Source organism: Stegostoma tigrinum, chromosome 34, assembly GCF_030684315.1.
Source record: "Stegostoma tigrinum isolate sSteTig4 chromosome 34, sSteTig4.hap1, whole genome shotgun sequence".
In the NCBI taxonomy this organism is placed as follows: Eukaryota; Metazoa; Chordata; class Chondrichthyes; order Orectolobiformes; family Stegostomatidae; genus Stegostoma; species Stegostoma tigrinum.
In genome coordinates, this window is record NC_081387.1 from 1,058,313 (window position 1) to 1,130,401 (window position 72,089).

At 52.2% G+C, this 72,089-nt stretch overlaps 1 protein-coding gene across 1 annotated transcript; it reads right to left on the bottom strand.

The window, feature by feature from the left end:
• Window positions 1-22,127: 22,127 nt before the first annotated feature.
• LOC125446629 (class I histocompatibility antigen, F10 alpha chain-like) lies at window positions 22,128-51,002 on the bottom strand. Its single transcript, XM_059639445.1, is given in 9 exon segments — window positions 22,128-22,814; window positions 24,014-24,062; window positions 24,327-24,359; window positions 25,158-25,259; window positions 30,435-30,698; window positions 40,040-40,312; window positions 40,514-40,561; window positions 40,564-40,773; window positions 50,780-51,002. Coding segments are annotated over 8 exon segments (1,026 nt in total). The 5' UTR covers window positions 50,829-51,002; the 3' UTR covers window positions 22,128-22,814; window positions 24,014-24,015.
• Between the last annotated feature and the right edge of the window lie 21,087 nt (window positions 51,003-72,089).

A 72,089-nucleotide genomic window follows, 5' to 3' on the forward strand; every position in this document is an offset into this window, starting at 1 on the left:
CTCTTCATCAGAAAAGGGGGATGGGGAGAGGGTTCTGAAATAAATAGGGAGAGAGGGGGAGGCAGACCAAAGATGGATAGAGGAGAAGATAGGTGGAGAGGAGAGTATAGGTGGGGAGGTGGGGAAACGATTGGTCTTTCCGGGGAGGACGGACAGGTCAAGGATGGGGTTAGTAGGTAGGAAATGGAGGTGCGGCTTGAGGTTGGAGGAGGGGATAGGTGAGAGGAAGAACAGGTTAGGGAGGCGGGGACGAGCTGGGCTGGTTTTGGGATGCAGTGGGGGGATGGGACGAGCTGGGCTGGTTTTGGGATGATGTGGGGCAAGGGGAGATTTTGAAGCAGCAATGTGTATCCTCCCTGAGGTGTGTTCTGTAAAGCTGTGTTCCTCATTTACACAAACAGGTGGATTGTTTAGATAGTCGCATGATCACAATCAGACAGAAACAATGTGGTTTATTTCAAGGGGAAATCATGTTTGGTTAATTTGTTATGGGATTTTTTGAGGAAATAACAACCAAGATGGACAAAGGGGAACATGTGGATGTGGTACTCTCGGATTTGCAAAAGGCATTGATAAAGGTGCCATGTCTAAGTATACAGCACACGAGATACCATGGGGATATGGCAGTTAAAATATCAGCAAGCAGAGCTGATTAGCTGGTAAACAGAAAACAAAAAGACTGGAGATTAATGTGTCTGATTGAGGATAACCACATGTAACTAATGCAGTGAGACAGGATCAGTGCTGAGTCTCGGTGATTTATAATGTTACTAATGCAGTGAGGTCGGGATCAGTGCTGGGTCTCAGTGATTTATAATGTTACTAATGCAGTGAGACAGGGATCAGTGCTGGGTCTCGGTGATTTATAACGTTACTAATGCAGTGAGACAGGGATAAATGCTGGATCTCGGTGATTTATAATGTTACTAATGCAGTGAGACAGGGATCATTGCTGGGTCTCAGTGATTTATAATGTTACTAATGCAGTGAGACAGGGATCAGTGCTGGGTCTCGGTGATTTATAACGTTACTAATGCAGTGAGACAGGGATAAATGCTGGATCTCGGTGATTTATAATGTTACTAATGCAGTGACACAGGGATCATTGCTGGGTCTCAGTGATTTATAATGTTACTAATGCAGTGAGACAGGGATCAGTGCTGGGTCTCGGTGATTTATAACGTTACTAATGCAGTGAGACAGGGATAAATGCTGGATCTCGGTGATTTATAATGTTACTAATGCAGTGACACAGGGATCATTGCTGGGTCTCAGTGATTTATAATGTTACTAATGCAGTGACACAGGGATCATTGCTGGGTCTCAGTGATTTATAATGTTACTAATGCAGTGAGACAGGGATCAGTGCTGGGTCTCGGTGATTTATAATGTAACTAATGCAGTGAGACAGGGATAAATGCTGGATCTCGGTGATTTATAATGTTACTAATGCAGTGAGACAGGGATCAGTGCTGGGTCTCGGTGATTTATAATGTAACTAAAGCAGTGAGACAGGGATAAATGCTGGGTCTCAGTGATTTATAATGTAACTAATGCAGTGAGACAGGGATCAGTGCTGGGTCTCGGTGATTTATAATGTAACTAAAGCAGTGAGACAGGGACAAATGCTGGGTCTCAGTGATTTATAATGTAACTAAAGCAGTGAGACAGGGACAAATGCTGGGTCTCTGTGATTTATAATGTAACTAATGCAGTGAGACAGGGATCAGTGCTGGGTCTCTGATTTATAATGTTACTAATGCAGTGAGACAGGGATCAGTGCTGGGTCTCGGTGATTTATAATGTAACTAATGCAGTGAGATCGGGATCAGTGCTGGCTCTCGGTGATTTATAATGTTACTAATACAGTGAGACAGGGATCAGTGCTGGGTCTCGGTGATTTATAATGTAACTAATGTAGTGAGACAGGGATCAGAGCTGGCTCTCGGTGATTTATAATGTGACTAATGCAATGAGACAGGGTAACCCTGAACCGCCAACTTTCCTGTTCCTCTGATGCTGTTCCTCCAGCTCCACACTGTATCATTTTAACATCTCATTCTAGATTGCCCCATGTGAGGAAACATTCTCTCCAGCCCTACTTTGTACATCTGCCTTAGCATATAATTTGATTTTCCCTCATCCTTCTAAATTTTATCGAGTAGAGGCCTGTTTTGCTCAATCTCTCCTTATAAGAAAAGACTATCATCTCTGGAATTAATCGAGTGAACCTCATCTGACTTGGCTCCAATAAAATTTATATCTGAGAGCTTTTTTTTTCCCAATGGAGGAGGCACTGTAATGCAGTGCTAAAGGTATCTAAATATCCTCACTGGCTGTGCTGTCATTTTGTTTGACTGTGATTTAAATGTGACTTGCTGACTTTTGTTTTAAAAATGTATTTGGCTGCTGAAAACTTTAAATCAACTACTTCCCTCCCTCCCACAGAACAGTGTGTTGTTTAGACTGCTGTAACCATCATCATGCTTAACAGATTTCAGAAGCAAATAGGTTTCAACAGAGCTCATCTAAAAATGAGAGAGTTTCAAAATGTTATCATATTGCCCCTGATGTGGTTTCCTGTGTTTTCTTGTTGGTACAAGACACGTTGTGTCAACATCAGGGAACTCCCTGCATAACAGCATCGTGTTTTTACCCACATTCCAGGCACCATGATTTGAGAAGGCAGCTCACCACCACCTTCTCAAGGGCAGTGAGGAATGCGCAGTAAATGCTGGTTCAGCCAGCAACGCCTACATTCTAGAAATGAATAACAAACTTGTTAATTGCATTATAAATCACACAGGGCTTTTTTACACATGGCAGAATTTTACCCTCCTCAAAAATGAGAGGGAGGTTTTTTTGTGAGTTTTTTTTCAAGTGAAAGGCAAAACATTTTCTCCTGATATTGTATGTAATCTGAGTATGTAACTTTGTAATGTATTCCTGTAATTGTACAGAGAGCATCCCAAATGAGTGGCCTTGCAGACCACGTCAGGGGCTTAGAGATGGCAGTGGGATATCAGGGTTGGGAAGGCTACATAAGAGAATTTGTTTGTGTTTTTTTGTTTCATTATTCATTAACAGTATGAGGGTATCTCTGGCTCGGCCAGCATTTATTGCCCACCCCTGACTGTCCAGAGGGCAATTAAGAGTGAACCACATCACTATGGGTCTGGAGTCACATGTGGTCAGACTAGGTAAGGATGGCAGTTTCCTTCCCCAAAGGACATTAGTGAATGAAATGGGTTTTTCCAACAATTGACAATGGATTCATGGTCACCAGTAGCTTCTTCATTCCAGATATTTATTGAATTCAAATTCCACCATCTACTATGGTAGGATTCAAACTCAGGTTCCCCGAATGTTACCTGGGTCTCTGGATTAACAGTCCAGTGATAATACCACGAGGTCATCACCTCCCCATTGGAGGTGAGGGGCGAGGTTTACAGGAAATGATGGAGCATTATGTTGGAGAATAGAAGCTGACTTTCTAACTGACCTGACTCAGATCTTCATGAGCACAGTTCACAAAACTGCGCTGTGAGCCTGACCGCAGGTAAGGGCGGCACAGTGGCTCAGTGATTAGCATAGCTGCCTCACAGCCCCAGAGGCCCGAGTTTCAATCCACCCTTGGGTGACTTTGCACATTCTCCCCGTGTCTGCGTGGGTTTCCTCCGAGTGCTCCGGTTTCCTCCCACAGTCCAAAGATGTGCAGGCTAGGTGGATTGGCCATGCTAAATTGCCCGTAGCGTTCAGGGGTGTGTGGTATCGAGGGATGGCTTCTGGGTGGGATGCTCTGAGGGTTGGCGTGGACTTGTTGGGCTGAAGGGCCTGTTTCCATACTGTAGGGATTCTATGACAGTTTCAAAAGACAGGAATGACATGTAGTTACACAGAGTTAGTGTGTGCGAGCTGTGAATGTTTGCAGCTTGGGCTTTCTGAATCCCAGAGGAAGGCTGGAGCTGGAGATTTCAAAAACCAGCAATCCTGCTGAAAACTTATAAAATACTGTTTTGTCCCTGGATGGAGGATTGTGTTCTATGCTGGACCCCCAACGTCAGGAGATTGTGAAAGCCTCACCGAGGGTGTGAGCAATCATTAGGATGGTACACTGAGTGACGAATATACTTCTCATCATTACACTGAAGGGGGCACAGGAAGATTTATAGAGGATAGTGTCAGCACAGGAGAATGTTAACAATTAGGGAAGATTTACATTAGAACAGAGGAGACTAATGGGAGATTTATTGAGGCTTATAAAGTCAAGACGGGTCTGAGCTGAGTGGATTAGAAGGACCTATTTCCCTGAGCTCAATAACCAGGGAAGCAGAGACTTAAAGTCATCAATGCCTGGATTAGAGGGGAGTTGAAGTGTAGCATTTACAGCTCACCCTTAGTAAGGGACTGGAACTCACTGTTTGAAAAGGTGATCACAAAGATGCACACAATACTCTAGCTGTGGCCTAATCAAAGTCCCGTACCGTTCCAACATAACTTCCCCACTCCTATAATCTATGCCTCAACTGATAAAGGTAAATGTTCCAAATGCCTTCTTCACTACCCTATTAACCTGACCTCCCTCCTTCAGGGATCTATGGACAAGTACCCAAGATCCCTCAGCCCAGGATCCCACTGTCCCTCTGAGCTTCCTGGTAGTGCACCATTCATTGAGGACTCCCTTGTCTTGTTCTCTTTTCCAAAGTGCATCAGTTCACATTTATCAGGGTTAAACTCCATCTGCTACTGGTCTGCCCATCTGAAATTAAAGCAAAGTCCTCACTGACGGCATGCAAATAATCTCTTTCTTAACTTTGTAATGTATTCCTGGCAACAAAACAACAATGAATCACTGCTCATAAGCACAAGTTACTGACAGTTTTTATTAGTTCATTGGCTGTGGCCATTGCTGGGTGTGTTGGTATTATTACACATCCTAGATGTTCCAGAGGAAGTGGTGATGAGTTGTCATGTTGAACTGCTGTCGTCCTTGGGGACTATGTACAGACACTATACATATATACTCCACAGGCCCAAATATAAAATAGGAGCATAAAATATATTTTCACCTCTGCAGATCTCCATCAGAGTTGTCATTTATGTGATCTTTGTAATTTTGCTTTTGCAAAGTTGAGAAGCCAGAATAAGCAGGCTGGCTGGGTAGTGGTTCATTCAAGGGATCTCCTATCAGCAGGCAAGGTGAAAGCTGGAGGTGACAGAGGGAGGAGAAAGAGAATGAGGCTGGAATGGGGTAGAGAGATAGAGAGAGAGAAAGCTGAAGCTGGGAGACAAAAGAAGGGAGAAAGAGTGAATAAAGTGTGGAGCTGGATGAACACAGCAGGCCCAGCAACATCTCAGGAGCTCAAAAGCTGACGTTTCGGCCCTAGACCCTTCATCAGAGAGGGGGATGGGGAGAGGGAACTGGAATAAATAGGGAGAGAGGGGGAGGCGGACCGAAGATGGAGAGAAAACAAGATAGGTAGAGAAGAGAGTATAGGTGGGGAGGTAGGGAGGGGATAGGTCAGTCCAGGGAAGATGGACAGGTCAAGGAGGTGGGATGAAGTTAGTAGGTAGGAGATGGAGGTGCAGCTTGAGGTGGGAGGAAGGGATAGGTGAGAGGAAGAATAGGTTAGGGAGGCAGGGACGAGCTGGGCTGGTTTTGGGATGCAGTGGGGGGAGGGAGGATTTTGAAGCTGGTGAAATCCACATTGATACCATTGGGCTGCAGGGTTCCCAAGCGGAATATGAGTTGCTGTTCCTGCAACCTACGGGTGGCATCATTGTGGCACTGCAGGAGGCCCAGGATGGACATGTCGTCTGAGGAATGGGAGGGGGAGTTGAAATGGCTCACGACTGGGAGGTGCAGTTGTTTATTGCGAACCGAGCATAGGTGTCCCGCAAAGCGGTCCCCAAGCCTCTGCTTGGTATCCTTATTTCTTGTAGTTGGGGGATATGAGGGGGCTGTGAGGTTGGGAAGTGAAAATTGCCGTGCCCAGTGTACGAGGCCAGCCATACACCTGAGAGATTCTGCCAAGTGTGAACCCAAACCTGATGGTGAAGGGAAATTAAATTACAAGGATAACAAGACCAGAGATTGACATTTCAATTCATCTGAACCTGGTCGCATTTTGAGAACTGTGTCAGTGCCAGTACTTTTAACTGGATTGTGGGGGGAGGAGGGGGGGAATGTTTCTCGCTGTGAGGGTGAGTGAGGTTTCTCACACTATTGACCCAAACACTCCTCATTAACTCCCTATCCCAACCATCTGATGTTAACCTGATTCTCACACACACCTAGTCAGAACTCACCACTACTGGGACATCCCAGAACAGACCAACCTCCCTGTCACCTGTATCATCTTTAAAAGTGTAGCCAGGTACGCAGTGCCAGTCTGGAGCTGGCCTGCACAGTTCCTGATGTTTGCCTCCATTGATGCAGACCAGGGGAAGTTGGGGCCCCATACTGCAGAACGAGACCTGGGGGTCCTGGAGGATGGATGGTGCAGGCCAGTGAGGTCCTTTTCCCCCAGGACCAGCAGGGAAGGCCACAACTTCAGACCACAACCAGCACAGTGCGGGGGTAGAACATCAAACACTACAGCGCAGCACAGGCCCTTCGACCCTCGATGTTGCACTGACCTGTGAAACCAATCTGAAGCCCATCTAACCTACACTATTCCATTACCATCCATATGTTTATCCAATGACCATTGAAATGCCCTTAAACTTGACGAGTCTACTACTGTTGCAGGCAGGGCATTCCACACCCTTACTGCTCTCTGAGTAAAGAACCTACCTCTGACATCTGTCCTATATCTATCACCCCTCAATTTAAAGCTATACCTCCTCGTGATAGCCAATGCCATCCAAGGAAAAAGCCTCTCACTGTACCCCCATCTAATCCTCTGATCATCTTGTATGTCTCTATTAAGTCACCTCTTAACCACCTTCTCTTTAACAAAAACAGCCTCAAGTCCCTCAGCCTTTCCTCATAAGACCTTCCCTCCATACCAGGCAACATCCTGGTAAATCTCCTCTACACCCTTTCCAATGCTTCCACATCCTTCCTATAATGCGGTGACCAGAACTGTACGCAATATTCCAAGTGCGGCCGCACTAGAGTTTTGTACAGCTTCAACATGACCTAATGGCTCCAAAACTCAATCTCTCTACCAATAAAACCTAACACACTGTATGCCTTCTTAATAACCCTAGCAACCTGGGAGGCAACTTTCAGGGATCTATGTACATGGACACTGAGATCCCTCTGCTTATCTACACTACCAAGAATCTTACCATTAGCCCAGAGCACTGTATTCCAATTACTGCTTCCAAAGTGAATCACCTCACACTTTTCCACATTAAACTCCATTTGCCACCTCTCAGCCCATCTCTGCAACTTATCTACGTCCCTCTGTAACCTGTAAACCTCCTTCCGCACTATCCACAACTCCTCCGACTTCAGTGTCATCTGCAAATTTACTAACACATCCTTCTACGCCCTCATCCAGGTCATTTATAAAAGTACTGAACGGCATTGGCCCCAAAACAGATCCTTGCAGGACACCACTAGTCACTACAGTCTCAGTTGGGAATGGCCAGTACCCTCCCCGCGGAGACCAGTGTTCAACGTCACTGGCTTCTCTCTGCAAGCTCACACTCACTGTCTCTGAAACAGCACCCACCTCCCACGAAGGCTCACTCCCTTTCACAATCACTATTGCCTGCAAATAAATACCTTCTCTCACTCACCCTCACCAACCCCAACGCCCCCGGGTGTGAGTGAGGGGCGGTGTGAGCGAGAGAAGGTGTCAGCGAGTAAGGGAGGAAGGATGTTGTGAGGGACGTAGGAGAGCATGAGGCAGCAAGGAGGGAGGGAGGATGAGAGTGAATGGCGGAAGTAGGGTGTGAGGTAGTTGGGAAGGAGTGAGAGAGAAGGGAGGGTGTGAGGGGTGGTATGAGGGTGTCTGGAGGGTGTGAGGGAGGAGGGACTGTGTGAGGGATGGTGTGAGGGTGTATGGAGGGTGAGAGGTAGTTGGAACGAAGGACGGAGCATGTTGGGAAGGCTGTGAGTGGGTGGAGAAGAAGGGTGTGAGTTGGGTGGGAGTGAGGGTGGACAAAGGGTGTGGAGGAGGGTGTAAGGTCGGATGGAGGGTGTGAGGGAGGATGGATGGAGTGAGGGAGGATGGATGGAGTGAGGGAGGATGGATGGAGTGAGGGAGGATGGATGGAGTGAGGGAGGATGGATGGAGTGAGGGAGGATGGATGGAGTGAGGGAGGATGGATGGAGTGAGGGAGGATGGATGGAGTGAGGGAGGATGGATGGAGTGAGGGAGGATGGATGGAGTGAGGGAGGATGGATGGAGTGAGGGAGGATGGAGGGTTTGTGGGAAGATGGAGGGTTTGTGGGAAGATGGAGGGAGTGAGGGAGGATGGAGGCAGTGAGGGAGGATGGAGGCAGTGAGGGAGGGAGGATGGGGATGGGGATTGAGGTACACTAGATGAGGGGGGTATTGGGGGGGAAGGAGGTGCACCAGGACAGAGGGCAGTGGTGGGGGAATGAGGTGCAGGTCAGGGGGCAGTGGTGAGGGAATGAGGTGCACCAGGACAGCGGGCAGTGGGGGGAATGAGGTGCAGCAGGACAGCGGGCAGTGGGGGGGAATGAGGTGCAGCAGGACAGCGGGCAGTGGGGCGGAATGAGGTGCAGCAGGACAGGGGGCAGTGGGAGGGAATGAGGTGCAGCAGGACAGTGGGGGGAATGAGGTGCAGCAGGTCGGGGGCAGTAGTGGGGGAATGAGGTGCACCAGGACAGGAGGCAGTGGGCGGGGAATGAGGTGAAGCAGGACAGGGGGCAGTGGGGGGGAATGAGGTGCAGCAGGACAGGGGGCAGTGGGGGGGAATGAGGTGCAGCAGGACAGGGGGCAGTGGGAGGGAATGAGGTGCACCAGGACAGGGGGCAGTGGGAGGGGGGAATGAGGTGCAGGTCAGGGGGCAGTGGGAGGGGGGAATGAGGTGCAGCAAGACAGGAGGCAGTTGGGGGGGAATGAGGTGCAGCAGGTCGGGGGCAGTGGGGGGGGGGAATGAGGTGCAGCAAGACAGGGGGCAGTGGGGGGGGGGGATGAGGTGCAGCAAGACAGGGGGCAGTGGGGGGGGGAATGAGGTGCAGCAAGACAGGGGGCAGTGGGGGGGGGGGATGAGGTGCAGCAAGACAGGGGGCAGTGGGGGGGGGAATGAGGTGCAGCAGGTCGGGGGCAGTGGGGGGGGGGGATGAGGTGCAGCAAGACAGGGGGCAGTGGGGGGGGGAATGAGGTGCAGCAAGACAGGGGGCAGTGGGGGGGGGAATGAGGTGCAGCAGGACAGGGGGCAGTGGGGGGGGGGAATGAGGTGCAGCAAGACAGGGGGCAGTGGGGGGGGGGGGGGGATGAGGTGCAGCAAGACAGGGGGCAGTGGGGGGGGGGGGGATGAGGTGCAGCAAGACAGCGGTCTATGGGGCCCTGGACTCACTGTCTCTGTACAATTTCCCCTGCACCACCACCCTCCAGCCCAGTTGTTGTTGTAAAGCGGCCCCCGCCATGTGAGGACCCTCCCTGAGGGGACAGTGACGCCAGCCCTGAGCCCCTTCCCCACTCACCCCACCTCCCGACACCCTCATTCTCCAGCGCAGACCCTCCTGCAGATCCTCTACGTCCACAGGGCGGCAGCAGAGACCTTCCCTCTGCTCCCAGACTGGAACCAAAACCTGAATTCGCAGACTCCACCCGGCAACAAGTGACGTCAGGCGACAGGTCTTTATTGTGATTGGTGGGGAGGTAAGCGGTGAGACTGGCACAGAGAGCCTGCAGGATGTGATTGAAATGGCAGGGATGCAGAGAAGGGTCACCAGGAGGTTGTGTGGGATAGAGAGACACTGACTCAGCCTGGGTTGTGTTTTTTTAGAGGTGTATCAGATTATGAGGGGGAGAATGGAAAGCAGCAGTACCCCTTGGTTGAAGGGAGGGACGTTTTTAAAGGGAGTGGCTGAGGTTTAGAGAGGATTGACTGAAGAAAATTATTTTGGACATTGTGTGTCAGGATGGATATTGGCTGCTCACATTGTGTGTGTGAAAGAGCTACAGGGGAAGTGCTGAATGTGCCTCGAAATATATCTCTCCTGCTTTAAAAAAGAGGGAGAGTGAGTGTGGATTGAGGCTGGGGGTGGAGGTGGTGAGGTGTGGTGGGTGGGGTGCAGTGGGTGGGGGTGGGGAGGGGGTTGTGATGTGGGTTTGATGCAGCCGGTAGGGGTGGTGCAGTGGGTGGGGGTGGTGTGGGGAGGGGGTTGTAGTGTGGCGGGTGGGGTGTGGTGGGTGGGGGTGGTGTGGAGTTGTGGGGTAGTGGGGTGTGGAGTGGAGGGTGGGGGTGCAGCGGGTGGGGGTGGTGTGGGTGGGGGTGATGCGGGGTAGTGGGGTGCAGTGGGTCGGGGTGATGCGGGGTAGTGGGGGTGGTGTGGTGGGTGTCAGGGGGAGGGGCAGAAATAAACAGAGGCCGAGGAGAGAGAAAAACATTTACTGAGGCCACATCTGGAGGTCGCTGTGCAGTTCCAGAATCTGGAATGTGAGAAGGAAAAAGCAAGCAAGGAAAAAGGAAAGAAAATTCTAAAGCGTAGAAGTAAGGATAGAGACTGTGGTTATGGCACAGGGGAGAATGTTTAAGAGAAGAGCGGGAGAAAAAGTTACCACAACTTACATTTATATAGCACCTTTCGCACAGACAAACCTCCAAATACATGGGAGAGTTATCAAACAAAGTTCGACATTGAGCTGACAGAGCAATCCCTCAAACACCTAACTCAGAGGTGAGGGTGGAATTTGAATTCTAATTTTTAAAATGTCTCAGTTTAAGACTGTAAGGATGATCATGAAACCACTGCTACTCGTTGGAAAACCCATTTGGTTCATTAATGTCCTTTAGGGAATGAAACTGCCATCCTTACCCGGTCTGGGTTACACGTGACTCCAGACCCACAGCAATGTGATTGACTCTGAGCTGCCCTCTGAGACAATAAATACTGGCCCAGCCAGCAACACCCACATTCTGAGAATGTACTTTTTTGCTAACAGGCACAAAAGTAAAATGTCAGGTGGAGAATGATTTCCTTTTTGAATGGAGAGAAAGTTGGAGTCCAGAGAGATTTGAAGACAAGGCACAGACAGTAAATTGTCACTTAGTGTTCTGCAGAACGGGGGTAAATTAATGCTGCTGCAATTATACAGGGCTTTGCTGGGACCAGGTCTCTGTTTAGCTCTGACATTGCCCTATCAATTTTACACTGAATGGTGGTTACACAGAAGGCTCACTCAAGTTCTCCCTGGAATTAAGGGTTGGCCCTATGATGGCAGGCAGAATAATTTAGGCTAAAGTTCTCCAAAGTTTAGCAGAGTCAGAAGCAATTTCGTTCGAACATCGGGGATTGTGGGAACACCACCACCTCCAAGTTCCCCTCCAAGTCACTCACCATCCTGACTTGGAAATATATCGCCGTTCCTCCACTGTCACTGGGTCAAAATCCTAGATTTCCCTCCCTAAGGGCATTGTTTTACAACCCATAGCAGGAGGACTGCAGCTGTTCAAGAAGGCAGCACACCACCACCTTCTCAAGGGGGCAACTAGGGATGGACAATATAGGCTGGCCAACCAGCAACACCCACATCCCACAAATGAATTTAAAAAAAACTTGACAGAGTGGACAGCCTGTACCCCCCAGGCTGGGCAATCTATAACATAGGGTACAGCCTTGGGATGAAGGCCTAATCATTTAGAACTGCCCTGAGGAGGAATTACCTCACTGAATGGGCCATGGGTTTTGTGAAATCTCAAACCCACCCCCACCCCCAGCAATGTGGAATGCCTGTCGCTGAACATAGTGAACGCTGTGATCAGACAGTCAGTTCTGTGCACCCTGCCTCAGGTTGGATGTATGGGCCTTAGAATGAGAGCACTGCAGTTTAACTAGAATATCCTTAGAAGGGTGAAATACCGAGGGCAGGTTACACATTGTAATCCCTTGTGATGCCCAAACAATGGGAAGGGCTCTTGGGGTAGGGTGGCAGTATTCCTGCCTCTGAGCCAGGAGGTCTGACTCCAATCCCATCTGCTCCTAGGATGTGTGATAGCACTGATGAACAGGTTGAGTGGATTGAGGTGTTTAAAATGATGAATGGAATTGACTGGGTCAATGCAGAAAGACTAATGCCTCTGGTGGGGGAGGCAGCACACAACAAGGCAACAAAACCTTGTCAGGCCATTCAGTGGGATATCAGAAAACAAGTCTTCAGAAAGACGGATTGGGAACACTGTACCCCATCCCCACAAGAGGGTTACCAATACTGAAGCCAGTGCAAATTCCTAAACGGAGATGGTGCTGTTTTTATTATTATCAGGGAAGTAGATGAACAGCCAAACTGGTGATTCAAATGAAGTTAGGTTACAGTTCTGTAAGAAGCAGTTAGAATGATGCAACACACTATAGGGGCTGAATGGCTTCCTGTTCTTCCCATTCTCTACATCTCTCCTTTTGGATTTCTCTCTTTGACTCCTGAGCCTCTATCAGCTTCCCAATTCCTCTGCCTCCGTTGCATCTGCTATGACGAGGAGACGTTCCACACCCGAGCATCCTGGGTGTCTGTGATAATGGGAACTACAGATGCTGGAGAATCCAAGATAACAAAGTGTGAAGCTGGATGAACACAGCAGGCCAAGCAGCATATCAGGATGAAGGGTCTAGGCCCGAAACGTCAGCTTTTGTGCTCCTGAGATGCTGCTTGGCCTGCTGTGTTCATCCAGCTTCACACTTTGTCATCCTGGGTGTCTGCCTTGTTCAGACAACGCTCATCCAGACAACCCTCCACTGTACCTCCTACATTCCCCACTCCACATCTCTTATCCACCACCCTGCCCAAACATAGTAATGATAGAGCCCCCCCTTGTCCTCACTTCCCACGCCACCACCCTCTGCATCCAATGTATCATCCTCAAACACATCTGCCGACACTAATTAGACCCCACCACCCTAAACATCTTCCACTGCCCACCGTTCTCTGCCTTCTGCAAGGACCATTGCCTTCATCACTGCTTAGTTCGCGCCACACTCCCCACCAACCGGTCCGGTACCTTCCCCTGTAACTGTAAAAAATGCAACCCCTCCCACACACCACCTCCCTCACCTCGTTCAGAGTTCTAAATGGCCCTTCCAAGTGAGACTGACCTTCACCTGCATCTCCTCCAACTTGGTTTATTGAATCCGGTGCTCCCGATGCGGTATTCTCTATGTCGGTGAGACTAAACACGGACTCGGTGACTGTTTGGCCGAGCACCTCCTCCTGCCCCTTAATGACCAACCTAACGTCCCGGTCACTGTCCATTTCAGCTCCCCGTCCCACTCCGGCATATCCATCCTCGGTATCCTCCAGGGTCGCAACGATTCGGAACACAACGTTGAAGAACAACACCTTATCTTCCGCTTGGGCACCCTACAGCGTGGAGGACTAACACTGAGTTCTCCAATTATAAATAACCTTCCCACCCATTTCCCTGTCTCCCTTCCAGCGACCAACCAGATTCATCCTTCCCATTAACCAACCACCAATGTCCCACCTATCACCACCATGTCACTTCCCCCCTCCTTTATCTGCAGCTCCCCCGACCCCCATTTCCAATCCTGAATGAGGGTAATGCCCAAATGTGACTGCTTCCTTGCTCCAGATGCTGCCTGGCCTGCTGTGTTCTCCCAGCTGATACTGGGAACTGCAGATGCTGGAGAATCCAAGATAATAAAGTGTGAAGCTGGATGAACACAGCAGGCCCAGCAGCATCTCAGGAGCACAAAAGCTGACGTTTCGGGCCTAGGCCCTTCATCAGACAGGGGGATGGGGTGAGGGTTCTGGAATAAATAGGGAGAGAGGGGGAGGTGGACCGAAGATGGAGAGAAAAGAAGATAGGTGGAGAGGAGAGTATAGGTGGGGAGGTAGGGAAGGGATAGGTCAGTCCAGGGAAGACGGACAGGTCAAGGTGGTGGGATGAGGTTAGTAGGTAGGAGATAGAGGTGCGGCTTGGGATGGGAGGAAGGGATGGGTGAGAGGAAGAACAGGTTAGGGAGGCTGAGACAGGCTGGACTGGTTTTGGGATGCAGTGGGTGGAGGGGAAGAGCTGGGCTGGTTTTGGGATGTGGTGGGGGAAGGGGAGATTTTGAAGCTGGTGAAGTCCACATTGATACCATCGGGCTGCAGGGTTCCCAAGCGGAATATGAGTTGCTGTTCCTGCAACCTTCGGGTGGCATCATTGTGGCACTGCAGGAGGCCCATGATGGACATGTCATCTAAAGAATGGGAGGGGCAGTGGAAATGGTTTGTGACTGGGAGGTGCAGTTGTTTGTTGCGAACCGAGCGGAGGTGTTCTGCAAAGCGGTCCCCAAGCCTCCGCTTGGTTTCCCCAATGTAGAGGAAGCCACACCGGGTACAATGGATGCAGTATACCACATTGGCAGATGTGCGGGTGAACCTCTGCTTAATATGGAAAGTCATCTTGGGGCCTGGGATGGGGGTGAGGGAGGAGGTGTGGGGGCAAGTGTAGCATTTCCTGCGGTTGCAGGGGAAGGTGCCGGGTGTGGTGGGGTTGGAGGGCAGTGTGGAGCGAACAAGGGAGTCACGGAGAGAGTGGTCTCTCCGGAAAGCAGACAGGGGTGGGGATGGAAAAATGTCTTGGGTGGTGGGGTCGGATTGTAGATGGCGGAAGTGTCGGAGGATGATGCGTTGTATCCGTAGGTTGGTAGGGTGGTGTGTGAGAATGAGGGGGATCCTCTTTGTTGCAGTTGTGGCGGGGACGGGGTGTGAGGGATGTGTTGCGGGAAATGCGGGAGACACGGTCTTCCTCTTCCGCACCTACACAGGCCCCAAACCCCACCTCTTCCTCCGTTACATTGATGACTGTATCGGTGCCGCCTCTTGCTCCCCAGAGGAGCTCGAACAGTTCATCCACTTCACCAACACCTTCCACCCCAACCTTCAGTTCACCTGGGCCATCTCCAGCACATCCCTCACCTTCCTGGACCTCTCAGTCTCCATCTCAGGCAACCAGCTTGTAACTGATGTCCATTTCAAGCCCACCGACTCCCACAGCTACCTAGAATACACCTCCTCCCACCCACCCTCCTGCAAAAATTCCATCCCATATTTCCAATTCCTCCGCCTCCGCCACATCTGCTCCCATGATGAGGCATTCCACTTCCGCACATCCCAGATGCCCAAGTTCTTCAAGGACCGCAACTTTCCCCCCACAGTGGTCGAGAACGCCCTTGACCGCGTCTCCTGCATTTCCCACAACACATCCCTCACACCCCGCCCCCGCCACAACCGCCCAAAGAGGATCCCCCTCATTCTCACACACCACCCCACCAACCTCCGGATACAACGCATCATCCTCCGACGCTTCCGCCATCTACAATCCGACCCCACCACCCAAGACATTTTTCCATCCCACCCCTGTCTGCTTTCCGGAGAGACCACTCTCTCCGTGACTCCCTTGTTCGCTCCACACTGCCCTCCAACCCCACACCTGGCACCTTCCCCTGCAACCGCAGGAAATGCTACACTTGCCCCCACACCTCCTCCCTCACCCCCATCCCAGGCTCCAAAGATGACTTTCCATATTAAGCAGAGGTTCACCTGCACATCTGCCAATGTGGTATACTGCATCCATTGTACCCGGTGTGGCTTCCTCTACATTGGGGAAACCAAGCAGAGGCTTGGGGACCGCTTTGCAGAATACCTCCGCTCGGTTCGCAATAAACAACTGCATCTCCCAGTCGCAAACCATTTCCACTCCCCCTCCCATTCTTTAGATGACATGTCCATCATGGGCCTCCTACAGTGCCACAATGATGCCACCCGAAGGTTGCAGGAACAGCAACTCATATTCCGCTTGGGAACCCTGCAGCCCAATGGTATCAATGTGGACTTCACCAGCTTCAAAACCTCCCCTTCCCCCACCGCATCCCAAAACCAGCCCAGTTTGTCCCTCCCCCCACTGCACCACACAACCAGCCCAGCTCTTCCCCTCCACCCACTGCATCCCAAAATCAGTCCAACCTGTCTCTGCCTCCCTAACCTGTTCTTCCTCTCACCCATCCCTTCCTCCCACCCCAAGCCGCACCTCCATCTCCTACCTACTAACCTCATCCCACCTCCTTGACCTGTCCATCTTCCCTGGACTGACCTATCCCCTCCCAACCTCCCCACCTATACTCTCCTCTCCACCTATCTTCTTTTTTCTCCATCTTCAATCTGCCTCCCCCTCTCTCCCTATTTATTCCAGTTCCCTCTCCCCATCCCCCTCTCTGATGAAGGGTCTAGGCCCGAAACGTCAGCTTTTGTGCTCCTGAGATGCTGCTGGGCCTGCTGTGTTCATCCGGCCTCACATTGTATCATCTTGTGTTCTCCCAGCTTCCTGTTTGTCTGCCTTGGATTCCAGCATCTGCAGGTTTTTTTTTGTCTCTAAGTCCTTCACTGATCTCTGTCTCTGTTTCACTCTGCCGTCTCTTTGCATCCCACTCATTTAGCTCCTTGTACAGGAAACCCGCTGACTCTAGATTTGAAACATCACTCACATATTCTGCCTGGTAACAGCGAGGTAATGCTGACTCCAGCTACTGATTGGTGCAAATCACACCTTGCTATTGAACCACAATGGAAACTTCCGGTCACTGGTTTGCCCAAATATTCTTCTATATATTTCTAGCCTTTCCTTCAAGTCATATTATAAGCAGGGGCATGACTCTCTCTGTTCACAGTTCCTCACATTGAAATTGTAGTATTTAATCTGTACGATCACCGCTCGGTCTTCCCCGTAAAATTTAGCTCAGTATACTTTTCTGTAATGAATTTCATTTGCTGTGCGTTTACTGAGCCACCTTCAGTAATCCTTTTGTAGTCTGTTCCTCACCGCTACAACGTTTCCAAGTGCTATCTTGACAGTATGCCCTGAACCTCTAAGTTCAAGTTATTGATGTACATTGAAAACAGCGGCGGTCTCAGTGCGAAATCATAGACAACTCCCTCTGTTCAGTCAAACTGTATGAAATAAAATGAAAAGCATCTCTGTTCGACACATTTTTTCTGACACTTCCTGATTTCCGCATAAAATCGAAAATCGTTCCGAGAGCTGGCTGTTTTGCTTTCATACAAGTGCCAGGGAATGACCATCTCCAACAAGAGGGGAATAAAAACCACAAGAATGTAGATGCTGTAAGTCTGAAACAAAACAGAAATTGCTGAAAAAGCTCAGAAGGTCTGGCAGCATCTGTGAGGAGAAAATCAGAGTTAATGTTTCGGGCTCACTGACCCTTCCTCAGTAACTGATGGTGGCTCGGAAAACGTTGGTTTATATGCAGAAAATAGGGAGGGGGATGGAGTAGGGAATGAACGATAGGATAGAGCCTGAAGAGAGAGAAGAGCAAGGTGTGAAGCTGGAGGAACACAGCAGGCCAGGCAGCATCAGAGGAGCAGGAAAACATTTTTGAAGAAGGATCCAGAGCCAAAACATCAGCATTCCTGCTCTTCTGATGCTGCCTGGCCTGCTGTGTTCCCCCAGCTCCACATTGTGTCATCTCAGACTCCAGCATCAGCAGTTCCCACTATCTCAGAGAGAAGAGCGGTAGGACAAAGGAGTTGCTGACGATCAGGCTGGGACGGTGAATAGTTGTTATTGGGGACTGTTCGTGACTAATAACAGGGGGTGTGTAGTGGCGGGCTACGTGGTAACAAGGCCCGGTGTGTGGGGTAGGGGGCTGGGACATGGCAGAGTTTAGGCCTTAAAATTATTGAACTCAATATTGACTCTGGAGGGCTGTAGGGTCCCCAAACGGAAAATGATGTGTTGTTCCTCCAGCTTGCACTGGGCTTCACTGGAACACTGTAGCAAGCCGGAGACAGAGATGTTGGCCAGGGAGCAGGGTGGTGCATTGAAGTGGCAGGCAACGGGTAGTTCAGGGTCTTTATTGTGAGCAGAATATAGAAGTTCTGTGATGCCATTGCTAAGTCTACGCTTAGTTTCTCCAACGCAGAGGAGACCACACTGTGAGCAGCGAATGCAGTAGACGAGGTTCTGGGACTGTGCAGGTGAAGTGTTGCTTCACCTGGAAGGAATGTTTGTATCTTTGGATAGTGGGGAGGGAGGAGGTAAATGGGCAGGTGTTGCACCTTCGCCGGTTACAGGGGAATGTGCCGTTGGTCTGTGGGGAGGTGTTGGGGATGAAGGAAGTGTGGACCAGAGTGCCCCGTGGGGAATGGTCCCTGCAGAAGGTAGACAGGGGAGGGGAGGGGAGGGGAGGGAATATGTGTGTGGTGGTGGCACCTTGCTGGAGGTGACAGAAATGGCGTCTGATGATCTTCAGGACGTGGATGCTGGTGGGATGGTGGGTGAAGATAAGGGGAACCCTATTGCTGTTGCGGCGGGGTGGGGAAGAGGAGGGGTGAGATCGGAAGTGCAGGAGATGGGTTGGACCTGGTTGAGGGCCCTGTCAACAACGGAGCTAGCGAATCCTTGATTGAGAAAGAAGGTGAACATTTCAGAGGCTTCCTTGTCAAAGTTGGCCTCAAATGAACATATGTGACGGAGACGGAGGAATGAGAGAATGGGATGGAGGAAGCAGGGTGTGAGGATGTATAGTCCAGATAGCTGCAGGAGTCGGTGGGTTTGTAACGGATATTAGAGGCCAGTCTATCCCCAAAAATGGAAACAGAAATGTCGAGCAAGGGAAGGGAAGGGAGGAGTCAGAGATAGACGAGGTGAACGTGAGGGCAGGTTGGAAATTGGAGGCGAACTTGATGTAGTTTTTAAATTCCGGATGAGAGAGAGAAGCAACACCAATGATATCATTGATATATCAGAGGAAGAGTTGTGAGTGGGGGCCAGAATTGGATTGGAACAAGGAATGTTCCATGTACCCCACAAAGAGACAGGCATAACCAGGGCCCATGTGGCTATCCAGCCATCCCTCTGAACTGAAGAAGATGACAGGAGTTAAAAGAGAAGCTGTTGAGGGTGAGGACGAACTTGGCCAAGTGGAGGAGGGTAGTGGTTCAGGTCTTTGCTCAAAGAAGGAACAGAGAGCCCTAAGACCTATCATTTACTCCTGATCCCTTACCCTGACCCTATCTTCTGCATAGAAGTCAACATTTCCCTAGCTACCATCCATTCTGAGGAAGGGTCACCAGACCAATAACGTTAACTCTGATCTCTCTCCACAGATCCTGCCAGACCTGCTGAGATTTTCCAGTAATTTCTGGTTTTGTTCCTGATTTCCAGCATCTGCAGTTTAACCAGTTTTTTTTTAAAACCAGGCTGCTGCCCTGGGCTGAGAAGCAGGCTGCTCTGTCCGAAAGGGAGATTGCTCCGGTTCGAGTTCCGAATGCTGCACACCTCCATCAGCTCCAGCTCCAGCTCCGAAAGTGCAACCAAAAGAAATTGCAAATCCGAAACAACGCCATCACAACGGATCACACCAGGATAGGGTTCACACCGGGTTACAACAGATTACACCATAACAATGGACTGGATTGAGTCAGAGCACACCATGACAAAAGGTGTGACACTGGATCAAAGTGGAACAGGAGATCATACCAGATTACATCAGGACAGAGGATGTTACTGGAATAACAGCATCATATCATTCATTTTCACAATGCAAAATTGGGGGTCACACCAAGAAAGGGGGATCAAATTGAGATGGGAGACTGAGGGGCTCAGATTGGGATTGGACGGAATGAGGGGATCAGATTGGATTGGGGGGGAATGAGGCGATCAGATTGGATTGGGGGGGGATGAGGCGATCAGATTGGATTGGGGGGGGATGAGGCGATCAGATTGGATTGGGGGGGGGAAATGAGGCAATCAGATTGGATTGGGGGGGGAAATGAGGCAATCAGATTGGATTGGGGGGGGAAATGAGGCAATCAGATTGGATTGGGGGGGAATGAGGCGATCAGATTGGATTGGGGGGGAAATGAGGTGATCAGATTGGATTGGGGGGGAAATGAGGCGATCAGATTGGATTGGGGGGGGAATGAGGCGATCAGATTGGATTGGGGGGGATGAGGGAAACAGATTAGATTAGATTGGATTGGATTGGATTGGATTGGATTGGATTGGATTGGGGGGAATGAGGGAAACGGATTGGATTGAATTGGGGGGAATGAGGGAAACAGATTGGATTGGATCGGATTAGATCAGATCAGATCGAATGAGGGAAAGAGATTGGATTGGGGGGGAATAAGGGGTCTGAATTCAACGATACATTATGAGCTCTCACTGCTAGTACCTCTGGCTCCAACTTCCCTTAACCTGAGTATTCGACCTGGAATTCTGGGCACATTCCCCTCCCAGACCATCCTGGTCTGAACTAACACAGCCTAATGATCAAAAATCAGCTGAATAATTCCCAAAAGTCCTATTGCTTCCAAACTTAGGGAATTGTCTTTGATTCTAACATTGAACACTGAGCAATCTCTCTTTTTAATTAACTGTAATGCACTCAGACCCAGTGGGACGTCAGTGCTTGTGCTACATCAGTAATCTCTGGGGAATGTCTCACTGCAGGTTCCTCACTCTGTATCTGTCCATTTGGACAATCAGGCAGTTTATATGGAGCACAGATAGTGACACTATCTGAGTCAGATAGTCTGAGTTCAAGTCCCATCTGCACCAGAGGTATGTTACCACATCCCCGAACAGGTTAACTTGAACATAGCTACAAAGATCAGATTACAACCAGGCTCACAAATTGCTAAACAATAGTGTGTTCACATGGTAAATTCAAATTTCACTAAAATCAATGTTAGTAATTTTATCAAATTAGTAGGATTTCATTCAAGTGCGTGTTCATTTCAGTTCCTGGGAGTGACAGAACCTGTTTAGATACAGAATAAAATTCCAGAAATATGCCAGCACAGGAAGTGGTAGAGGTGGGTACAATTACAACAGATAAACTTCCACTACAGGGTCAGCACCGTGAAGCAGGATGAGACAAACTTGTGTTCCTTCTTCCAGAAGGTGCACAGGGAGGGCTCTGTGCTCAGCATCCTGAAGGAAGATGATGGCTCAGGAACATCATCTCAGTCTGGCATCCTAAGGATCAACAAATCCTTTTGTGCCAGAGAGACACGAAGCCCACAGACAGCGGGGCCTCCCAGACATTCCTGTTCTTTATCACGGACATGTTAGACAACATGTGGGAGAGGCTTGACCAGCTGCTATGTCTGGATGAGCTAACCAAGGCCCCTGGTCCTTAGAATAAAACTCCTGGAAGCAACAGCTACCAGGCGAGTTGTATTGGAATGTGCCTTTGTGAAGGAGGTTTGGAGAAAGGTGCAATGGTTTTTGTTGAGGTTCATCCCAAGCAGCTCCGTAGCACAGGACTGTGCTCTACAGTCTGTTCCCTGGGATGTATAAAGAGACAACCATCAACTGTGCCTGGAGGACCATCAATGCAGTCAAAGATGCTCTGTGGTCTGCCCGAAACTTGTTGGTCTTCCTGAGTTAGGATTAGACCTTGACCGAGTGTTGCAGCCTGGCACACTCCAAGGTTCAGGACTATGTGTGAAAAGACAATTAAACCCTGGAGCAGCTACTACCAAGGTGCAGTAGGGAAAGAACACCATCTCAGGACGCTCTGTCAAAAGTGAAATTGGGCTCCACTCAGTAATCAGACCCTCCCAGTGCCTCAAACAGATGTAAATAGTATCTTACATAAGTACAAAATGCCTCGGGTTTGTTGGGACTGTCAGTAAAATCACATTCCAATGTTTGTTTGTTTTGCTAATGCAAAGATTCGGTAGAACCAGAGAAGGCAACATCCTGGATTCTGCTCAGACTGAAGCCGAGCTGGGCAGAACGCAGTACATTGGAAAAAGAATATACGGAAGAAAACAGTCCACAGCATGCAGGGAAATCGGAGGGATAAAGGCTCGAACTTCAACAAATTAAAAGTTTATTGCAAACTTGTGGAAAGCAGAGACACCGTGATTGGATATCTGGGACTTTTCTTGTTATAGACTGTAACTCTCCTCACCCTAAGATACAACACTGGCACAGACACGGTGTGGAGTCCAAACCCAATTTATTGTTTAAATTTAGGAATCATTTTATTATACATGGAGATATAATGTATAACGAAGCTTCTCCCTTCACCCATCATCAAAAAATAATAAATCCCATCATCTTCCCCTCCTCCCAACCCCCAAATAATCAAACACTTCCCTCTGACCCTGAACAATTACACAAAGCAGGCTCTATCAGCTACAGCCCCCCATCGACTGGGAATGAAGGTCTCAGGACTACCCCTGTCCCCCATCTGGGGGAACAGGCCCACGAAGGGCTGGTTGGATTGAGTGAACATGAACCTCCAGAACCAGGGAATATATTTGACATTGCAGCCAGAACATGAGTGAGCTGGAGCTCAGGTTCATTCTCCCGTCGAGTCCCTTCCCTTCAGCCTAATGATCATGAAAGAGCTTTACCTGTTACAATACAACAATGAAAACAAGCCCCAGATTGAAGTGACTAGATGAAGCTATATCCCAGAGTCAGTACAGAGATCAGTGCAAATCAAAGCTTAAATCAGCAGGTTTGCTAAATAGAGCAAACAAATTTACAATTAAGATTCTCCCACTCTCTTATTCACGTAAACCCCCCACCCCCCACCCCCAAACTCCCCAAATCTTCATCAATTCCTCTTGCCAACTTGTTGACTGAAATCCCAGGAATACGTGTGGGACAATGAGAAGCTGCTGCGGAGGAGATACAAAGGAGATGGTTACAGAGTGAGGCCACGGGGTTAGAGACAGAAAACCCAGCAGAGCCTCCCAGAGACAATAAACTCCATCAGACATCACCCTCACCACCCCCCAAACCAGCAAATCCATCAGACCCTCCATCCCACAGATTTATACAGTGCAGAAATGGCCCGAGTCTGTACTGATAGAACTACCACTAAGAAAGTGTGCGAATCCCAATTTCCTGCACTTGTCCCATATCCTTGGATGTTTGATATTTAAAAGGTTTTAAGTCTTCCAGCCTCCGCTACCTTGCAGTGCGTTCCCGATTCCCACCAACCACTGAGTGAAAATATCTTTTATCCCTCCCAAATCCTTTCTGAATCTCCCGCCCCTTAGTCAAAAACTATGCCTTCTCAGGACTGATCGCTTAACCAAGGGAAACAGCTGCTCTCTATTTACCCTGTCAATGTTCCTCATAATCTTATAGACTTCAATCACATGACCCCTCCCAGTCTTCTCTGCTCGAAAGAAAACAATCCAAGTCTATCTACTCTCTCTATATAGATCAATTTCTCCGTCCCAGGCAACATCTGTGTCCCCTCTAATGCTGTCACTTCCCTCCTGTAGTGAGGTGACTAGGCCTGCACACAATATCCCAGCGGTGTCCCGACCTACGCTCTGTACAGCTCCAACATTACCTCCTTGCAACGACTGATGGAAGGAAGTGTTCCATGTGCCTTCTTAACTATCCTATTCACGTGCTCTGCTGCCTTATCCCAAGATTGTTCTGGCCCAAACTCCAACAGCCCCCTCCCCCAACACTGGCCCAGGCCCAGCAGCCCCCTCCCTCAACACCGGCCCACACCCAGCAGCCCCCTCCCTCTCTGAATCCCAGTCAGACTGGCTCGCAGGGATGGCAGCAGGAAAGCCCAGGGGCATTAAAAGGAGCAGCCAACAGGAGGCCACATCCTGGATGAGATGCTCCAATATCTGCTTCCCCCAACACATCCTGCTCTCCACCGTAACCCACTATCTCCAGGGTCAGCAGGAGGAGGACAGACTTGAAGCTCAGTGGGGAATTGTGTGAGCTGTTGTTTCACACACAGTCAGACAGTGAGTGGGAGAAGCAGACACTGGGCTCGGATTCCACCCTGGGATTGTACAGGAACCTCCCTCTCCCCAGCATCTTCTACTCCCAGAAAGAGTCCTACCTCTAAGCAGTGGCAGAGGAGCTTGAAGAGGCGTCGCCTCTATCAGAAGCTGTTAATGGAAAGAAACATATTTAAAAATTGTTTACCATCAGGGAACACAGACAGGGTCACATGGTGGGAGGCGGGGTCAACATGGACAGAGGAGATATAGAGACAAATAAAGGGGGTTTGACACAGTCTGACACATACAAACACACAGAGACAGCAGAAGTATCAGTCAGAAATGAAGACAGTGTAATAAAGGGCTCAATGCACATACAGAAAGAAGAATGCTGTTTCATTCAATAACAAACAGTGACTGGGGTAAACTTACTTTTTGCTGGATTGTAGCCAGTCTTCTGGCCTGCTGTAAAACAAAGAAAGCTTAGTTACTGACCACACCCCCACAGTCAGGGCAGAGATGTGGGAGGCTGAGACTGTTTACTCCCAGCCAGCCACATCACCCAAAAGTAGTTCTTACTGACAGCTGAGTAGAGGGGTAAGAGGGGGCCAGTGCACAAAACTGCGCCCCCCCCCACCCTGCTTGCCATCCGCCCCCTCCCCCGCAGCCCGAGCCTGTCCGACATCCCCCCATCCTCTCAAGAGTCTGAAATCCTTCTCGATTTCTTCATGCTACCCATGAAATCTCCACTGGCCATTCGCCTCTCAATTACTCTCTCTTATTACTACATTGTCATCATCATTAATCCCCAAGGCTATGCCTCCCTCATGACCATTACTGAGTAGATGTAGCCCCTGGTCTAGATCGAGCAGCCCTGTATACTGTCTCCTATCCTCCACACTCAACTTTCCATCTGTACAATTTGTTCCCCACGCTCCACATGTTTGTGTGAAGAAAGCTCATTTGATTCACAGTTTCTAATCTGTCCTCCTACTCTAACATGACACTCTCACTTTCAAATTTTACTCTCACTATTTAATTATTTCACATCTTTTAAGTTCTCCTGTAACTGAAAGTTCCCAAATATCCAACTTCCCACTCTCCTCCCACTGAACCCTGACGTTAACACTTCTTCATCCGCATTGCCAGCCCATTCCCATTCAATCTTACCCCCTCACTCTCCAACACAACTGCCCTATCTCTCCCCACACCCAGAGTCCGCTCCCACAGTATATACCTGCCCATTCTCACCCAAACTCCTACCTCTCTTTTTGTACCAGATAAGCCCACCGACGGCCGCAAGAATCAGCAAGAGGGCAACGACAACACCAATTATAATCGGGAGCATGGAGCTGGTCTTTAGCTCTGAAAAAAATAAACCGACAAAAAGGTCAGCAATACAAGACAGAACACAGGCGAACAGGGGCACACTGTCCCAGCCCCTGGCTGCTAAAACACCAATTGATTGCTAACTTGACTAAATAGCAAGGGATGCTGGGTACGTAGGCCAAGTAAAACTCTGAAGTCGCAAAACCCACAGACCAGATACACTGCAAACACAGCAGCCAGAGAGGAAGAAGGCAGCTCTGCAGACCCAGAGCAACTACGTACATCTACAAGAGACTCGGGAAGTGTTGTAAAGCTTAAGGAGCCAAATTGGATTGGAGAAAATATGCTTAGTGTTGAAGATTATTGTAACTTTATAATTGATAAAGTTGAGATTGTTTTGCATTGTTACTGGCTTCTGTTCATATTGATTTGACCGCTTCATTACTGTGGGACACCTGGGCAAATTCATTCATAACATTCAGGTCAGAGGTATCTGAGCTGTTTAAGGGGGAATGAGACAATATTTGGCATCCTGGGGTGGTTTTTGTTAAGAAGTGACCATCAGGTCCTCTGAAGTTGTACCTATCAGCCTGATATCCTCACAATTCAGGCAGAGCTGTTATTAACAAGATAAAAATCCGATGTGAAAGCCAGAGTTCAAGTGAGTAACTGAGGATATAGGCAGCTGGCGAGAAATTGACCCATCAGCCAGGAGACCTATTGCCAAAGTGAGGAAAGTATGAGCTGGAAAAGGGTGATGGGGTACAGAGGGTCTCTGAGGAAGGCAGCCTGGAGGGAGATAGATGTTTGTCTCGTCTAGAGAAGCCTTGGGGACATATTGGACTCCGTGAACAAAACAAGGAAGCTTTTATTTTAACCTCCTGTTGTCCCTGTCCCAGAAATGTTTGATGGGAGCTTTATTTTACTTACTTTCAGTTCCAAAGAGTAGAAGAGATTTCCATTTGAATTGTAAACTCTAGTTGTCCCTGACCTGGGAGTGTTCCACGGCGACAGAGCTGACTGGGTATGGTTTTCGGTTTACTTTGAGTTTGAATAAGTAGAGGAAAGTTTACTCTGTATTTCAAGCCCTGTCCCTACCCCAGAAGTGTCTGGTAGGGACAGGGTCAAAGGAACTTTATTTTGAGTTCAACAGAGTTGACAGACCTTGGAGTTCCAAAGGTTGGAGGAAATGTTACTTTACTGTTTAAAAGGAGCAGAGACATTGGCAGCTGTTGGCGGCCCTACCTACTCTACTAACCCGATCAAAATGACTGCTAGGTGTTTTAAACAGTACCTGGCAGACAGTGGGTCAGAAACCCAGGGCCAGGCATGGGAAACTCTACAGTCAGGCAACGAGAAGGGGTTAAAGACCTATCACTGTTTAGAGTTAGAAAGGGTCACTGTGCTCTAGTTCCACACATCCAAGACTTCAGGGAGCTGTACCAAGAATTTAGCTAAAGCCTTATCCCAACGGCAGCCACTTCCCATAACACAGAAGAGAAACCCAGTAAAGGACGCAGCAATAACCTCCTTGCTACAAAATTGGGAAAAATATTCCATTGTCTGATATGGAACGACACTCTCAGACAATACCTTTCTTTTTAAAAATGGCCCAAATGGATAGAATTCTGTAGCAGCCAGAGTGACCCAGGACCATGGGGACCATAGGCCACGGCATATGGCAAGAAACACATAGGAAATAAGGAACAATAGGAAATAAGGAACAATAGGAAATAAGGAACAACAGGGACCAGGATAACCACAGCAACAGCGTGGCATGTAGCCTTGGGGATTACTGCAGCTGACCAGCTGGGATTAAGGTCGCTATGGGGTGATTAGAAATCATTCGTGACGAATTGGAAAAGTTAATACCTGTAGTTAAACCGCAGGGCACCAGAATACAGGAAAGCCTAACTCACGTGGGACAGTTCCAGTCACAATTCAAAGGAGCCTATTTTAGTGAGAAGTGGACCATTGGGGACCAGAAGGCCAGCCTCAGCATACACTGACAAGTTGGAACAGTGTCGGGAGCTTCAAGCAGCTGTAAAGTTTTCCCAGCCTGCATCGCACAGCAAGGTCGCAATATGGAGCAAAGTGCCAGGGGAACAAATACAATCTCCAGTGAACCAGCTCCGAGCCCAGAATGACAGTGTGTGCCTTTGGGGTCCTACCTCTGCAGGAAACAAGAGACCCCACACTGACACATCCACATGCAATCTGCCTTCACCCCACTGATCGGGGACCCTTCTATATCTCCCAGGTTAACGGAGCTTTCAACTGCCCCATCCCCGACCCACAGTCCATGAATGCTGTGACCACCCAGTGTCACACAGGTACACAACACCCATCGCGGCCATCCAGCTGGTGGATGTCACCAAAAAGGTGACACTGTTTACTTCCTCTGCAGACCCAAACACTGGTATGTTATTTGGATGAACCAAGCCTGTACTGACTGTTAGTTATATACAGGCTGGATGCAGTCCATCCCCCGAGGACCAGCAACCGGGGAGGGGGAGCCCTGGATGAGATGAAGGTGCCGTAGGGCAGGATAATGCCCAATAGTTGCTCCCACATAAATACAGTGTCACCTTTTTGGTGACATCCACCAGCTGGATGGCTGCCATGGGTGTTGTGTACGTGTGAGACACTGGGTGGTCTCCCCGACCCTTAGTGTTCACTAACTGCACTCCCTGATCTCTGCCCTCACTGTCTTATTCCCTCGATAAAACTCCCCCCACTGCCATGCCCATCGAACACACTCCATACCCCGACCACAAAACCTGTCTGGTGCCCAAATCGTCTTCTCTCACACTCACAAACTCCTCCACTCTCTCTCATACACTCAATCTCTCACTTCACCCCCTCTCTCTCATTCAACTTCACAATCTCATTTCTACCATGAAACACTCTCGTTTTCTCCTTTCCTCTCTGTGCTTCCCTCCCTTTCACTCATGCTCTCACTCAGCCTGCCTCTCTCCCACTCTCTCCCTCGTACGTCTCTCTGGGCCAGCCTGTCTCGGCCTGCCTGCTTCCTGAGCTGTCATTCTGTCTTGCTCACTCTCTCAGCTTGTCTGTTTCTCTGTCTACCTCACTCTCCCAGTCCGTCTGTCCCCACCGCTCGCCCGGCCTGCCCGCCCCAGTCCGTCTGTCCCCACCGCTCGCCCGGCCTGCCCGCCCCAGTCCGTCTGTCCCCCTCGCTCGCCCGGCCTGCCCGCCCCAGTCCGTCTGTCCCCCTCGCTCGCCCGGCCTGCCCGCCCCAGTCCGTCTGTCCCCCTCGCTCGCCCGGCCTGCCCGCCCACTCATGAATACCGACAACAAAGGGGAACATCCCAACAGCTTTGCCCAGAGACTCTGGATCCAATTTGTCTGGGATTTCAGGGAACTGACCCACACCTCTCTTACCACCAAACAATAGAAAAAAAACTGGGTGTGCACCCTTATCTCCCCGCCTCAGAAAGAGGGAGGGACGCACGTCTAGGATTTGACCTCCTCGGACACTCCTGTAATACGGCTTGGGTCCTCTGCAAATTAATCACTATATGGGAAACGGAGTTAAGGGCGCAGTAATCATCCAGAAAATCAGTTTGCATAAGCAGGGTCCGGACTTGGAGGAATGGAAGAAGGAATACACTAAGGAATACCACACAGACTCCCCCTCCACAGGGCTTCCCTGCTCCTAGAAAAAAGGGAACTCCCAAAAACAAACTTTAAGCCGAATATGTGGTATAACTGAGGCCGAACTGGCCATTTCATTTGGGACTGCCAGGCGTCTAGGATTCCAACCTGGCCCTGGGAAATTCGGAAAAAGGGGCTGACGCCCAGAGTACCACGCTGGCAGCAACAGATGGAGCGAAAACAGGCCTTGACTTATACATGGAGGATGATTGGGGCAACCCCATAATTCCTTTAAAGGTCCTGAGTGCACAAGCTGGCCTACGGGGCACATTTATTCTATTGGCCTTTTCTGGTTTTCTTAACAAATGGGGTGAGGACAGAAACGGGGTGATATTTGGACCATTTGTCAAGTTTAAAATATTACACAGAACACTGTCAGATACCAGACAAAGATATTTTCAGAAATTACTCTTGTTCTCTTTTTAAGAAGCACACCAGAGCGGCGACTGCAAGACAGCAATGTGACTCTTACAGAGTGTTTACTGTGCATGATGTAAAAATGTAACACGAGCACAAGGGAAACTGATGTATCCAGGATACCTGCGCCGTGACCCACCATGGAGTGTGTCAATGGGACTTTCTGCATCCACCCTGGGAAGTCAGTGATATATGGGTGGAACCATCAGCTCGTGGTGTACAGGAAGCCCAAGGGGAATTGCACACCAATGTGGGCTTCTCAGAGAATGGGTGCAGGTCAGTAGGATGCTGACTACATGGATTATGTAACTAATCCCAGCCATAATGGATGTATCGGGGATACAGTTATCGGAGTGATGTCCTTCCCCATTGAAAACAAACATTCTGTTCCCACCTGGCAAAGGGATGAGGGGCAGGGAAATAAGGGGAAAAACACAGAGCAGCACTCACCCTGATATACCTCAGAACGCTGAATATTGACATTGCAGGCCGGGAAAGACGGATATCCCATCGGATCAGTATGGGCTCCATAAATAATATGCGCACACACACAGCAGCTACATGATAGTGATAACCCTGAGATACCAGTCTATTTTCACTTCTGTTTGTTCGAGTTACTGAACTTTGTCCATGTTGGGTACATAGGCCAAGTAAAACACCGAAATCAGAAAACCTGCAGAACAGATACACTGCAAACACAGCAGCCTGGTGCTAATGATATGAGCATCATATAAAAGGCAGCAGTGTTCCTGAGTAGACATTTCTATAGTCACCCAGCATTCCCTACACCTACCAGTCTTACCTGTCATCCTAACAGGAACATATTGTCCTGGCACCGGGGAGGCAACGCACCATTCTCATGTCTTGCTGTTGGCTGCAGAAATGTCTGTCTGTGCCTCTGGACAGACGGTCCCCGATCACAATCATTCACTTGGAGCCTGACATACCCCTCGTGACAGTAGAGACAGTCCCAGTACCAGAAACACGGCGATGCTATACCGAGAGACTGTGAACCCCTACATTTTCCAAACCACCGTTCGGGTTCGGGATCGGGGATCGGGGATCGGGACCGCCTGCTGGAAACACACCGTATCTTCACACTTTGAGGGAGATCCTTACCATAAAACACAACCAGCTTCTGCCCCAATCCGTTGTGATCCACCTCACAGGAGTACTTGGCCTGGGAATTCGGGTCAAACTCCATCCATCTGTGGATCTGGTAGGATCCATCGTGATTGGGTCGGACTCCAGTGGATTCTGTCTCATCGACCTTCACACCGTCTCGGAACAGGTTTACTTCAATGGACTGAGGGTAGAACCCAGTGGCGACACAGGAGAGCTGTTTATTATCCCTCACAGAGGTAAACGTCACGGAGGGTTTCACTGCGAGAGAGTGAGGGAGGTTAGATGGGGAGGGGAGACAGAGACTACACACAGCGACTCTCACCCTCAGCCCCAGCCTCTCCTATCACCCACCAAAACACTCCCAGCAACGCCCAACCTCAGTCTCTCCTCCCCAACTCACTGTCTCAGCCCAACAACCACCCCACCCACAGCGTTCACAGCTTGCACTCCCGGACCCCTACCCTCAGTGTCTCACTCTAACACGCCCCCGACCCTCGGTGTGCACTAACTGCACTCCCCGACCTCTGTCCTCACTGTCTCATTCCCTCGAAAAAACTCCCCCCACACTCCATACCCCGACCACAAAACCTGTCCGTGCCCCAATCGTCTTCTCTCACACTCACAAACTCCTCCACACGTTCTCTCACACTCTCCTTTTCTCCTTTCCTCCTCGGTGCTTCCCTCCCTCTCACTCTCGCTCCCTCGACCTGTCCGTCCCTGTCCGCCTGTCCCTCGTGCGCGCTCACTCTGCTTGTCCCTGTCCATCCCACTCGCTCGCTCCACCCGTCAGTCCATCTGTCCCTCTCCCCTCCCTCACTTGCTCCACTTTTCTCTACCTGCCAGTCCGTCCGTCCGTCCCCATCACCGCTCCCCCGTCCCGGCCCGGCCCGTCCGTCCGTCCGTCCCCATCACCGCTCCCCCGTCCCGGCCCGGCCCGTCCGTCCGTCCGTCCCCATCACCGCTCCCCCGTCCCGGCCCGGCCCGTCCGTCCGTCCGTCCCCGTCACCGCTCCCCCGTCCCGGCCCGGCCCGTCCGTCCGTCCCCGTCACCGCTCCCCCGTCCCGGCCCGGCCCGTCCGTCCGTCCCCGTCACCGCTCCCCCGTCCCGGCCCGGCCCGTCCGTCCGTCCCCGGCCCGGCCCGTCCGTCCCCGTCACCGCTCCCCCGTCCCGTCCCGGCCTGTCCGTCCGTCCGTCCGTCCCCATCACCGCTCCCCCGTCCCGTCCCGGCCTGTCCGTCCGTCCGTCCCCGTCACTGCTCCCCCGGCCCGTCCGTCCGTCCCCGTCACCGCTCCCCCGTCCCGGCCCGGCCCATCCGTCCGTCACCGTCACCGCTCCCCCGGCCCGGCCTGGCCCGTCCGTCCGTCCCCGTCACCGCTCCCCCTTCCCGGCCTGGCCTAGCCCGGCCCGTCCGTCCGTCCCCGTCACCGCTCCCCCGGCCCGGCCCGGCCCGTCCGTCCGTCCCCGTCACCGCTCCCCCGTCCCGGCCCGGCCTGGCCCGTCCGTCCGTCCCCGTCACCGCTCCCCCGTCCTGGCCCGGCCCGGCCCGTCCGTCCGTCCCCGTCACCGCTCCCCCGTCCCGTCCCGGCCCGGCCTGGCCCGTCCGTCCGTCCCCGTCACCGCTCCCCCGTCCCGGCCCGGCCTGGCCCGTCCGTCCGTCCCCGTCACCGCTCCCCCGTCCCGGCCCGGCCTGTCCGTCCGTCCCCCTCACCGCTCCCCCGGCCCGGCCCGTCCGTCCGTCCCCGTCACCGCTCCCCCGTCCCATCCCGGCCCGTCCGTCCACCTCACCACTCCCCCGGCCCGGCCCGGCCCGTCCGTCCGTCCCCGTCACCGCTCCCCCGTCCCGGCCCGGCCCGTCCTTCCGTCCCCGTCCCGGCCCGGCCCGTCCGTCCCCTTCACCGCTCCCCCGTCCCGGCCTGTCCGTCCGTCCGTCCCCGTCACCGCTCCCCCGGCCCGTCCGTCCGTCCCCGTCACCGCTCCCCCGTCCCGGCCCGGCCCATCCGTCCGTCCGTCCCCGTCACCGCTCCCCCGTCCCGGCCCGGCCCGTCCGTCCGTCCCCGTCACCGCTCCCCCGTCCCGGCCCGGCCCGTCCGTCCGTCCCCGTCACCGCTCCCCCGTCCCGGCCCGGCCCGTCCGTCCGTCCCCGTCACCGCTCCCCCGGCCCGGCCCGGCCCGTCCGTCCGTCCCCGTCACCGCTCCCCCGTCCCGGCCCGGCCCGTCCTTCCGTCCCCGTCCCGGCCCGGCCCGTCCGTCCCCTTCACCGCTCCCCCGTCCCGGCCCGGCCCATCCGTCCGTCCCCCTCACCGCTCCCCCGGCCCGGCCCGGCCCGTCCGTCCGTCCCCGTCACCGCTCCCCCGTCCCGGCCCGGCCCGTCCTTCCGTCCCCAACACCGCTCCCCCGTCCCGGCCCGGCCCATCCGTCCGTCACCGTCACCGCTCCCCCGTCCCGGCCCGGCCCATCCGTCCGTCACCGTCACCGCTCCCCCGTCCCGGCCCATCCGTCCGTCACCGTCACCGCTCCCCCGTCCCGGCCCATCCGTCCGTCACCGTCACCGCTCCCCCGTCCCGGCCCGGCCCGTACGTCCGTCCCCATCACCGCTCCCCCGTCCCGGCCCGGCCTGGCCCGTCCGTCCGTCCCCCTCACCGCTCCCCCGTCCCGTCCGTCCCCGTCACCGCTCCCCCGTCCCGTCCCGGCCCGGCCCGGCCCATCCTTCCGTCCCCGTCACCGCTCCCCCTTCCCGGCCTGGCCCGGCCCGTCCGTCCGTCCCCGTCACCGCTCCCCCGTCCCATCCCGGCCCGTCCGTCCGTCCCCGTCACCGCTCCCCCGTCCCATCCCGGCCCGTCCGTCCCCGTCACCGCTCCCCCGTCCCGGCCTGTCCGTCCGTCCGTCCCCGTCACTGCTCCCCCGGCCCGTCCGTCCGTCCCCGTCACCGCTCCCCCTTCCCGGCCTGGCCCGGCCCGGCCCATCCGTCCGTCCCCCTCACCGCTCCCCCGTCCCATCCCGGCCCGTCCGTCCGTCCCCGTCACCGCTCCCCCGTCCCGTCCCGGCCCGGCCCGGCCCGGCCCATCCGTCCGTCCCCCTCACCGCTCCCCCGTCCCATCCCGGCCCGTCCGTCCCCGTCACCGCTCCCCCTTCCCGGCCTAGCCCGGCCTGGCCCGTCCGTCCGTCCCCGGCACCGCTCCCCCGTCCCGGCCAGGCCCATCCGTCCGTCCCCGTCACCGCTCCCCCTTCCCGGCCCGGCCCATCCGTCCGTCCCCCTCACCGCTCCCCCGTCCCATCCCGGCCCGTCCGTCCGTCCCCGTCACCGCTCCCCCGTCCCATCCCGGCCCGTCCGTCCCCGTCACCGCTCCCCCGTCCCGTGCCGGCCCGTCCGTCCGTCCCCGTCACCGCTCCCCCGTCCCGTCCCATCCCGGCCCGTCCGTCCGTCCCCGTCACCGCTCCCCCTTCCCGGCCCGTCCGTCCGTCCCCGTCACCGCTCCCCCTTCCCGGCCCGGCCCATCCGTCCGTCCCCCTCACCGCTCCCCCGTCCCATCCCGGCCCGTCCGTCCGTCCCCGTCACCGCTCCCCCGTCCCATCCCGGCCCGTCCGTCCCCGTCACCGCTCCCCCGTCCCGTGCCGGCCCGTCCGTCCGTCCCCGTCACCGCTCCCCCGTCCCATCCCGGCCCGTCCGTCCCCGTCACCGCTCCCCCGTCCCGTGCCGGCCCGTCCGTCCGTCCCCGTCACCGCTCCCCCTTCCCGGCCCGTCCGTCCGTCCCCGTCACCGCTCCCCCTTCCCGGCCTGGCCCAGCCCGGCCCGTCCGTCCGTCCCCGTCACCGCTCCCCCGTCCCGGCCCGGCCCATCCGTCCGTCCCCGTCACCGCTCCCCCGTCCCGGCCCGGCCCGGCCCGTCCGTCCGTCCCCGTCACCGCTCCCCCGTCCCGGCCCGTCCGTCCGTCCCCGTCACCGCTCCCCCGTCCCGGCCCGGCCCGGCCCGTCCGTCCGTCCCCGTCACCGCTCCCCCGTCCCGGCCCGTCCGTCCGTCCCCGTCACCGCTCCCCCGTCCCGGCCCGGCCCGGCCCGTCCGTCCGTCCCCGTCACCGCTCCCCCGTCCCGGCCCGGCCCGTCCGTCCGTCCGTCCCCGTCACCGCTCCCCCGTCCCGGCCCGGCCCGTCCGTCCGTCCCCGTCACCGCTCCCCCGTCCCGGCCCGGCCCGGTCCGTCCGTCCGTCCCCGTCACCGCTCCCCCGTCCCGGCCCGTCCGTCCGTCCCCGGCACCGCTCCCCCGTCCCGGCCCGGCCCGTCCGTCCGTCCCCGTAACCGCTCCCCCGTCCCGGCCCGTCCCGGCCCGTCCGTCCGTCCCCGTCACCGCTCCCCCTTCCCGGCCCGTCCGTCCGTCCCCGTCACCGCTCCCCCTTCCCGGCCTGGCCCAGCCCGGCCCGTCCGTCCGTCCCCGTCACCGCTCCCCCGTCCCGGCCCGGCCCATCCGTCCGTCCCCGTCACCGCTCCCCCGTCCCGGCCCGGCCCGGCCCGTCCGTCCGTCCCCGTCACCGCTCCCCCGTCCCGGCCCGTCCGTCCGTCCCCGTCACCGCTCCCCCGTCCCGGCCCGTCCGTCCGTCCCCGTCACCGCTCCCCCGTCCCGGCCCGTCCGTCCGTCCCCGTCACCGCTCCCCCGTCCCGGCCCGTCCGTCCGTCCCCGTCACCGCTCCCCCGTCCCGGCCCGGCCTGGCCCGTCCGTCCGTCCCCGTCACCGCTCCCCCGTCCCGGCCCGGCCTGGCCCGTCCGTCCGTCCCCATCACCGCTCCCCCTTCCCGGCCCGGCCTGGCCCGTCCGTCCGTCCCCGTCACCGCTCCCCCTTCCCGGCCTGGCCCGGCCCGGCCCATCCGTCCGTCCCCGTCATCGCTCCCCCGTCCCATCCCGGCCCGTCCGTCCCCGTCACCGCTCCCCCGTCCCATCCCGGCCCATCCGTCCGTCCCCGTCACCTCTCCCCCGTCCCATCCCGGCCTGGCCCGTCCGTCCGTCCCCGTCACCGCTCCCCCGTCCCGGCCCGTCCGTCCGTCCCCGTCCCCGCTCCCCCATCCCGGCCCGGCCTGGCCCGTCCGTCCCCGTCACCGCTCCCCGTCCCATCCCGGCCCGTCCGTCCCCGTCACCGCTCCCCCGTCCCATCCCGTCCGTCCGTCCCCGTCACCGCTCCCCCTTCCCGGCCTGGCCCGGCCTGGCCCGTCCGTCCGTCCCCGTCACCGCTCCCCCGTCCCGTCCCGGCCCGTCCGTCCGTCCCCGTCACCGCTCCCCCGTCCCGGCCCGTCCGTCCGTCCCCGTCACCGCTCCCCCGTCCCGGCCCGGCCCGGCCCGTCCGTCCGTCCCCGTCACCGCTCCCCCGTCCCGGCCCGTCCGTCCGTCCCCGTCACCGCTCCCCCGTCCCGGCCCGTCCGTCCGTCCCCGTCACCGCTCCCCCGTCCCGGCCCGGCCCGGCCCGTCCGTCCGTCCCCGTCACCGCTCCCCCGTCCCGGCCCGTCCGTCCGTCCCCGTCACCGCTCCCCCGTCCCGGCCCGGCCCGGCCGTCCGTCCCCGTCACCGCTCCCCCGTCCCGGCCCGTCCGTCCGTCCCCGTCACCGCTCCCCCGTCCCATCCCGGCCCGTCCGTCCCCGTCACCGCTCCTCCGTCCCGGCCCGGCCTGGCCCGTCCCCGTCACCGCTCCCCCGTCCCGGCCCGGCCCGGCCCGTCCGTCCGTCCCCGTCACCGCTCCCCCGGCCCGGCCCGTCCGTCCGTCCCCGTCACCGCTCCCCCGTCCCGGCCCGGCCTGGCCCGTCCCCGTCACCGCTCCCCCGTCCCGGCCCGGCCCGGCCCGTCCGTCCGTCCCCGTCACCGCTCCCCCGTCCTGGCCCGGCCCGGCCCGTCCGTCCGTCCGTCCGTCCCCAACACCGCTCCCCCGTCCCGGCCCGGCCCGTCCGTCCGTCCCCCTCACCGCTCCCCAGGCCCGGCCCGTCCGTCCGTCCCCGTCACCGCTCCCCCGTCCCATCCCGGCCCGTCCGTCCCCGTCACCGCTCCTCCGTCCCGGCCCGGCCTGGCCCGTCCCCGTCACCGCTCCCCCGTCCCGGCCCGGCCTGGCCCGTCCGTCCGTCCCCGTCACCGCTCCCCCGTCCCATCCCGGCCCGTCCGTCCCCGTCACCGCTCCTCCGTCCCGGCCCGGCCTGGCCCGTCCGTCCGTCCCCGTCACCGCTCCCCCGTCCCGGCCCGTCCGTCCGTCCCCGTCACCGCTCCCCCGTCCCGGCCCGTCCGTCCGTCCCCGTCACCGCTCCCCCGTCCCGGCCCGTCCGTCCGTCCCCGTCACCGCTCCCCCGTCCCGGCCCGGCCTGGCCCGTCCCCGTCACCGCTCCCCCGTCCCGGCCCGGCCCGGCCCGTCCGTCCGTCCCCGTCACCGCTCCCCCGGCCCGGCCCGGCCCGTCCGTCCGTCCCCGTCACCGCTCCCCCGTCCCGGACCGGCCTGGCCCGTCCCCGTCACCGCTCCCCCTTCCCGGCCCGGCCCGTCCGTCCGTCCCCGTCACCGCTCCCCCTTCCCGGCCCGGCCCGTCCGTCCGTCCCCGTCACCGCTCCCCCTTCCCGGCCCGGCCCGTCCGTCCGTCCCCGTCACCGCTCCCCCTTCCCGGCCCGGCCCGTCCGTCCGTCCCCATCACCGCTCCCCCGTCCCGGCCCGGCCTGGCCCATCCGTCCGTCCCCGTCACCGCTCCCCCGTCCCATCCCGGCCCGTCCGTCCCCGTCACCGCTCCCCCTTCCCGGCCTGGCCCGGCCTGGCCCGTCCGTCTGTCCCCGTCACCGCTCCCCAGGCCGGGCCCGTCCGTCCGTCCCCGTCACCGCTCCCCCGTCCCGGCCCGTCCGTCCGTCCCCGTCACCGCTCCCCCGTCCCAGCCCGTCCGTCCGTCCCCAACACCACTCCCCCGGCCGGAACCGTCCGTCCGTCGCCGTCACCGCTCCCCCGTCCCGGCCCGGCCCGGCCCGTCCGTCCGTCGCCCTCACCGCTCCCCCGTCCCGGCCCGGCCTGGCCCGGCCCGTCCCCGTCACCGCTCCCCCGTCCCGGCCCGGCCTGGCCCGTCCGTCCGTCCCCGTCACCGCTCCCCCGTCCTGGCCCGGCCCGGCCCGTCCGTCCGTCCGTCCGTCCCCAACACCGCTCCCCCGTCCCGGCCCGGCCCATCCGTCCGTCCCCGTCACCACTCCCCCTTCCCGGCCCGGCCTGGCCCATCCGTCCGTCCCCGTCACCGCTCCCCCGTCCCGGCCCGGCCTGGCCCGTCCGTCCGTCCCCGTCACCGCTCCCCCGTCCTGGCCCGGCCCGGCCCGTCCGTCCGTCCGTCCGTCCCCAACACCGCTCCCCCGTCCCGGCCCGGCCCATCCGTCCGTCCCCGTCACCACTCCCCCTTCCCGGCCCGGCCTGGCCCATCCGTCCGTCCCCGTCACCGCTCCCCCGTCCCATCCCGGCCTGTCCGTCCGTCCCCGTCACCGCTCCCCCGTCCCATCCCGGCCCGTCCGTCCCCGTCACCGCTCCCCCGTCCCATCCCGGCCCGTCCGTCCCCGTCACCGCTCCCCCTTCCCGGCCTGGCCCGTCCGTCCGTCCCCGTCACCGCTCCCCCTTCCCGGCCTGGCCCGGCCTGGCCCGTCCGTCCGTCCCCGTCACCGCTCCCCCGTCCCGGCCCGTCCGTCCGTCCCCGTCACCGCTCCCCCGTCCCGGCCCGTCCGTCCGTCCCCGTCACCGCTCCCCCGTCCCGTCCCGTCCCGGCCCGTCCGTCCGTCCCCGTCACCGCTCCCCCGTCCCAGCCCGTCCGTCCGTCCCCAACACCGCTCCCCCGTCCCGGCCCGGCCTGGCCCGTCCCCGTCACCGCTCCCCCGTCCCGGCCCGGCCCATCCGTCCGTCACCGTCACCGCTCCCCCGTCCCGTCCCGGCCCGTCCGTCCGTCCCCCTCACCGCTCCCCCGTCCCGGCCCGTCCGTCCGTCCCCGTCACCGCTCCCCCGTCCCGGCCAGGCCCGTCCGTCCGTCCCCGTCACCGCTCCCCCGTCCCGGCCCGGCCTGGCCCGTCCCCGTCACCGCTCCCCCGTCCCGGCCCGGCCTGGCCCGTCCGTCCGTCCCCGTCACCGCTCCCCCGTCCTGGCCCGGCCCGGCCCGTCCGTCCGTCCGTCCGTCCCCAACACCGCTCCCCCGTCCCGGCCCGGCCCATCCGTCCGTCACCGTCACCGCTCCCCCGTCCCGGCCCGGCCCGTCCGTCCGTCCCCCTCACCGCTCCCCCGGCCCGGCCCGTCCGTCCGTCCCCGTCACCGCTCCCCCGTCCCGGCCCGGCCCGGCCCGGCCCGTCCGTCCGTCCCCGTCACCGCTCCCCCGTCCCGGCCCGTCCGTCCGTCCCCGTCACCGCTCCCCCGTCCCGGCCCGGCCCGGCCCGTCCGTCCGTCCCCGTCACCGCTCCCCCGTCCCGGCCCGGCCCGGCCCGTCCGTCCGTCCCCGTCACCGCTCCCCCGTCCCGGCCCGGCCCGGCCCGTCCGTCCGTCCCCGTCACCGCTCCCCCGGCCCGGCCCGGCCCGTCCGTCCGATCCCGTCACCGCTCCCCCGTCCTGGCCCGGCCCGGCCCGTCCGTCCGTCCGTCCGTCCCCAACACAGCTCCCCCGTCCCGGCCCGGCCCGTCCGTCCGTCCCCGTCACCGCTCCCCCGTCCCGGCCCGGCCTGGCCCGTCCGTCCGTCCCCGTCACCGCTCCCCCGTCCCGGCCTGGCCCGGCCCGTCCGTCCGTCCCCGTCACCGCTCCCCCGTCCCATCCCGGCCCGTCCGTCCCCGTCACCGCTCCTCCGTCCCGGCCCGGCCTGGCCCGTCCGTCCGTCCCCGTCACCGCTCCCCCGTCCCGGCCTGGCCCGGCCCGTCCGTCCGTCCCCGTCACCGCTCCCCCGTCCCATCCCGGCCCGTCCGTCCCCGTCACCGCTCCTCCGTCCCGGCCCGGCCTGGCCCGTCCGTCCGTCCCCGTCACCGCTCCCCCGTCCTGGCCCGGCCCGGCCCGTCCGTCCGTCCGTCCGTCCCCAACACCGCTCCCCCGGCCCGGCCCGGCCCATCCGTCCGTCACCGTCACCGCTCCCCCGTCCCGGCCAGGCCCGTCCGTCCGTCCCCGTCACCGCTCCCCCGTCCCGGCCCGTCCGTCCGTCCCCGTCACCGCTCCCCCGTCCCGGCCCGGCCCGGCCCGTCCGTCCGTCCCCGTCACCGCTCCCCCGTCCCGGCCCGGCCCGGCCCGTCCGTCCGTCCCCGTCACTGCTCCCCCGTCCCGGCCCGTCCGTCCGTCCCCGTCACCGCTCCCCCGTCCCGGCCCGGCCCGGCCCGTCCGTCCGTCCCCGTCACTGCTCTCCCGTCCCGGCCCGTCCGTCCGTCCCCGTCACCGCTCCCCCGTCCCATCCCGGCCCGTCCGTCCCCGTCACCGCTCCTCCGTCCCGTCCCGGCCCTGCCTGGCCCGTCCCCGTCACCGCTCCCCCGTCCCGGCCCGGCCTGGCCCGTCCCCGTCACCGCTCCCCCGTCCCGGCCCGGCCTGGCCCGTCCGTCCGTCCCCCTCTCTGCTCCCCCTGTCCCCGCTGTCCCCCACACAGTGTCCCCCCCCTGTCTCACACTGACCTGGTCTCAGTTCTGTCTCTCCGTGTCTGAGGTATCTCTTCAGCCACTCGATACACGTTCCCTCCAGGTAACCCTTTTTCCGCTGGTTTAGTCCCTGATCCTGCTCCCACTTGTTCTTGGTGATCTGCCCCGCAGTGACCGGGGTGGCCCACACCATCCTGTCCTTGTCGAAGCTGATGAAGTCCTTGTAGTCCCAGCCGAACTGATAAAACCCCGCGGTGCTGCCGCCGTCCCGGAGCTCACAGCCGTACACCAGCTGCCACGAGTGGATCCCTGTGGGTCACAGAGAGAGACAGCCAATCACAGGGAGGGATCGCACGGGGCGGCCAATCACAGGGAGGGATCGCACGGGGCGGCCAATGACAGGGAGGGATCGCACGAGGCGGCCAATGACAGGGAGGGATCGCACGGGGGCGGCCAATGACAGCCCCGCCCCGGCCCGGGCCCGATCCCCGCGGATCCCCTCTCACTTACCCCCGGTCTGGTTGGTCCGTTCGCTCAGGATCTGGATCGCGGTCTTTCCCCCGACTCCCAGCCCCGCAGGTTCTGTGTCTCTCTGTCCCAATAATCCGGCCCCTCACGCTCCGCCATCCAGCGCTGCCGGGGGATGTCCCTCCGGATCTCGCTGTCGTAGTAATCAATCGGTTTCTCATCCACGTACCCGACCGCCACAAACTCCGGGACTCCCGGCAGGGGGGTGGTCCAGGTGTGAACATACCGGAGACTGTGAGACCCTGAAACACAGAGACAGAGAGATCAGGGGGCGATCCCGCCGGGAGACACCCCCCACAGCCCGGTCTCACCCCCCCCCCCCACACAGCCCGGTCTCACACCCCCCCCCACAGCCCGGTCTCACCCCCCCCCCCACAGCCCGGTCTCACCCCCCCCCCCACAGCCCGGTCTCACCCCCCCCCCCCCACAGCCCGGTCTCACACCCCCCCCCCCCCACAGCCCGGTCTCACACCCCCCCCCCCCACAGCCCGGTCTCACCCCCCCCCCCCCCCACAGCCCGGTCTCACCCCCCCCCCCCCCCACAGCCCGGTCTCACCCCCCCCCCCCCTCCCCACAGCCCGGTCTCACACCCCCCCCCCCCACAGCCCGGTCTCACACCCCCCCCCCCCCCCCCACAGCCCGGTCTCACCCCCCCCCCCCACAGCCCGGTCTCACCCCCCCACCCCACAGCCCGGTCTCACACCCCCCCCTCCCCGCACAGCCCGGGTGCCCGTCCCGCCGGCCCCCGGAACCGAGACACAGCGATCAGATCAAACCCGCCAACGCAATCTCAGAACCACCTCCAGCTGCTGGCACAGACACCGCGAAATAACGTAAAACCCCCTGTAAATAACCACTAAATCACACAGAGCCCCCTGTAAATAATCACTAAATCACACAGAGCCCCCTGTAAATAATCCCTAAATCACACAGAGCCCCCTGTAAATAAACCCTAAATCACACAGAGCCCCCTGTAAATAATCTCTAAAACACACAAAGCCTCCTGTAAATAATCTCTAAATCACACAGAGCCCCCTGTAAATAAACATTAAATCACACAGAGCCTCCTGTAAATAATCTCTAAATCACACAGAGCCCCCTGTAAATAATCCCTAAATCACACAGAGCCTCCTGTAAATAATCTCTAAATCACACAGAGCCCCCTGTAAATAAACATTAAATCACACAGAGCCCCCTGTAAATAATCCCTAAATCACACAGAGCCTCCTGTAAATAATCTCTAAATCACACAGAGCCCCCTGTAAATAAACATTAAATCACACAGAGCCTCCTGTAAATAATCTCTAAATCACACAGAGCCCCCTGTAAATAAACATTAAATCACACAGAGCCCCCTGTAAATAATCCCTAAATCACACAGAGCCCCCTGTAAATAATCCCTAAATCACACAGAGCCCCCTGTAAATAATCTCTAAAACACACAGAGCCCCCTGTAAATAATCTCTAAAACACACAGAGCCCCCTGTAAATAAACATTAAATCACACAGAGCCCACTGTAAATAATCTCTAAATCACACAGAGCCCCCTGTAAATAAACATTAAATCACACAGAGCCCCCTGTAAATAAACACTAAATCACACAGAGCCCCCTGTAAATAAACCCTAAATCACACAGAGCCCCCTGTAAATAATCTCTAAAACACACAGAGCCCCCTGTAAATAAACATTAAATCACCCAGAGCCCCCTGTAAATAATCACTAAATCACACAGAGCCCCCTGTAAATAAACACTAAATCACACAGAGCCCCCTGTAAATAATCCCTAAATCACACAGAGCCCCCTGTAAATAATCACTAAATCACACAGAGCCCCCTGTAAATAATCCCTAAATCACACAGAGCCCCCTGTAAATAATCCCTAAATCACACAGAGCCTCCTGTAAATAATCTCTAAATCACACAGAGCCCCCTATAAATAAACATTAAATCACACAGAGCCTCCTGTAAATAATCTCTAAATCACACAGAGCCCCCTGTAAATAAACATTAAATCACACAGAGCCCCCTGTAAATAATCCCTAAATCACACAGAGCCCCCTGTAAATAATCCCTAAATCACACAGAGCCCCCTGTAAATAATCTCTAAAACACACAGAGCCCCCTGTAAATAATCTCTAAAACACACAGAGCCCCCTGTAAATAAACATTAAATCACACAGAGCCCCCTGTAAATAATCATTAAATCACACAGAGCCCCCTGTAAATAATCTCTAAAACACACAGAGCCCCCTGTAAATAAACATTAAATCACACAGAGCCTCCTGTAAATAATCCCCAAATCACACAGAGCCCCCTGTAAATAATCACTAAATCACACAGAGCCCCCTGTAAATAATCCCTAAATCACACAGAGCCCCCTGTAAATAATCACTAAATCACACAGAGCCCCCTGTAAATAATCCCTAAATCACACAGAGCCCCCTGTAAATAAACATTAAATCACACAGAGCGCCCTGTAAATAATCCCTAAATCACACAGAGCCTCCTGTAAATAATCTCTAAATCACACAGAGCCCCCTGTAAATAAACATTAAATCACACAGAGCCCCCTGTAAATAAACACTAAATCACACAGAGCCCCCTGTAAATAATCACTAAATCACACAGAGCCCCCTGTAAATAAACCCTAAATCACACAGAGCCCCCTGTAAATAATCTCTAAAACACACAGAGCCCCCTGTAAATAAACATTAAATCACACAGAGCCCCCTGTAAATAATCACTCAATCACACAGAGCCCCCTGTAAATAAACACTAAATCACACAGAGCCCCCTGTAAATAATCCCTAAATCACACAGAGCCCCCTGTAAATAATCACTAAATCACACAGAGCCCCCTGTAAATAATCCCTAAATCACACAGAGCCCCCTGTAAATAATCCCCAAATCACACAGAGCCTCCTGTAAATAATCTCTAAATCACACAGAGCCCCCTGTAAATAAACATTAAATCACACAGAGCCCCCTGTAAATAATCCCTAAATCACACAGAGCCTCCTGTAAATAATCTCTAAATCACACAGAGCCCCCTGTAAATAATCACTAAATCACACAGAGCCCCCTGTAAATAATCCCTAAATCACACAGAGCCTCCTGTAAATAATCTCTAAATCACACAGAGCCCCCTGTAAATAATCCCTAAATCACACACAGCCCCCTGTAAATAATCCCTAAATCACACAGAGCCCCCTGTAAATAATCACTAAATCACACAGAGCCTCCTGTAAATAATCCCTAAATCACACAGAGCCTCCTGTAAATAATCTCTAAAACACACAGAGCCTCCTGTAAATAATCTCTAAAACACACAGAGCCCCCTGTAAATAAACATTAAATCACACAGAGCCCCCTGTAAATAATCACTAAATCACACAGAGCCCCCTGTAAATAATCCCTAAATCACACAGAGCCCCCTGTAAATAATCTCTAAAACACACAGAGCCCCCTGTAAATAATCACTAAAACACACAGAGCCCCCTGTAAATAATCACTAAATCACACAGAGCCTCCTGTAAATAATCTCTAAAACACACAGAGCCCCCTGTAAATAAACATTAAATCACACAGAGCCCCCTGTAAATAATCACTAAATCACAGAGCCTCCTGTAAATAATCTCTAAAACACACAGAGCCCCTGTAAATAAACATTAAATCACACAGAGCCCACTGCAAATAATCCCTAAATCACACAGAGCCTCCTGTAAATAATCCCCAAATCACAACAGAGCCCCCTGTAAATAATCACTAAACCACACAGAGCCCCCTGTAAATAATCCCTAAATCACACAGAGCCTCCTGTAAATAATCTCTAAAACACACAGAGCCCCCTGTAAATAAACATTAAATCACACAGAGCCCACTGCAAATAATCCCTAAATCACACAGAGCCTCCTGTAAATAATCCCTAAATCACACAGAGACCCCTGTAAATAATCCCCAAATCACAACAGAGCCCCCTGTAAATAAACATTAAATCACACAGAGCCCACTGTAATTAATCCCTAAATCACACAAAGCCCCCTGTAAATAATCCCTAAATCACACAGAGCCCCCTGTAAATAATCCCTAAATCACACAGAGCCTCCTGTAAATAATCTCTAAAACACACAGAGCCCCTGTAAATAAACATTAAATCACACAGAGCCCACTGCAAATAATCCCTAAATCACACAGAGCCTCCTGTAAATAATCCCTAAATCACACAGAGCCCCCTGTAAATAATCCCTAAATCACACAGAGACCCCTGTAAATAATCACTAAATCACACAGAGCCGACTGTAAATAAGCCCTGAAACACACAGAGCCCCCTGTAAATAAACCCTAAAACACACAGAGCCCCCTGTAAATAATCCCTGAAACACACAGAGCCCCCTGTAAATAATCCCTAAATCACACAGAGCCCCCTGTAAATAAACCCTAAATCACACAGAGCCCCCTGTAAATAATCCCTAAATCACACAAAGCCCTCTGTAAATAATCACTAAAACACACAGAGCCCCCTGTAAATAATCACTAAATCACACAGAGCCCCATGTAAATAATCCCTAAATCACACAGAGCCCCCTGTAAATAATCTCTAAAACACACAGAGCCCCCTGTAAATAATCACTAAAACACACAGAGCCCACTGTAAATAATCACTAAATCACACAGAGCCCCCTGTAAATAATCCCTAAATCACACAGAGCCTCCTGTAAATAATCTCTAAAACACACAGAGCCCCCTGTAAATAAACATTAAATCACACAGAGCCCCCTGTAAATAATCACTAAATCACAGAGCCTCCTGTAAATAATCTCTAAAACACACAGAGCCCCTGTAAATAAACATTAAATCACACAGAGCCCACTGCAAAAATCCCTAAATCACACAGAGCCTCCTGTAAATAATCCCTAAATCACACAGAGACCCCTGTAAATAATCCCCAAATCACAACAGAGCCCCCTGTAAATAAACATTAAATCACACAGAGCCCACTGTAATTAATCCCTAAATCACACAAAGCCCCCTGTAAATAATCCCTAAATCACACAGAGCCCCCTGTAAATAATCCCTAAATCACACAGAGCCTCCTGTAAATAATCTCTAAAACACACAGAGCCCCTGTAAATAAACATTAAATCACACAGAGCCCACTGCAAATTATCCCTAAATCACACAGAGCCTCCTGTAAATAATCCCTAAATCACACAGAGCCCCCTGTAAATAATCCCTAAATCACACAGAGACCCCTGTAAATAATCCCTAAATCACACAGAGCCCACTGTAAATAATCACTAAATCACACAGAGCCCACTGTAAATAAGCCCTGAAACACACAGAGCCCCCTGTAAATAAACCCTAAAACACACAGAGCCCCCTGTAAATAATCCCTAAAACACAGAGAGCCCCCTGTAAATAAACATTAAATCACACATAGACCCCTGAAAATAAGCCCTGAAACACACAGAGCCCGCTCTAAATAATCCCTAAATCACACAGAGCCCCCTGTAAATAATCCCTGAAACACACAGAGCCCCCTGTAAGTAATCACTAAATCACACAGAGCCCCCTGCAAATAATCCCTAAATCACACAGAGCCTCCTGTAAATAATCTCTAAAACACACAGAGCCCCCTGTAAATAAACATTAAATCACACAGAGCCCACTGTAAATAATCCCTAAATCACACAGAGTCCCCTGTAAATAATCCCTAAATCACACAGAGCCCCCTCTAAATAATCATTAAATCACACAGAGCTTCCTGTAAATAATCTCTAAAACACACAGAGCCCCCGTAAATAATCTCTAAAACACACAGAGCCCCCTGTAAATAAACATTAAATCACACAGAGCCCCCTGTAAATAATCTCTAAATCACACAGAGCCCCCTGTAAATAATCCCTGAAACACACAGAGCCCCCTGTAAATAATCACTAAATCACACAGAGCCCCCTGTAAATAAACCCTAAATCACACAGAGCCCCCTGTAAATAATCCCTAAATCACACAAAGCCCTCTGTAAATAATCACTAAAACACACAGAGCCCCCTGTAAATAAACATTAAATTACACAGAGCCCCCTGTAAATAATCCCTAAAACACACAGAGCCCCCTGTAAATAAACATTAAATTACACAGAGCTGCCTGTAAATAATCTCTAAAACACACAGAGCCCCCTATAAATAATCTCTAAAACACACAGAGCCCCCTGTAAATAAACATTAAATCACACATAGCCCCCTGTAAATAATCCCTAAAACACAGAGAGCCCCCTGTAAAAAAATCCCTAAAACGCACAGAGCCCCCTGTAAATAAACATTAAATCACACATAACCCCCTGTAAATAACCCCTAAATCACACACAGCCTCCTGTAAATAATCACTAAAACACACAGAGCCTCCTGTAAATAATCCCTAAAACACACAGAGCCCACTGTAAATAATCCCTAAATCACACAGAGCCCACTGTAAATAATCCCTAAATCACACAGAGCCCACTGTAAATAATCACTAAATCACACAGAGCCCACTGTAAAAATCCCTAAAACACACAGAGCCCCCTGTAAATAATCCCTGAAACACACACAGCCCCCTCTAAATAATCCCTAAATCACACAGAGCCCCCTGTAAATAATCCCTAAATCACACAGAGCACCCTGTAAATAAACATTAAATCACACAGATTCTCCTGTAAATAAACTCTGAAGCACAGAGCCCCCAGTAAATAAATCCTAAAACACAAAGCCCCCAGTAAATAAATCCTAAAACACAGAGACCGCTGTAAATAAACCCTAAAACACAGAGCCCCTGGTAAATAATCCCTAAAGCACACAGAGCCTCCTGTAAATAAACACTAAATCACAGAGGCCCCTGTAAATAACCTGAAAACGCAGAGCCTCCTGTAAATAATCCCTAAAACACACAAGGCCCACTATAAATAATCCTTCAAACACACACAACCCCCTGTAAATAAACCCTAAAACACACAGAACACCCTGTAAATAATCCCGGAAACACACATAGCCCCCTGTAAATAATCCCTAAAACACACAGAACACCCTGCAACTAGACCATCAAACAGAGCCCCTGTAAATAATCTCTAAAACAGAGCCCCCTGTAAATAAATCCTAAAACACAGAGGGCCCTCTACATAAATCCTAAAACACAGAGCCCCGGTAAATAAATCCTAAAACATAGAGCCTCCTGTAAATAAACCCTAAAACACAGAGGGCCCTGTAAATAAACCCTAAAACAGAGAGAGCCCGAGACCGCGTACACAGGCCTGTGGCGCGAAGCAGGGTTGCCAGCGATCAGTGGCCCAGTGTGAAGTGTGGCAGAAGCCAGCTGTCAGAGTATGTGAAGACTCCTGTGCTGATCTGCTGCAGATAACCCTCAGAGAGAGACTCTGATGTTGGCATTTTAAGATTGCTTCTTGTTTTTCTGACCGAGGGTTATACTGTGTACAGCTGTAATGTATCCTTGCTTCCTTCATTTCTGTCGCTTACTGTGCCTAAGATGGCGCCATCTGTTGTTCATTCTGTTACACTGTAACTAATCTGTAAGCGAAGAATCTTTACTCCGGTACCTTTGCACCCAAGGTGGTGCTGTAAGTGATGACTTATCAACTTCACACATAGTCATTTGAGTACGTTACAATAAAGCTAATCCAATTCAATTCAATTATCAGTATTCAATTCAATATTCATCCAGAGACTCTCGTAATGTTCTGGGGATCTGGGTACAAATCCATAGAATCTGGAATTAAGAGTTGAACAATGACCATGAATCAATTCTCAGGAAATCTACCATCCTTACCTGATCTACAAGTGACCTCAGACCCACACCAATGTGGTTTACTCAGCTAGCCTAGTCAGACACACCCACATTCTGTGAGTGAATATGATTATTTAATAAAAGTCATGTTTTCAAAAATATTATTACAAATATGAAATGACCCCTGTGAAATTCAGACCCCTTCAAGCGATCGCAGTGTGTGAAATAGGTTTAAAATCGTGAATAGTCAGAAATCACTGAGTTGGGCAGAATCTGAAAATACGTCTGTGCTCACAATCATGACAGTGCATATTTTCCAGTGGATTTGAAACATTAATGTATTTGAGTTCCAAGGAAGGGTCCAAAATGTTAACTCTGATTTCTGTTCACAGATGCTGCCAGACTTTCTGAACTTTTCCAACAATTTTTCTGTTTTTGTTATTAATGCATTTGATCCTTCTTTAGCTTGCAGCATGCACAATGTTGCAAACCTCTCTTGTCAGTCATAACCAGAATAAATATGAGTAAATTTGACATTTATGAGCAACCAATTCAGCTGAAATAAGTGTGTGTACCAGAGAACTGTTTGTAAAGTATGCCTTGTTAATGAAAAGGTTGAGAACACTGTCCTAATAAAATGGCATTATTTATCTCCAGGGCTAGAATACAAGGGGATGGAGTTACATTCCATCTGTACAGACCCTTTTTAGACTTGAGCTGGAGAACTGTGTTCAGTTTTGGACAGAGCACATAGGTAAAAATATATTGGCCTGGGATGGAATGCAGCATACAGTCACCATGGTGTGCCAGGAGATTAAACAGTTAAATTCGGAGATGAGATTATTTTAACATGACCTGTATTCTTTTCATTTAGAAGATTAAGGGTTGCTACATTGAAGTGTTTACAATATAAATTAATCCATATTCCAAAAATGAAGTTGTGAAACAACTGACTGTGTCACTCCAATTCAACTTTACTCCATCTCAGCTCCATCTGTTGCTGAAACCTTCATTCGCGAGACAACTATGCCAATGGGTTCCTGATGGAAATCATATGTTCTACCCTTGAATTCGCCCCAAAATCCGGTCTGAATTCCTGCCGAATCCCTGCTCACTGATTCCCCATCAAGGAACATCTATATTTCATATTTCTGATCCCTGATTTTAAATCTCTCCATGATGTTTCCCCTCCCAATCTCCATCATCTCTTACACACCCACAGCCGTCCAACATACCTCTTCAGCATCTCCCATTTGACTGGTCGCAACTTCAGCTGTCAAGTCCCCAGCCTCTGGAATTCCCGTCCTAAACCTCTCCATCTCTACACCTCACCCTCCTCCTTTCACACCCTCCATAGAACTGCTCTCTTTGATCTGGTGTTTGTTTATTTCTTTATCTCCTCATGTGTCTCAGTGTCAGACTTTATGACAATTCTGTGAGGGACCTTCAATAGGGATTTCAGGGCCAGAGAAATTGCTCCCCCTGCTGGGAGAATCACAAACCACTGACATGATCTGAACATGAAACCTTTACTGTTCAGGAGGGAAACCAGGAAACAGTTTCTCACACACAAGGGGAGTGAAAATCCAGAGAACACTCTCCTCATAAAGCTGCAGATATTGGGCAATAATTGCAGTTATTCACACAGAGAGACATAGACTTTTAGAAAAACAAGATACTGTGGATTCTGGAAATCTGAATACAAACTGAAAGTGCTAGAAATCCCCAGCAGCTGTGTCAATCCCTGTGGAGAGAAACAGTTAGTGTTTCTTGGCAATGATCGGTGATCAGTCTGTGACCTCTGTTCCTCAGTCTATAGACAGCTGTGTTCAGTGAAGGGGTCACAGCAGATCGAGCAAACTTAGGGAAAGAGGGGCACATTATCTGTCATCTAATTGGTCATTGATGGAACTGACTGGAGGGGATGAACCACTGCTGCGTTCTCCTCTCACCAATCTCACCTTGCTAATCCGAACATCTCTGTTTCTACAATCTCGTCACCCTAACCTAAGACCCTTATACACACCATCTCTCTCTCCCTCCAGCCTCATCACTCTAAACTTCAGTCACCCACACCGTCTCCCAGTCTCTCTCCGCAGCCCCTTATCCCAGTCCCATCTTTCCCTGGCCCGTTCTGATCGTTGGTCTCCTTCCCCACTGAGACTAACTGAGGATTAATGCCCAATACAGAGCCTGGCACTGAGACCCTCCCTGATCAGGAGTTAATGCTCCAATACCCAGGCTGGCACTGAGACCCTCTCTATCAGGGGTTAATGCTCCAATACCCAGGCTGGCACTGAGACCCTCTCTATCAGGGGTTAATGCTCCAATACCCAGGCTGGCACTGAGACCCTCTCTGATCAGGGGTTAATGCTCTAATACCCAGGCTGGCACTGAGATCCTCTCTGATCAGGGGTTAATACTCCAATACCCAGGCTGGCACTGAGATCCTCTCTGTGCCCATTACCCACCTGCAGATGCCCCTCCACACAGGAGGCCGAGTAGTATAAGTCTGAACATTGCCTTCTGCCCTCGCAGAGTTTGAGAAATGGTCTGTAGTCGCTGCTTTTGGAACAGATGATCTTGCACTGGAGAGATCCTGATAGTGTCCTACTCTGGATCTGTCTGAATATGCTCTGACCCAGGGCCGGTGAAAGTAACATCAAATCCCTCCTTACTGATCATCAAATCCCTCCTTACTGATTGGACACTGCTTACACACTGAGCCAATGAGAATAGGAACAGTATATGAGTTGGCAGTTTCTGGGTAGAACATTACTGGACAGGTTGAGTCGTCTCCAAATAAATTAGAAAATTACAGTGAACCACCCAATCAGAGAGATACTGTAAAGACACACCATCGGTTACCAGGGAGAATAAACTGCAGCAGGTTTTCAGAATCAAAGGAGAAAGTGAAAGTGATTTGATGCAGAACATGAACAGGGGGGAAACATTAGGAACATTCAAGCTGGCTGCTCAATGTGTCTGCAACATTTACCCATCTTTATTCAAAGTCCCCTCAAACCCTAACCTCAAAAATTATTTCCACTCAGATATCCAATCTCCCTCTGTCCCACGATAACAAAGTGTGGAGTTGGATGAACCCAGCAGGCCAAGCAGCATCTCAGGACCACAAAAGCTGGCGTTTCGGGCCTAGACCCTTCATCAGAAAAGGGGGATGGGGAGACGGTTCTGAACTAAATAGGGAGAGAGGGGAAGGCGGACCGAAGATGGATGGAGGAGAAGATAGGTGGAGAGGAGTGCATAGATGGGGAGGTGGGGAGGGGATAGGTCAGTCTGGGGAGGATGGACAGGTCAAGGGGGTGGGATGAGGTTAGTAGGTAGGAAATGGAGGTGCGGCTTGAGGTGGGAGGAAGGGATGGGTGAGAGGAAGAACAGGTTAGGAAGGCAGAGACAGGCTGGGCTGGTTTTGGGATGCAGTGGGGGAAGGGGAGATTTTGAAGCTTGTGAAGTCTACATTGATACCATTGGGCTGCAGGGTTCCCAAGTGGAATATGAGTTGCTGTTCCTGCAATCTGCTTGGCCTGCTGTGTTCATCCAGCTTCACACTTTGTTATCTTGGATTCTCCAGCATCTGCAGTTCCCATTATCTGTGATCACAATTTTTCCCTCTGTCCCAATGTGCTCAGTCTCCCGAGGGGGAGAGAGTGATTAATTTCTACTCTCCGGGTGTGAAAATACTGTGTCCATCTCTACCTAATTGAATCCAAGTGAACATTATAGACACCTAGATTAGATCACCCTTGACAGTCCATGCTCTGAGAAACTGAGTTTATACTTTATAATGTGAGACAGATATTGCAAAAACGAGGAAGTCCTGCTGAACTTTATAAAATATTGTTTTGTCCCTGTCTGAAGGACTGCTGTATTCTGGACCGTCCCACTACAGGACAGTGTAAAAATCTTACAGACAACTATTAAGATGGCACACTGGATGAAGAATACATTTCCCATCATACTCAGCAAGGTGGTGATCCCATTGGACAGGGAGATTGAAAGATGATGGTGTCAAGACAATGTTAACATTTAGAATGTTAACATTGAGGAAAGATTAACATTAGACCAGAGGAGACAAATGGGAGATTTACTTGGCGGTTATAAAATCAGAATGAGATATGAGTAGGGAGGGACGAAGGACAGACATATAGACAAATTGGAGTTGGCCATTCCACTCCTTATGCCTGTTCCACCATTCAATAAGATCATGGCTGATCTGATTAGCCTTTGGTCCTGCCTTCCCTTGTAACCTTTCACTCCCTCTTCAATCAAGAATCTATTCACTGCCGCCTTGTAAAGACTCAGCAATGTTGCTCCTACCACCTTTTGAGGAAAAGAGTTCCAAAGACACGGGGCCTTCAATGAAACCAGTTTTCACCTGATCTATGTCTTAAATGGATGGTCTGTTATCTGACCCTGAGATTCTCCCAGAAGGGGAAACACCCTCTCCACGGCCTGCCCTGTCATTCCCTTCAGGTTCTTACAGTGTTTCAGCAAAGTTGTCTCATTTTTCTAAACTCCACAAGATACAAGCCCAACCTGTCCACCACTTCCTCATATGGCAACCTACTAATCCCACAGAAACATTGAAGATAGGAAGAGGAATGGGCAGATAATAAAGTGTGGAGCTGGATGAACACAGCAGGCCGAGCAGCATCTTAGAAGCACAAAAGCTGGCGTTTCGGGCCTAGGCCCTTCATCAGAGAGGGGGATGGTGAAAGGGTTCTGAAATAAGTAGGGAGAGAGGGAGAGGCGGACCGAAGATGGATAGAGGAGAAGATAGGTGGAGAGGAGAGTATAGGTGGGGAGGTAGGGAAAGGATAGGTCAGTCCGGGGAGGACGGACAGGCCAAGAGGGCGGGGTGAGGCTAGTAGGTAGGAAATGGAGGTGCGGCTTGAGGTGGGAGGAGGGGATAGGTGAGAGGAAGAGCAGGTTAGGGAGGCAGGGACAAGCTGGGCTGGTTTTCGGATGCAGCGGGGGAGGGGAGATTTTGAAGCTTCTGAAGTCCATATTAATGCCATTGGGCTGCAGGGTTCCCAAGCGTAATATGACTTGCTAATCCTGCAACCTATGGGTGGCATCATTATGGCACAGCAGGAGGTCCATGATAGACATGTCGTCTAAGGAATGGGAGGGGGAGTTAAAATGGCTCACGACTGGGAGGTTCAGTTATTGCGAACCGAGTGGAGGTGTTTTGCAAAGCAGTCCTGAAGCCTCTGCTTGCTTTCCCCAATGTAGAGGAAGCCACACCGGGTACAGCGGATGCAGTAAACCACATTAACAGGAATGGGCAATTTGGCACCTCAAGCCTGTTCTGCCTTCAACACGATCATGGTTAATCAGTTAAATCAATGCTCTAATCCCACCACCACCCCCCACCTCCACATTCTTTTTAGCCACAAGAGCTCCTTCTTAAAAACACATGATACTTTGTCCAAACTGCTTTCAGCAGTAGTGAAGGTGACAGGCTGACCAGCCTCTAGATGCTGCCAATTCTGTGAGGAACCCTCAATACAGATTTCAGATCTAGAGAGCAGGAGCACACCACAACTTTGAACTCTCCTGCCATGATTTACTCCTTTAAATTAATTGGTTTCGAGTTTAGTGAACCTTGATCTGAATTGCTTCCAATATTTTAAGATGTAAGCTTTCCTGCCACATCTCGCCCATTCCAGAAGTACGGGAGTGCAGTGAAAAGTGAACAATGACACCAAACATGGAATTATCCTAGGTACAAAACTTAGGTACAAATAGTAGTACAAGAGAAACAAAATTATAAATAAATCATTACTATTGTTCTTAGTATGTGTAGAAAAATAAAGAAATAAAGTTAAAAGTTAACGAGCGGAAAACTAGAACTTGGTCTCCTCCACTTTGGCCCATTCTCCAGGAGACTTTGGGATTTCTGCTCTGAATGCCGCACATGCCTGGCACCTCCCTCAACAACACACTGGACCCACTCTAACCACGTTGGGCTGAGGCCCACAGCTGCTTCCACACACTGACCTCCAGCTGGCACCACTCAGGACTCACATCTGCTGCTACATGAAGAATGATGCCTTTGCCATGGCTGTGTCTCTGTCCAGAAGTCCAGAAGGTAAGTAACAAAAAGACAAGATAGAGAGAGAAGGAAAAGAAAGAATGCAGCCAGCCTGGAACGGCCATCTTGAACAGCTGGCTCAATCTCAGTGTATTCACATTTCTCTTGAAATAAGATGAACAATACTGTGCTCAGTACTGCAAATGTGGTCTTAGCGTTACCTTGTATGACAGAAACCCTATTTTATTTGCAATTCCCCTGCGAAAAGCTGTATTTATCTAACTATTTGCCTTGTCTGCATAATGTAACTTTGTGAGTTATGTACAAGGAAACCCTGATCTCTGTACATCACGGAGCTGGGCAACACTTCACCATTTGGACACAGTGCTTCCTTTAGTATTTTGTTCTGCCAAAACGGAATTTGTACATTTTCTGCTTTGTTGCCCAGTCACGTAACCACTGCAGTCCCATTGTCGCTTCCTTCTGTCCTTTTCACAACTTAATAAATTACCCATCATTGTAGCATCATCATATTTTGTGACAGTGCCTTCCAAGTAATTTCTATTGTTCGTAACGGCTGAGGGCACACCGCTGCTTCATGTGGCACTCCAGTTATTACACCTTGCCAACTTAAAAGTGGCCCATATATTCCTACCTGCTGATTCATGTCAGGCAGCCAATCTTCTACCAGGCCAATCTGTTACTGCCTGCACCATGATCTATTATTTTTTCAATAACCTTTGATGTGGCTTCATATCAAATGCCTTTTGAAAATCTAGGTATAGTTCATTCACTTAGTTCACCTTTATTCACAGCAGGTCTTTAATATTAAGCTTGAACATTTCCCCATGTAAGATGTAAGCTGACTGGCTTTCTGCTTTCTGTGTCTCTCCTTTACCCGAATAAAGGACACAAATGTGCTCTCTTACAATCGATTAGGGCTTCCCAAAATCTAGTAAATTTTAGAAAATGAAAATCAACGAAGTAAAACAAAACACAGGATGAAAATCTAATACAAACACAGAAATTGATGTAGAAACTCAACAAGTCTGCCAGCATCTTGTGGCGAGAGGCCTGTGGCCCTGACCCAAATTGTTAATTCCTCTCTGGTTACAGGAGAGGTGCTGGAGGGCTGGAGGATGGTGAATATAGTTCCTCTTTACAAGAAGGTTCGTACAGATAGACCTGGGAACTATAGACCAGTGAGAATAACATCAGTGTTAGGGAAACTATTGGAGAAAATAGTGAAGGAGAAAATTAATCTCCATTTAGAGAGGCAAGGTTTGATCAGGGAGGGTCAGCATGGGGCTTTGTCAGAGGGAGGTCATGGCAAACAAATAGGGTGGAATTTTCCGTGGAGGTGACCAAGATGCAGATGAGGGTAGGGTAGCTGATGTAGTTTATATAGATGTCAGCAAAGTCCCACATGGGAGTCTGATAAAGAAGGTGAAAGGTTACAGCAACTTAGCAAGATGGATCCAAAATTGGCTTAGTGATTGGATACAGAGGGTGGTGGTAGAGATCTGTTTGTGTGCAGCGGTATAACACGGGGACCAATGCTGGGTCCATTATTGTTTGTGGTATGCATCAATGATGACTGGGGGATAGGGAAGGGGAGCTGATGTTATGGACCATACCAGACCCCTTCAAAATATAATAAGAAGGGAGCCTAGACCCCAACCTTTTCTTATTTTAAAGGCAAGTGCCAGGCGGTATGTTCCGGATGCAGTTCAATTGATCAGACTACCAGGCTTAAACGAAACACACTTTATTCATACACTGTAGTTAAAATACAACAAGTAAAAGAATTGGAATGACTTAACTCTATTGGATAACTTAACACATTAATATATTATTTAACCACTAAATATTAACTGTTCCAACACAGTAACATCCTGTAAACACAGCCTAGGAAAGGCAAACTCAGTAAAATAGATTGTCTCACATACAATTCTAGCAGCTCTGACCACACCCTTCCAGGCTACTTCTAATGTTCCAAGCTGTTAGTTTATTGGCTTTGAGCAGACTGCTCTGTCTCAATGATTCTTCATTTAAAAAAAGGACAAGGTACACCTCTTAAAGCCATAGTATTGTCACAAAAATAAGTTAGTTTGCAGATGACAGGAAGATGGTTGACAGTGAGGAGGAAGGTAATAGGTTACAGGAGATTAAGGATTGGTCAGATCGGCAGATCAGTGGCAGATGAAATTTGACCCTGCAAAATGTGACTGTGGCATCTTGGAAGAAGGAACAAGACAAGGGAGTACTCAATGAATAGTAGGACACCAAGAAGCTGAGGAAGAAAGGGATTTTGGGTTCTTGTCTCTGCCGATCTGACCAATCATTAATCTCCTGTCACCTATTATCTTCCTCCTCACTGTCAACCACCTTTGTGTTGTCTGCAAACTAACTCATTTTTGAGACAGTACTTTGTCTTTAAGAGGTGTACTTTGTCCTTTTTTTTAAATGAAGAGTTGTTGAGATAGGATAGTTAAGTAGGTATATGGGATTCTTGTCTTTATCAGTCAGGACATAGATTATAGGAATAGGAAGGTTGTGTTCGAGTGTCAGAATTTTGGTGAGGCCACAAAACAAAAACAGAAGTTCCCCTAACAGAAGTCCCTTACTCAAGAAGAATGTTTTTTCTACTGGCTTCATACTCAACGGACATATTCAAGAACTTTGCTCCCACCATTGTTTCAGGAAGAGAGTTCTAAACATGCATGGCCCTCAGATGGGAAATTTTGCCTTATCTATGTTTTGAATGGGCAAGTACTTATTTTTAAACAGCGGCTCCCTATTTCTAGATTCTCCCACATTGGGAACATCCTCCCTGCATCTACTTTCTCCAGACCCTGCTGTGTTCATCCAGCTCCACACTTTTTGATAAGTGATCCACGACCATTTGTGGAAGAGAGTTCCAAACCTCTCCCACCATTTTTGTGTATAGAAATGCTTCCTAACATCTCTCCTGAGCAGTCTCGCGCTAAATATCTGACTGTGCTGTCAGTTCAAGAATCCCCTACCAATGGAAATGGTTTATCTTTATCACACCTGTTTTATCTAAACTATCTTTTCCTGTTAATATCTTGAAGACTTTCATTGGATTGCCTCTTCAATTTCTAAATATTGGAAAAAACAAGCCTAATTTGATTTAATTTATTTGTTGTCACGTGTATCAAGTTACAAATTACAGTGAAGAATGTTGTACAGTGTCGCCATTCACTGGCCCCATCTTAACCCAAACTCTAGAATATAAAGGCAGAATAAAAATAAAAAAGAATTGAAGTTCAACTTTACAGACCTGCTTGTTAAGTGTACAGCCATTGGCCTGGAGGGGCTAGCCACGAGTCTCCTCACTTGGCTGCCCAAACAAGAGTTGCCACTCTCTAGTATCATCTCGTCTCCTCCAACTCTGCCACCACCATGAGCCCTCACTGGACCTTGCCAATGCAGCTGCCACTAATGCCGCCAGGTCCTGCACTCTACTGTGCCGCAGCCATGAGTTATCTCCGGGCCTCCCTCGCCACTACAGCCACTGCCGTGTCTGTGGGTCTCGGACTGGGCCCAAACTCATCTCCACTGCCACCTCCATAAAACTGTGCTGGACAAAGATGCTGCAGGAGGATCCAAACTCACCTCCACCACAACAGCCATCCGTCAGCGCTGGGCCCACCCCGTATAACCTCTGCTCATAACTCAGCACCCTGAAGTTCAGGTATTGTCTTGAGAACATACCTTGTACTTTCTCCAAAGCTACCATATCCTGTCTGAACTACTTTCAACGTATCTACATACCTCCCCTAACAAAGTGAGCCATACTGTGTACAGTATTCCAGAAGTGGTCTACCCAGTGCCCTGTCTATTTGGAGCATAATCCACAGGAATACTATTGTATTCAGTTCCCTTCACAGTAAGTGATTACATTCAATGGGCTTTTGTACTAGACCTACACACCAACATTCAGTGCTTCAGCACAACGACATGCTGCAATCTCTCACCGTTTACATACTGTACTCTCTATTTACTCTTCCTGCCAAAATGGACAATCGCACATTTTCCCACATTTTGATCCTGTTCCCTCCTATTACTGATTTACAGTGATATTTATGATGTTATTTGTGTCCTGTGTTGTGAAAACAGGTACAAAATAGGAAGAAAATATGGAGGAAGAAACATTTTGAAATTGAAATGCTTGCCGGACCTGCTGAGCTTCTCCAGTGTTGTCCGTTTTCAAACACTTCACTTCAAAATGTCTATTCAGTTCATCTGCTTTCTCTTTAATTAGGAATCTGGAAGTTCTGATAAAGCACCCGGAGTGGATACACTCTACCCAGAGTTCTGAAGGAGATAGTTAAGGAGATTTTAGAGGCATTGTCAGTGATCTTTCAGAAATCAATCAAGGAGGGTTCCAGAGGACTAGGAAATGGGCAAATGTAACACCCCAGCCTAAGAAGGAAGGGAGGCAGAAGACCGGAAACTATCGGCTAGTTAGCCTGACTTTAGTCATTAGTGAGGTTTCAGAATCCATTAGAAAAGATGAGATTGCTGAGCACTTGGAAGTGCATGATAAAACTGGGCTGAGTCTGCCTGGATTCATCAAAAGGACACCATGAAAAACAAATATGTTAGAATTCCCTGAGCAGGTAACAAGGAAGTTAGACAAAGGACAGCGAGTGGAAATGATCTATTTGTATTTCCAGAAGGCATTTGATAATGAATAAGATATCAGCTCATGGTGTTAGGGGCAAGGTACTGGTATGGATAGAGGATTGGCTGACTGGCAGAAGGCAGGGAATGGGGATAAGGGGATCTTTTTCAGGATTGCAGCCAGTGACCAGTGGAGTTCCACAGGAGTTAATGTTGAGTTCATAAGTATTCACACCATTATATTATTAGTCTGGATGAGTGAACTACGGCACTGTAGCTATGTTTGGTGATGATACAAAGATGGACACAGTGACAGGTAGTTGAGGAAGCAGGGACGCTGCTGAAGGACTTGGACAGGCGAGGAGAGAGGATAAAGCTGTGGTAGATGGAATACAATGTGGGAAGGTTTTCTTTTTATTCATTCACGCATTGCAGGCATTGCTGGCCAGGCCAGGCAACATTTATTGCCCATCCCTAATTGCCCAGAGGCTAGTAAAGAATCAACCACCTTGTTGTGGGTCTGGAGTCACAGGTAGGCCAGACCAGGTAAGGATGGCAGTCTCCTTCCCTAAAGGACATCAGTGAACCAGGTGGGTTTTCCCGACAATTGGCAATGGATTCACAGTCATCATTAGACTCTTAATTCCAGACATTTTATTGAATTCAAATTCCACCATCTGCCATGGCGGGATTCGAACCTAGGTCCCCAGAACATTATCTGGGACTCTTTTTTTGAACAGTCCAGCAATAATACCAGTAGGTCAACACAAGTGTGAGGCTATGCACTGTGGTGGGAAGAATAGAGGCAGAGACTATTTTTTAAATGAGAAAGTCTTTGGAAATCTGAAGCGTAAGGGGACTTGGGATTTTCTTCAAATTAACATTTAGGTTCAGTTGGCAGTTAAGAAGTTAACGAATACAATGTTAACATTTATTTCAAGAGGGCTAGAATACAGGAGCAGAGATGTACTGCCGAGGTTGTGTAAGGCTCTGGTCAGTCTGGATTTGGAATAATGTGAGCAGTTTTGGGCCCTGCATTTAAGAAAGGATATACTAGCATTGGAAGGGGCTAGAGGAAGTTTACAACAATGGTTGCAGGGAAGAAGGAGCGATTCATGACTCTGTCTGTACCCAGTGGAGTTTAGAGGGATGAGAGGAAGACAGATTGAAACATACAGAACACTGAGACATCTGGATAGAGTGGAGATGTTTGCACTAGTTGGGGAGACTGGAACCTGAGAAAAGTCTCAGAGTGAAGAGACGACCATTTAGAACTGAGATGAGGAGGAATTTCTTCAGCCAGAGGGTGGTGACTCTGTGGAACTCATTGCTGCAGAGGGCTGTAAAGTCCAAGTCATTGAGTGTATTTAAAACAGAGATAGATAGGTTGTTCATTAGTCAGGAATCAATGGTATGGAGAATAAGCAGCAGAATAATTTGAGAAATATATCAGCCATGATCGAAGGGTGGAGCACACCTGATGGGCCAATTGGCCTGATTCTGTTCCTGTATTTCATGGCCTAATGACTGGAACGTACAACAGCCCCATGTTGGTGACACTGGATTGAGTGGCAGCCCTTGTTGTGATTATACTGGTGCTCAGCTAGCGTACTTGTAGAAAAGAGATCACAGTGTGGAGCTGGATGAACACAGCAGGCCAAGCAGCATCTCAGGAGCAGGAAAGCTGACGTTTCGGGCCTAGACCCTTCATCAGAAATGGGGGAGGTGAAGGGGGTTCTGAAATAAATAGAAAAGATAATTGACAGAGCTCCACATAATCCCGGGCTGTGCAGCGTCTTTGTATGTGAATGCTGCGTGGATGCCAATTTGATCAACAGCTTCATATTCATTTCAGGGACTTTCCAACAGAGACAAGCACCAGGGAGGGGCAGTGAGCACAGTAACTATCAGGGGAAAACCAGATTGAACCAGAATGAGAAACCGAAAGTGGGAGAAGACAGCAAACACGGTCAAAGTGCAATGTCGCTGATTACAAAATGTGGACTGTTTAACACTGCGGTCTCTGAGAGAGCTCTCCTCTCAGGCCCAACTCCCTGTGTCCTCCCTTGGAGGGAGAGAGACGGAGGGAGACCCCACTCACTGAGAGAGACTGAGGGAGACCTCACTTACTGAGAGAGATTGGGGGAGACCTCACTTACTGAGAGAGAGACTGAGGGAGACCCCACTCACTGACAGAGACTGGGGAAGACCTCACTTACTGAGAGAGAGGCTGAGGGAGACCCCACTCACTGACAGAGACTGAGGGAGACCTCACTTACTGAGAGAGATTGGGGGAGACCTCACTCACTCAGAGAGACTGGGGAAGACCTCACTTACTGAGAGAGAGACTGAGGGAGACCCCACTCACTGACAGAGACTGGGGAAGACCTCACTTACTGAGAGAGAGGCTGAGGGAGACCCCACTCACTGACAGAGACTGAGGGAGACCTCACTTACTGAGAGAGACTGGGGAAGACCTCACTTACTGAGAGAGAGACTGAGGGAGACCCCACTCACTGACAGAGACTGAGGGAGACCTCACTTACTGACAGAGACTGAGGGAGACCCCACTCACTGACAGAGACTGAGGGAGACCTCACTTACTGAGAGAGATTGGGGGAGACCTCACTCACTCAGAGAGACTGGGGGAGATCAGAGTGTGTATGTGGGAGTGTGTGTGTGTGTGTGTGTGTGTGTGTGTGTGTGAGTGTGTGAGTGAGAGTGTAGGAGAGATAGAGAGAGTGTGTATGGGAGAGAGAATCTGTGTGCGTGTGTGGGAGAGAGAGGGAGCATGTGCATTTGTGTATGTGGAAGATAGAACTGTGTGTGTTGTGTGTGAGAGAGATAGAGAGTGTGTGTGCGTGTGTGTGTCAGAGAGTGTGTGGGTGAGAGAGAGTGAGTGTGTATGGGAGAGATAGAGTTTGTGTGAGAGAGAGTGTTTATGTGTGGGAGAGAGAAAGAGCATGTATACTTGTGTATGTGGAAGATAGAACGTGTGTGTGAGAGAGAATGTGTGTGTGTGTTTATGTTTGTGTCTGGGAGTGTGAGAGTGTTCAGGAACTGTGTGTGTGTTGGAAAGAGAGAGAGAAAGTGTGTTTGTGTGGGAGAGAGTGCGTTTGTGTGTAGGAGAAATAGAGTGTGTGGGAAAGAGAGAGAGTGAGAGTGAGTGTGAGTGTGAGTGTGAGTGTGAGTGTGTGTGTGTGTGTGTGTGTGTATGTGTGTGAGTGAGAGTGTGGGAGAGATAGAGAGAGTGTGTATGGGAGAGAGAATCTGTGTGCGTGTGTGGGAGAGAGAGGGAGCATGTGCATTTGTGTATGTGGAAGATAGAACGGTGTGTGTTGTGTGTGAGAGAGATAGAGAGTGTGTGTGCGTGTGTGTGTCAGAGAGTGTGTGGGTGAGAGAGAGTGAGTGTGTATGGGAGAGATAGAGTTTGTGTGAGAGAGAGTGTTTATGTGTGGGAGAGAGAAAGAGCATGTATACTTGTGTATGTGGAAGATAGAACGTGTGTGTGAGAGAGAATGTGTGTGTGTGTGTGTGTGTGTGTGTGTGTGTGTGTGTTTATGTTTGTGTCTGGGAGTGAGAGAGTGTTCAGGAACTGTGTGTGTGTTGGAAAGAGAGAGAGAAAGTGTGTTTGTGTGGGAGAGAGTGCGTTTGTGTGTAGGAGAAATAGAGTGTGTGGGAAAGAGAGAGAGAGAGAGAGAGAGTGTGTGAGTGTGAGTGTGAGTGTGTGTGTGTGCACGCGCGTGCAAGCGCACGCGCGCATATGTGTGTATAGTGTTGTGAGGTCGCCTGTAGTGTGACATGAGCCCAAAATTCTTGTTGAGCCTGTCCCCATGGGGACTGAACTTGGCTATCAGCTTCTACTCAGCGAGTCTGTGTTGTTGTGTATCCCAAAGTCCACATTGGAGGACATATACCTGAATGTCCTTGACAGCTGAAGTGTTCCTCCACAGGGAGGGAGCATTCCTGTCTGGCAAGTGTTGCGCAGTGTCCATTCATCCATTGTTGTAGTGTCTACATGGTTTCGCCATGAGAGTGTGGTGCAGTGTTGTGTTATAGGTTTGGCGGTTGTTTCAAGGCAAGATGGGAGGCATGTGGAAGATCTTGATGAGGTGCTCATCGTCATCAGTCGCCTGTTTGAGGCTGTGAAGAACATGGTGTAGTCTCCCCGCTCCTGGGACGTACTGGATGATGAAGCATACCCTGTCGGATGTCATTACAGTTTTTAGCTGTGGCACATTGGAACTGGCAATCGATGAGTTGAGCTACATATCCTGTTCCTAAAGGGGACACCAAACCTTAAATAGACCATTGTTTGCAGCAAACCACCCAGCCTTTATGACGACATTGACCACAACACTGTACAACCCTGTCATGGCAGTCTCTGCAAGACATGTCAAATCATCAACATGGACACTACCATCACATGTGGGGACTCCACTCACCACATACACGGCAGATACTCATGTGACTTGGCCAATGGTGTCTATCCAATATGCTGCAGGCATGGATGAGCCCTGTTTTATTGGCGAAAGCATGCAAACACATGCAAAACATGCAACACCCATGCAAAACAACAGATGAATGGTCACTGCGCAACAACTGCAAGACAGGAATGCTCCCTCCCTGTGGGAAACACTTCAGCGGTCAAGGATTCAGCCTCAGATCTTCAGGTATCTATCCCCCAAGACGGACTTTGGGACACACAACAACACAGACTCACCGAGCAGAGGCTGATAGCCAAGTTCAGTCTCCATGGGGACAGGCTCCATTGGGAGCTTGGGTTCATTTTGCACTACAGGTGCCCCAACAAACTGTACACTCTCATGGGCACACACTCTCTCTCTCTCTCTCTCTCTCTCTCTTCCACACACACACACACACACACACACACACACACACACACACACACACACACGTGCACACACACACACACACACACACACACACACATGTGCACACACACACACACACACACACACACACACACACACACACACATGTGCACACACACACACACACACACACACACACACACACAACACTGTGGGCGGCCCGGTGGCTCAGTGGTTAGCACTGCAGCCTCACAGCGCCAGAGACCTAGGTTCGATTCCAGCCTCGGGTGACTGTGAGTGTGGAGTTTGCACATTCACCTGTGTCTGCGTGGGTTTCCTCCAGGTGCTCCAGTTTCCTCCCACAGTCCAAAGATGTGCAGGATAGATGGATTGGCCATGCTAAATTGCCTGTAGTGTTCAGGGGTGTGTGGGTTAAGGGGGATGGGTCTGGGTGGATTGCTTCAAGAAGCAGTGTGGGCTTGTTGGGCCGAAGGGCCTGTTTCCACACTGTAGGGAATCTAATCTAATCACACATGCACACATACCCTCTCCCTCACACACAAACGTGCTCTCCCACAGACTCACACTCTCTCTCTCTCATACATACTCTCTCTATCCCCCACACACTCTCTCCCACACACAGGCACACACACACTGTCTCTCCCAAAAAAAACTCTCTCCCGCAGACACTGTCCCAGACACATTCTCTCCCACACACACTATCCCTCACACACTCTCTCGCTCTCTCCCACACACACACACATATGCACACTCTTTCCCTCACACACAAACGCTCTCTCTCCCACAGACACACACACACTCTCTCCCACACACACACTCTCTCTATCTGGCCCACACACATTCCCTCTCCCAACACGCAGACAGACACACACACACACACACACACACTCTCTCTCCTTCTCTTTCTGTCTCTTACTCTTCCTCCCCCATGGACACACATACTCTCACCCACACACACTCTCTCTGTCTCACACACACTCTCTCTCTCCCAACATGCAGGCACACACACTCTCTCTCTCTCTCTCTCTGTCTCCCATGGACACACATACTCTCTCCCACACACACTCTCTCTATCCCACACACACACTCTCTCCCACACACACTCTCTCTCTCTCGCGAAACACACTGTCTCCCACAAATTGTCTCTCTCTCCCACATACTCTCTCTGTCCCCCATACACACTCTCTCCCAACACACACACACACACACACACACACACACACACATATATTCTCCCATAACACTCCCATGCTATGACACACTCACTCTCTCTCTCCTTCCCACACACACATTCACTCTCTCTCTCACCCATGCACACATACACTCTCTCTCTCCCAGACACACACATTCCCACACACACTGTCTCTCTCCGACACGCACGCACACACACACACACACACACACACTCTCTCTCTCTCTCTCACTCTCCCACACACACACACTGGGGAGGGGAGTATGGGTGAGGAGGGGAGTATGGGTGAAGGGAGTATAGGTGGGGAGGGGAGTATGGGTGGGGAGGGGAGTATGGGTGAAGGGAGTATAGGTGGGGAGGGGAGTATGGGTGAGGAGGGGAGTATGGGTGGGGAGGGGAGTATGGGTGGGGAGGGGAGTATGGGTGGGGAGAGGAGTATAGGTGGAGAAGGGAGTATGGGTGGAGAAGGGAGTATGGGTGGGCAGGGGAGTATGGGTGAAGGGAGTATAGGTGGGGAGGGGAGTATGGGTGGGGAGGGGAGTATGGGTGAAGGGAGTATAGGTGGGGAGGGGAGTATGGGTGGGGAGGGGAGTATAGGTGGGGAGGGGAGTATAGGTGGGGAGGGGAGTATGGGTGGGGAGGGGAGTATAGGTGGGGAGGGGAGTATGGGTGGGGAGGGGAGTACGGGTGGGGAGGGGAGTACGGGTGAAGGGAGTATGGGTGGGGAGGGGAGTATGGGTGAGGAGGGGAGTATGGGTGGGGAGGGGAGTATAGGTGGGGAGGGGAGTATGGGTGGGGAGGGGAGTATAGGTGGGGAGGGGAGTATGGGTGAGGAGGGGAGTATGGGTGGGGAGGGGAGTATGGTTGGGGAGGGGAGTATAGGTGGGGAGGGGAGTATAGGTGGGGAGGGGAGTATGGGTGGAGAAGGGAGTATGGGTGAGGAGGGGAGTATGGGTGAAGGGAGTATAGGTGGGGAGGGGAGTATGGGTGGGGAGGGGAGGATGGGTGAAGGGAGTATAGGTGGGGAGGGGAGTATGGGTGGGGAGGGGAGTATGGGTGAAGGGAGTATAGGTGGGGAGGGGAGTATGGGTGTGGAGGGGAGTATGGGTGAGGAGGGGAGTATGGGTGGGGAGGGGAGTATAGGTGGGGAGGGGAGGGGAGGGGAGGGGAGGGGAGTATGGGTGGGAAGGGGAGGGGAGGGGAGGGGAGTATGGGTGGGGAGGGGAGGGGTGGGGAGGGGAGGGGAGGGGAGTATGGGTGGAGAAGGGTGTATGGACGGGGAGGGGAGTATGGGCGGAGAGGGGAGTATGGGCGGGGAGGGGAGTATGGGCGGGGAGGGGTGTATGGGCGGAGAGGGGAGTATGGGCGGGGAGGGGAGTATGGGTGGAGAAGGAAGTATGGGTGGGGAGGGGAGTATGGGTGGGGAGGGGAGTATGGGTGGGGAGAGGAGTATGGGTGGAGAAGGGAGTATGGGTGGAAAAGGAAGTATGGGTGGAGAAGGGAGTATGGGTGGAGAAGGGAGTATGGGCGGGGAGGGGAGTATGGGTGGTGAGGGGAGGGGAGTATGGGTGGTGAGGGGAGGGGACTATGGGTGGTGAGGGGAGGGGAGTATGGGTGGAAAAGGGAGTATGGGTGGAGAAGGGAGTACGGGCGGGGAGGGGAGTATGGGTGGAGTAGGGAGTATGAGTGGAGAAGGGAGTATGGGCAGGGAGGGGAGTATGGGTGGAGAAGGGAGTATGGGTGAGAAGGGAGTATGGGTGGGGAGGGGAGTATGGGCGGGGAGGGGAGTACGGACGGGGAGGGGAGTACGGGTGGAGATGGGAGTACGGGTGGAGAAGGGAGTACGGGTGGAGAAGGGAGTACGGGCGGGGAGGGGAGTATGGGTGGAGTAGGGAGTATGAGTGGAGAAGGGAGTATGGGCAGGGAGGGGAGTATGTGTGGAGAAGGGAGTATGGGTGAGAAGGGAGTATGGGCAGGGAGGGGAGTATGGGTGGAGAAGGGAGTATGGGTGAGAAGGGAGTATGGGCGGGGAGGGGAGTATGGGCGGGGAGGGGAGTATGGGCAGGGAGGGGAGTATGGGTGGAGAAGGGAGTATGGGCGGGGAGGGGAGTACGGGCGGGGAGGGGTGTATGGGTGGAGTAGGGAGTATGGGTGGAGAAGGGAGTATGGGTGAGAAGGGAGTATGGGTGGGGAGGGGAGTATGGGCGGGGAGGGGAGTACGGGCGGGGAGGGGAGTACGGGCGGGGAGGGGAGTACGGGTGGAGAAGGGAGTACGGGCGGGGAGGGGAGTATGGGTGGAGAAGGGAGTATGGGCAGGGAGGGGAGTATGGGTGGAGAAGGGAGTATGGGTGAGAAGGGAGTATGGGCGGGGAGGGGAGTATGGGCGGGGAGGGGAGTATGGGTGGAGAAGGGAGTATGGGCGGGGAGGGGAGTATGGGCGGGGAGGGGAGTATGGGCAGGGAGGGGAGTATGGGCGGGGAGGGGAGTATGGGTGGAGAAGGGAGTATGGGCGGGGAGGGGAGTATGGGCAGGGAGGGGAGTATGGGCGGGGAGGGGAGTATGGGTGGAGAAGGGAGTATGGGCGGGGAGGGGAGTATGGGCGGGGAGGGGAGTATGGGCAGGGAGGGGAGTATTTCTGGCTTTGGAATCGATGTGGGAACCCAGTCTGGCTCAGAGACCAATCATAATGAGGAACCTCCTCATGACGTCATCTGTTACCGGGTAAAGTCTGTGAACACAACACTGTTCCCGTCTCCGAGCAGCATGTTGGCTTCTGCTGCCCCCCTGTGGGCACAGCGAGAGCTGCAGGGGCTTTCCGCCCTGGCGAATGAGAGGAGTGGCCAGCAGTAGATCTCAGGGAGGGTCACTTGTGGCGGTGTTTGTGGGGGAGGGAGGGGCGGTCAGGGTGAGAGAAAACTCAGGGACAGATCAAAATTTCTCGACTCTGAAACTAAAAGGGGTGCAGGAGCAATGCCTCACTCAGTCAGCTGAATAAAATGAGCCATCCTTTATTACAATTCTTTGGCGAATTTACAATCACAATTAATTTACAATTAATTAGCAGGTGAAGATTCAAACTCCTAATTCTGTCTCTGGCAGTTTTCTGCTCCTCGGTCCCCTACCCCCTCTCTACGTCTCTTTGATAACGTGTCTCACATGGAGCTGGTAAATAGAACAAGATCAGAAGCCACGCTACACCAGGCTATAGTTCAACAGGTTTATTTGAAGTCACAAGCTTTTGGACCCTTACTCCTTCGTCAGCCTTGTCCCAAACCCATGAAGACATCCTCAACTGTGATAAGTGCCCATGGTGTTAGAGACATGGATAGAGGATTGGCTGGCTGGCAGAAGGCAGATAGTGTAAGATAGCAACTGGTGACTTGTAGAGGTGCAGGGGTCAGTGTTGGGATCACAACTATTCATGTTTTAAATTAGCAATCAGGACAAAGGAACTGATTAAATTAGATTCCCTCCAGTGTGGAAACAGGCCCTTTGGCCCAACAGGTCCACACCGCCTCTTGAAACATCCCACCCCTGATGGAATAGTGTAGGGGGATAGTCTTAGATTAGTCCCCCTATAACCCACACACCCCTGAACACTACGGGCTATTTAGCATGACCGAGCCACCTAGACTGCACATCTTTGGACTGCTGGAAGAAACCGGAGCACCCGGAGGAAGCTTGTGCAGACACAGGGAGAATGTGCAACTCTGCACAGACAGTCATGCGAGGCAGGAATCGAACCCGGGTAGCTGGTGCTGTGAGGCTGCAGTGCTAACCACTGAGCCACCGTGCCGCCCTAAACTGATGGCATTGTTGCTAAGTTTCCAGATGATACAAAGATATATGGAGGGACTTGTGTGTTGAGCAAGCTGGGAGGCTGCAGAAAGACAGCCAGGCCAGTGATAAAATTTAATTCAATGTGGCAAGGTGTGAGGTTATGCACTTTGGTAGGTAGAATAGAGGCATAGACTATTTTCTAAACAGAGAAAGTTTGGAAATCTGAAGTACAAAACAGACTTTAAGAAAATCCTGAATTAGGACTCAAAAGTTATCATGTAGCTTCAGCTGGTGGTCAGGATGGAAAATGCAATGTTGGCATTCATTTCAAGAGGGCTAGAATACAAGAGCAGAGGTGGACTGCTTAGGCTGCAGAAGGCTTTGGTCAGATCGTTTTTGGAATATTGTGAACAGTTTTGGGCCCTGTATCAAAGAAAAGATGTTTTTTGGATTAGAAACTGGTTTTCTGTAAGAAGGCAACGAATGGTGGTTGATAGAAAATATTCAGCCTGGAGTCCAGTTTCTAGTGGTGTGCCTCAAGGATCTGTTTTGGGACCACTGCTGTTTGTCATTTTTATAAATGACTTGGACGCAGGCATAGGTGGATGGGTGAGTAAGTTTGCAGATGACACTAAAGTCGGCGGAGTGGTGGACAGTGCGGAAGAATGTTGCAGGTTGCAGGGAGACTTGGATAAGCTGCAGAATTGGGCTGAACGGTGGCAAATGGAGTTTAATATGGATAAATATGAGGTGATTCACTTTGGGAAGAATAATAGGAAGGCAGAATACTGGGTCAATTGAAAGATTCTTGGTAGTGTGGATGTGCAGAGGGATCTTGGTGTCCATGTACATAGATCCCTGAAAGTTGCCACCCAGGTTGATAGTGCTGTTAAGAAGGCTTACGGTGTGTTAGGTTTCATTGGTAGAGGGATTGAGTTCTGGAGCCGTGATGTCATGCTGCAACTGTACAAAACGCTAGTGTGGCCTCATTTGGAATATTGCGTACAGTTCTGGAAGGATGTGGAAGCATTGGAAAAGGTGTGGAGGAGATTTACCAGGATATTGCCTGGTCTGCAGCGAAGGTCTTATGAGGAAAGGCTAAGACTTGGGTCTGTTCTCATTGGAGAGAAGAAGGCTAAGAGAGGATGTAAGAGACATACAAGATGATCAGAGGATGAGATAGGGTGAACAGTGAGAGTCTTTTTCCAAGGATGATGACATCAGCTTGTACAAGGCGGCATAGCTACAAATTGAGGGGTGATAGATTTCAGACAGATGTCAGAGGCAGGTTCTTTACTCAGAGAGTGGTAAGGGCGTGGAATGCCCTGCCTGCCAATGTAGTTAACTCAGCCACATTAGGGGCATTTAAACAGTCCTTGGATAAGCATATGGATGATGATGGAATAGTGTAGGGGGATGGTCTTAGATTAGTTCACAGGTCGGCGCAACATCGAGGGCTGAAGGGCCTGTTCTGCGCTGTATTGTTCTATGTTCTATGCTCTATGTGTTAGCATTGAATGCAGTCCAGAGGAGGTTTACAAGAATGATCTTGGGGATAAAGGACTTAATATATGAGGAGTGGTTGAGCATCTGGGTCTGAACTTAGTGGAGTTTAGAAAGATGGGGAGGGGGGTCTAATTGAAACTTACAGGTTATTGAGAGGCCTGGGTAGAGTGGACGTGGAGAGGATATCTCAGGCTTGTCCCACACCTCAATGCCTCAATATTTTGTAAATCTATCTCCTATTTCAGTACTCCCAGTGATCTAGCCTCCACAACTCTCAGAATTCCAGATGCTTACTACTGTTGGGAGAAGATATTCCTTTGCTTCTCAGTTTTAAAGTAATTGTCCCATTATTCTGTAACAGTATGGAACAATAATTCGAGACTCTCCCACTGGTGGAAATATCATCTCAACATCCACCCTGCCAAACCTCTCAGAATCTTACACTTTTCTATAAGATGACCCCCCCCCCGCCATTCTTCTAAACTCTAATGAATGAAGGACTAACCTCTTTCATCTGTTCTTGATAAGTCAGTCCCTTCATCCCAGGAGTCAGACACGAGGAGATCTTGTGATTTGACTTCAATGCCAGTCTATCCTTTTTACAAAATAAAGCACAGGCTAAAACTGTACTCAGTATTCCAAGTACAGCACAGCTAACCCATTTTCACCCTCTTACAGTCCCTATTATCACCTTTCTAGCTTTTATACCTAAGCTTTTCCCTCTCTCTCTCCCTCTGGGCTCACTGTCCACTTATCTGCTCACTCCTCCACCCACTTCCACCATCAGCACATATTTCTCCTTTCCAAGCTACTGTCACTTTTGAAGAAGAGTCACTGGACACCAAGTGTTAATTCTGTTTCTCTCTGCATTGGTACAGCCACGGAGCCATAGAGGTCTACAGCATGAAAACGGGCCCTTCAGCCTAACTTTCCCACACTGCCCAGTTTAAACTAGTCCCATTTGCCTGTGTTTGGTCCGTTTCCGATCCACATACCAATGTAAATGTTTCTTAAATGACAAAATTATGCTCACTTCCACCACTACCTCTGGCAGCCCATCCCGGATACTCACCACCCTCTGTGTGAAAAAAAAACCACACCTCTGGACCATTTTGTGTCTCTCCCCTCACTTTAAAAGTCACTTTTGTGTCAAGTGATTCTTCCTCTGAAATGGTCACCCAACCAAAAACAGTAACTCTGACTTCTCTCCACAGATGCTGCCAGATCTGCTAAGCTTTTCCTGCAACTTTTGTTTCTGTCTCTGATTTACAGCGTCTGCAGTTCTTTCAGTTTTTATTTCGTATCCAATTGACTAGAAGCTGGGTCTATCTTTTCGCAATAGAAACCTACATTAAACCCAACAAAAACCAATTTACCGTCCCTTCTGCAGTTGTTGTGACTATTAACTGATAAGTTAGAGATATGTTTTAAGTGAAGTAGCCACCTTTTATCTCTTGCAAACCAGTGGAAGTATTTGAAGAAAGACAACTAAAAAGCAACGTTCTGACCAGATTGTCTCAAAAACCCATGAATAGGAATACCTGCTAGCTTTCCTTTGCCCATTCCCCATTCTCCCTTTTCTGTTTGTTTGTCTGTGTGTGCGTGTGTGGAAGGGGGAGTTTTTATTCTGATTTCAGTTTTATTTTGTCAGGTTGGTTGCTGACGCTTTATAGCTTTTTACTTGTAGCTAAAGTCTAATTAATTGTCATAAATAGTCATTCGTGTTCAGTACAGAAGCT